This window comes from Lynx rufus, unplaced genomic scaffold (assembly GCF_022079265.1).
Source record: "Lynx rufus isolate CCGP_SWC_20201006 ecotype Redwood Valley unplaced genomic scaffold, mLynRuf1.p SCAF_4, whole genome shotgun sequence".
NCBI classification, from domain to species: domain Eukaryota; kingdom Metazoa; phylum Chordata; class Mammalia; order Carnivora; family Felidae; genus Lynx; species Lynx rufus.
The window spans coordinates 69270298-69342386 of record NW_025814856.1 but is presented as its reverse complement, the minus strand read 5'-3'; the positions used below and the strand labels follow the sequence as shown (position 1 = coordinate 69342386).

The following is a 72089-nucleotide window of genomic DNA, read 5'->3' as shown; positions in this document are numbered from 1 at the left end:
TAATTATTGTACTTTCATTAGCTGGGAGGTTAACTCTTTATTCATTACTCTTAATTCCACCCCCCCCGCCGGCTATCTTCCATCATTTCATTTTCAAGATCAAACTTAAAATAATTTGGCAAAATTCCAAAACAAAACAACATCTAGCTAGGATATGTTTAGAAATGTGTGGCTTCGGGCAGGATTGTCATCTTTATAAAGACTTTTTCTGTAATATGGTATGGTTTTCCATGATTAATTTTGTACCCTCAATATTTTTGTTTTTTTCTTCATTTAGGTCTGACATCTTTCTTCACATTGCTATTCTTATTTAATTTGTGTGTTTGTTGCCAATGTGAATGCATTTATTTTTTCATTATGGTTTTCTGGGTGGCATGTGGAAAATGCTGTTTTGTATTTTAATATCTGTCTTTTGTCATTTTATAGTCAATTACTTGGCTTAAAATATGCCAGTTTGCCCTCTTGTGCTTTTAGGTAGATAATTATTCGTCTCCAAATTATGATGAGTGTATTCTTCTTTTCAGTATTTGTTTCTTATTTTTGCATCTTACACTGGCTAGATGATCAAATCACTATTACCAAATCACAAATAGCAAACAATGGTAACAGGGATCCTGGTTATGTTTCTTAGCTTAATGAACATGTTTATAGTATTTAAATTCTAATAGTATGTTCTGTTGTTAGCTTAAGATAGATTTTGTTCATTTTACTGAGAAAGTATCTCTCAAATCCAAGTTTGCAAAGAGGTTTTGAAAAGAATTTTGAACTTTATGAACTATCAATTTTCATCTATAGGGGTGATCATTTCTTAGCTGTATTACAATCTTATGGTATGCTATGTCATCTTATATTAATACATTTCTCTGGGCTCACTGACTGGGGCTTCCCCACATAAAGGCTGCTTAGTGCTGCCACACTGCTGAGCATCCATCTTGCTTATAGTAAAAACCAGTGCCAAGCCCCTGGCACCATTACCAGGAAGACCTGGTAGGTAGGAGGTTGATTACATTGGATTCTTTCCATCGTGGAGGGAATGATCATCTGTTATATCAGGGACATATAAGAATTCTGTACATGAATTTCTGTCTCCTAGGTAATGCTTTTGCCAGTGCTATCATCCCAACATTACCTCTGATCAAGGAATTATTCTACAGCAGAAATACACCAAAGGATGCATGTGCACAGAATCCACTGGTGTTACCCCATACCCCACCACCCAGTAGCAGCCGGCCTGAGAAAACAGAGACATGGCCCACTGAGACTCTGTTATGCCCCAGTTGGTATCAACATCCGGAAAGATCATATATGATTTGAATCAGCATCTGATATGTGGTGCGGATTTTCCCAAGGCCAGCATGTAAGGGTCCAGAAAACAAGGCTGGAAGTGAGAGTGGCTCCTTATTTTGCTCTTTTGGAGATTTTGGATCTCAAAGGACGTAGGCCTCCACCAGCATACCTAGGGCTTCATTGAATTGGCAGTTGAGATTGCTACTCACCATTCTGAGCTTTTTATCCCACTGAACCTACTATAGATAATCAGACGTGTATTTTATAGTCTTTTGTAATTTTCAGTGTCTTGTCTTTTGTTTGGTCTTCACATTTTATTTTCTTCCACTTTTTTCCCTACCACCCAGAATTTTGCCTATTTTATTGTTTATTCAAACAACTTTTCCTTATAGCTGCTCTTTAAGGTTTTTCTATTATATCATTTGTTATTTTTATATTTATCTTTATTATTTCTTCTTATCCTCTGGTTCATTTAAAGGACAATTTTTACCTTCTTGGGTTGAGAATTTAATTTATCCAGTTTTTTTCTTGTTTCATAATAAAACATTTAAGAACATTCATTTTCCTCAAATTCAGATGTATGCTTATAAAACATTGATCATGTTGTTCCTGCTTTCTTTTATTTTTAATGAGATTGAATATTTTCATATATATTGGCTATTTATATTTCTTTTCTTGAAAAACATTGATTATTTACCCCCTGCTTTTTAAAGCTGAGATGCTTTTCTTTTGCTTTCTAATTTACATAAGTTTTAAAAATAAGGAAGGATATTTTAGGCATATCATAATATTGAAGCACTTTTTCCCTTAGTTCTTCTTTTGAGTTTGAATTTTTGCCTAAATGAAGTTTAAGTTTTATATTGCCATTTAATTGACTCTTTCCTAACTTTATTTTGCTTGATTTTTTTCCCAAATAGTTAATCAATTATCTCACAATTGCTGACAGAATCATTTTTTCCCAGTGATTTAGAATGCTGTCTTTATCATATGCTATCTAATATACACATTAAATGTGTACAAATAGGTGTATATACAATTTTGATTGTCAAGGATGCTGTTGAATATTTCAAATTTTGTATAGCCTCTGGATATCTTTTAAAAAGGGTTGCAAACTCATCCGTAAGTTGAATGTAAACATTTTCCTTTATGGAGAACTAATTCTTCATGACACTATAACGTGGGTTGATTGAAGATTGACGTTTATGGTGGGAATATGGAAACTGACAGTGTGGCATTTTTACACAATGACTCGTACTTTTAGGATGTTCACAGACACTTTCTTCTACATGATGGTGGACTGTTGTGGTGTGCTGGACTTCAGAGATAACACTAAGTTCCAGAAGGTTGCATAATTTCCTGGTATCTCATCTTTAATCTGTCCCGGGGGCAGTGGTAAATGTTTTATTAAAAGCAAAGGAATAAACTACCATAGAAGGCATGGCTTTCCTACAAAAATCAAGTGATGTTCATAGTGATTCTTCTGGCAAGATTTTTAGTAGACCCCATATATATTAACAAGATACTTTGAGCACAATTGGACGTGTAGAGCTGTAAGTATCAATGGGCAGAGCTATTTGCTTCATGGCCTGGACCATATAAGAAGCCTTCTTTTCCTCTGGTTTGCACTCAAACCTGGCAAACTTTCAGGTCACTCAATAAGTCGGAACAGCACAGCAGACACACATAGTGTGTATGTATACAAAATCCAAACAGGCCCATGAAATATGGGACTCTTTTTAGTATTAGGAAGGATAAGGTGTGACATATTTCTTCATTGTAGAAGAAATTTTCTGACATGTTTCAGACACCGGTTCAATTTTACTTATTTCTGCATTTTGTGTAAACAGAAATCTTACCATAAGTATATCTTATGTCTTTAATCAATCAGGTATCCATTACAGATTTAAAATTCATCCGTAATGTTGTAAATAGCCCTAATTATTTTCTTTGTTATCCAGTATATTATTTTGTGAACATAGTATATATACATATATGTTACTATTAATGATTATTGGTGTTCTTTCCAACTATGGATCATTAAAATGTTTCTGAAAACATACTTATATAATAAATATATGTGGGATAGTGGGTTTTATTGTCTTGCTCCTCAATTTTGAGTATAAAGGAAAAATACCCAATGTGCCATAATGCAGTATGGTATTTGCTGCAACAATTTTGAAAATACCCATTACCAGGGTAAGGAAGGACTTTTCAAGTTTTTAATCATGAACGGATGTTGAGTTTCATCAGATGCCTTTCTTTCATCTCCTGAGATATGTGCATACTTTTTTATTTTGTCAATGTTGTCACAGGAACTGTTGTGGTCCCTATGGAATGGAGCTCAGCGCTTCCATATGTTCAAGCAAATTCCTTACCTGCCAATATCTACAGTTCTTTTCTTAAAGACTGTCTTGGAAACTGCAAAAGGCTATTCTGCTCATGCCCAAGGCAGGCTTGTAGCGGCTGGAAATGAACCCTGTTACCTTCCTCCCCACAGGGCCAGCCACCCTCAGCCAATGAGTGGCAGGAGTTGGCATTTAAATACTCCAGCTTCTCCTTTGGATGGTGATAACTCTGAGATGTGTTTTATTCCAGGTGCTTAGTCAGTTGCCTGTAATGGTATCTGGCTTGACAACACAATCTGTCTTCTCTTCTGTCTTCTTTCCTTCTCTTTGACTCATGGTTCTTGAGTCTCCCAATAAATCAATTAGACTCAGATCCTCTCTCAGTTTTTGCTTCTGGGGACTATAATCTAAGACCATTGAGCATCTCATTGTTGGTGTATCCAACTGGGCATTCCTGAAATAAACCATGTTTATTCTATGTGATATATTATATATTGATGATAGGGCATCTTGGTAGCTCAGTCAGTTAAACGACTGACTTTGGCTCAGGTCATGATCTCACTGTTCTTGAGTTTAAGCCCCGCGTCGGGCTCTGTGCTGACAGCTCAGAGCCTGGAGCCTGCTTCAGATTCTGTGCCTCCCTCTCTCTCTCTGTCCCTCCCCTGCACTCTGTCTCTCTCAAAAATAAATAAATATTAAAACAAACAAACTAAATATATATATATATATATATATATATATGGATTTGTTTTGTTATTCTGTGGTTGATTTTTGTGCCTATATTCATGAGTTAGATTACCTGTAATTTTCCTTTTTTCCACCGTTACTGTGAGGTTTTTTAGCAAGGTAATGCTAGTCTCATAAGGGGAACCAGAGAACAAGCTACACTTTTCTACTCACTTGAGGTTTTTGTGAAAAACTGGAATTATACTTCCTTGGATGTTTAAAGGCATACTTGAAGCTACCACAACCCTATGTTTCTTAGAGTTTATCTTTCATCCTGTAGAGTGTACATATATTATTAAGGTCTCCATGGCATTATTTTTTCCTGATCTCCAGATCTTATCAACATGATGCCATCAACATGATAGATCAATAGGATTTCTGAGGGGCTGGTGAGGAGGAAAACTAAATTGTGGCTCAGACCTGGAGAGTCCATGTAATTTTGACGCAAGATGGCAAAGGGGTACTTTCATCTCTGCTAGGTGATGAAAGTATCCTTTTATTTATTTTAGTTGCACTAAAGCAGACAATTACCAAATTATTAACTGCAGAACAGGTGCTAAGAGTTCTGCTGCTTTGCTCCAGTAAGTACCCATGTTTGAACCAGCAGCTACAATGCACTCATCACCTAAATATGCTTGTGATAGCCTCGACTCGAGACTCAGCTGTCTTTTGTGCTACCAAAGAAAGAGGTAAATGGTTTATCCATGACTTTAATAGTGTCACTTTTTTTCTGTTATTGTTTCTTATTGACTATTTTGGTGAAGAGGAGAAATTCCAGGGTCCTTCAAAAACATGTCTATTAGCTAACTGGGCAGGGAAGTGATGTGGAGTTTTTCTTCTATTGCTCTGATTAGACATTTCAACTGTGTTTTTTGGAGCTGGGGAAGTGACTTCAGGTGGGTAGAGTGGTCTTTGTAGCCAATAAGAGATAAGGATAAATATTCTGTGAACTGCCTGCCTCCCTCATTTTCCACTAGACATGTCAGGGATCCCAGGATACAGTATAAGTCCTGAGTCATTGTCCAGTAACACCCCACGTCTGAATATTTCTCTTTCTTCAATGCACACTTACTCTCCAAACGTCTCAGGTCCTTTAGGGGATGCTGAAAATAATGTTCTCAGAATTCACATGAAGTATTATTGTTGAGACCCGTGATCCATTTCACGAATCTGACTCTGGCGATGAGTTTGAATGAGGAGTGAGACTTTGGTATGGTGGCTCAAAACTCTGTTTCCAAGAAAAGGTGATCACACAAATCAAGTGCGTCTTTAAGACGGCCGCTTTTCTATTTCCGTCTTTCAAAACATTCTGATTACCTCTCTGGGTTTGCTGCTTGTTACCTGACTTTCTTCTTGTGGTTAAATGCCATATTCTAATGTCTTCCACCATTTCTCAGGTATCTGAGGACAGCCATGGAAATAGACTTCAAACATGCTGGCATGCTATCTCTCCAACGTAGCTCTCAAAGCTTTGAAGAGGGAATTGTCCTCTGGAGGACCTTAGCAATTATAACTAGGGGTTAGGGATGTCTCAAACACAGGAAGGGGTTCAGATGATAATAAGCCAGAAAAAGAGAAAGACACGAACCCAAAAGAGAACAAAAAGACCAGAGACATGCACAATAACCCTATTAATCCCTTACCCCCTCATATGAGTCATGTCACTTTAGTACAGGAGAGACAATGCATTTTTTCCCTTGGGTCATTGCTGACTTCCTGGTTTTTAAAGACATAGGAGTTTAGAACTCAATTAGATTACTGCTCTTTGTATTATATACTGCCATTTAGATATGCTTGTCCTTTGTATTACATTTTGGATTAAAATGTGATTTCTTTCAGATTTTGGGTTGTAAAATCAATCTAATGTTGTGTGACAAGTGTTAACAAAAAAGAAAGAAACAGAACAAAATAGAAAATGTTACAGTGCGTTTCACTTCAGGCACACAATAAGGGTAAATACTATTTTGTGAAACTTTTGTTTCTTTTCATATGCAGTAAAATACAACAAAATATTCAATGACTCTTTAGATTTTACACAGTTTCAAAGCTCATATGGTAGACAGTTTATCTTATGCCTATTTATTTTTAACATCATATTTGATTGTTTTCTTGGAGCATATAGGAGGTAAGTAAGCCTAGCTTTAAGAAGAGTAGATACATGTGATTTTTCTGAGTCATGCCTACCTCAGAATGATTTTTGTTTATTTCTTTAATAACGGAAATATAACAACTAAGTATAAAATTATTTTGTCACAGTATTTCTCCCACTTTCCTCTGTAATCCATTTTCTTCTGGGATTTGTATTGTGGAGGACTCTATGATCTTATTTTTTTATTTTTTGATCATTTTTTTTTCTGTGCACTTGCAGAATTTTCCCCTCCCTCTACCTTTTTAATTACTATGTTACACCAAGTGTCTAGGAGTCTCTTTTATTTCAACCTGTCTGCACTTTGAGTTCATATAATTCATGTTTTTACTTCAAATCACATTTGTAATTATTATAACCAGTTCAGTACTACACCAGAAGCAGTCCTGATTATCTCCCCATTTTTTTCTTTCCCTCCTCAAAGTTATCAAATTGTAAATTAGCATTAAAATGTAGTTACCTTCCTTTATGCCTACTCTATCCCGGAGCCCCCAGACAAAAGTATAACTTGACTATTTGAGAGATTCAATTTTGTTCCCAAAGGAGTCTTGCTTACAAGCTAAAGTATATACAATAAGTCCAGATGTAGCCTGTGTCTGGATCTCAGAATAATAGCTCACCTTGGAATTTTCACAAACTGTTCTATTCCTCTGTCCTTGCTTAGTTCCTCTGGCTCTCCCTTGCCTGATCTTATCTCCTGCCAACCTCCCCTCACTAACTACACCCTTGTGTGTTTCTAGTGCAAGAGCCAGCCTAGATCGATTTCCCCTGAGGGAAGTTTCCTTTTCCTGAAAGCTTCTCCCAGATCCTTGCCTGAGGGACTTCTTGTCTTTCAAGCTTAAATATTGCCTCCTCTGAGCAGCCTGCCCTGGTCACTTCCATTCACACTCCTTTATATCATCCTACTGGGTTTTCTTCTTAGAATTTATCACTAGCTTATATTCCCTTGTTTCTGGTTGTTTCCTGTCTGTCTCTCCCTAGATACAGGAAAAGCCTTTACCCGTTCCATAGGTGAAACCATAAGGTCTGTAACACTTCCTAAATGATAGGCTGTACCCTAATTAATGGGCAGTCCTAAAATTAAAATGATTTGGGCTTCATATTTGAAATTATGTGCAAGTCTATTTTGTAGCTGTGTAGTCTTAACTGCAAGATGAAATTATCAGTTTATGAATGACCTCAGATTACATTCACCTCTAGAAATTACTTTTTCTTACAGGAACTACTACTAAGTTATATTTAATATTTTGTTTTTTATATAAGATCAAAACCAAGACTGTTTATTTGAATAGTATTTGTGTATATCTTGTAAAATTGTATTTTAAGTTGTTAGCTTTGGCTCTAAAAAAAAACAAAAACAAAACACACATCATCTTATATCTGTTATTCCATGCAGTATATGATAAATTTAAAGGAAATTTTTTTTCTGGATTTAAAAATAAATGTTTTCTTATATGCATATGAATATCTGTATACAAATACACACACACACACACACACACACACACACACACACCCCTACTATTTCCCTAAACATGTCTTGCTTCCAAGGACTTGAAGGCAAATTAGTTTAAAACAATAATCAGGTCCTTTTAGGTGCTCAGAAATGTCTAAGCATTCTTCTGTGGGACCGGCAAACCATAATCAAATCACTTTCAGAAACAGTGAATGCAAGGGACCTTAGCCATAAAACAAATACACATATATCACTTCATGCCTGTCAGAATGGCTAAAATCTACAACACAAGAAACAACACGTGTTGGTGAGGATTCAGAAAAAGGGGAACCCTCTTACACTGTTGGTGGGAATGCAAACTGGTGCAGCCATTGTGGAAAACGGTATGGGGGTTCCTCGATACAGTAAAAATAGAACTATCCACAGACTCAGCAACTGAATTACCAGGTATTTACTCAAAGAATACAAAAACACTAATTCAAAGGGATACATGCACCCTGATTTTATAGCAACATTATCTATAATAGCCAAACTATGGAAAGATCCCAAATGTCCATTGGCTGATGAATGGATAAAGAAGAAATGGTATATATAAATATATATACATACACACACACACACACACACACACACATACACACACATACACACACACACACAATGGAACTTACTCAGCCATCAAAAAGAATGGAATCTTGCCATTTGCAACGACATGGATGGAGTTAGAGTGTATCATGCTACGTAAATAAGTCTGTCAGAGAAGGACAAATACCATATGATTTCACTCATATGTGGAATTTAAGAAACAAAACCAATGAGCAAAGGGAGAAAGAGAGAGAGAGAGGGAGGGAGGGAGAGAGGCAAACTAAGAATCAACTCTTAACTATGGAGAACACGCTGATGGGTACCAGAGGGGAGGTGTGGAGGGATGGGGGAAATAGGTGATGGGGATTAACGAGTGCACTTGTTGTGATGAGCACCAGGTGACTTATGGAAGTGTTGAATCACTAAATTCTATACCTGAAACTAATATTTCACTGTATGTTAACTAACTGGAATTTTAAAGAAAGCTTCAAAGAAAACCAAATACACACATGCAAAAATATGCATAAAATTTTAGTGGATCCATAGATTCTACCCAGTTAGCTTGTTTACTAACTCAGAATAAGATCTCCTGCTTCAGATGATTTTTGTTACCTTATTTTATCCTCAAGTGTTGGCATTTGTATTGTTTCATTTGTAAGCAATGTGTAAGTCTTTAAGAAAGAACGAAAGAATCTGATTTGAATTCAAGTAAGCAATTTCAAATTTTTATGACTTTCTCTTCTGAAGAACGTTGCATAACCTTAGAAGTCAAGATTGAGAAAGTCATATAACTTATTTTTCAATCTTTATTTCTAGAATCATGGTTACCTATGAAGAATAGTCCCAGAGCAATACAAGGTGAAAACCACTAGAGATACTCTTTAATTTTTAAAGGCTTCTGTTCCAATATTTAAGGTTACACATTAACTTTTCGAGTTTGGAGATATAGTGTATCATGTTCTTTCTCACAGACACCGGTGAGCCAGACTCTTGGTAATGCACTGACAGAGAAGACTTGATTATTTTGGACACTGACACAATGAATCTAGTGAGAATTCTTCCCAAGCCAGCATATATCCTTTATTACGAGCGAGCATGGTAAACATCATTGATAACAGATACACATCTGTCTTGCTTTAGAGTTGACCAATCTCATGATCTGAACTTTGGGTAAAAAAATTACGTGGTGGGTTTTCCCAGCCTAACTGAATTAGAATCAGTATGCTAAATTACGCTTGAATGTATGTGATCTTTAGAGGCCAGATAGACTCAATTAATATTTACCTTACCATTAATTTATGCATTTGAAGTATTAAATTTTGAAAGAAAATAAATTTCTAGGTTAATAAAATAGCGCAATCAAATCCTTTATTTATTTTTCTCATTAGACTGAAATAATAAACCAAATGGACAAGAAAAATGTCAATAAAAGTTTTAGCCTGAAACATTATTTCTCAAAGATAATGTTAAGATAATATGAAAATATGCGCATTGCTTGTAATTGAAGTGCAGGAAAATCAATGCATTTACCTTTGAAAAGCAGAGGTATTCATTGCCTTCAAGCTTCAGTTTAGGACCTCAGCCTGCCAGCTACTGGTCCTACAGAGATGATCTTCTGGTTTTGTTATGAAAGGGAATGGAAGAATCTCTCTGGAAGGAAAACTTAGGTCATTTCTATCTCAACCTGTACGTATTCCATAGTGTATATGGAGCACATTAGTAGTTTTGCCTATCATTCTTTGCCAGAGTAGAAAACAGTTTCCAAATGAAATAATCTGAATTATCATAAAACCAAAAAATAAGAAAGAAATATTTAAAATTGTAATTCACTTAACCAGTGAAAACTTGAACACATTATCTTCTTTAGTTGGAGACTCGCAGTCATCTTTTGCATATTATATTTAGCCAACAACCAAATTTTAATTTTTAATTAGGAGGCATTAAAATATAATTAGCAGCAAATAACAGAATGACAAATCTACAAAAATTCATAAAGGTCAAAGGAAGCAGCATTTTTAGCCACAGCAAGAAGTGTTGTTCCATGAATTTAGGGAATCATGGTGACCACTTCACCTTCTCCACATTCACCTCCAAGGCAAATTTTCTAGAAGCAACATTGCTTTTTGAAAACAATAATGATGATAATCATGTGGGGATAGCTGTCAAAACCAGAAAGTGTACATTCTTCAGAGTCAAGAGACCCTCAAACCTCAATAAACACCATATATAAAGGAACATAGCAAATTTCAACACAGCATACACACAACAAAAGTAATTCATTTATCAGAGACCAATACAATTTTGAATATGCATTTTCCAGAAGGAAGCAGAGGGCAACAGAGACCACCTGCAGCTGTCAGACCTGTGGAAGTGAAACAATGCATTACAAAATTCACACCAATATATGAATTATAAGTGAAAAACAAATGTGTTATCTAAAAAAAGTTGGTTGGTGACCCAACATATAGATCTCTATATGTATATATTTATATATATAATGATAAAAATCAGCTTGCATGAGGGTCATAGTCTACCTACTTTGAAGTTATATCACACATACTAGAAGCAATTTACAGAATTTGTCAAGTTTGCATATACAGGAATTGCAAAATGAATTAAAATACATTGAAATATAGAACACTCAAAATGTATTTATATAAACCTCCCAGGATTGACAGGGATTGGCCGTAATCAGCACTTGCCACCATTGAACAAAAACTATAATCAAGAAGAAGGAGAAAAAAAAATCCAAGGGAAAAAAAAAGAAAATTAAAAAAAAATCCTTCTTTTCTCATGTCTTATTTAAAATAACGTTCTCCTTGTTGACACGCAGTGTTGATGATTTTGTTGTTGCCCCAAGATGGGGATTTCGTTTGATGATAGCTTATGTTCTGTAGCTTTTTGATTTCTGTTTCCTTCCTGCAGATAATGTGTCTTTTAGTAGGAAATCAGTGGTATCCGTAGGAAACATTTACTATATCGATGACGTTCGGGCCAACCCCTGAGCAGTCAGCGAGATGATGCTTTAAGCAGCCGAAAGAAGAGAAAAAACGAAAACAAAAAATAGATCTTGCTATTAGAAAATGTCCTATCACTTCACACTAATTTTCTTGAAATAAAAGATCAGTGATTTGCCCAAGAAAATGTTATGAACAAAGCGTGTGATAGCCTCTTCGTTTATGCTTCCGGAAGCAGGCGCTCCTTGGGTAGGTAATTAGAGAACAGTGGGTGCAGAATGGTGCTTGGAGTTTAGGGTCAACTTTGCTGTCCGCTCCGTAGATTTTACAGGCGATTTGCTCTTTGCTTTAAGAAGAGAAAGTGATATTGGAAAAAAGTCAGCACTTTAGATTAAAGCAAAGCACCCTTCACAAAGCCACAAACAAGAAGCAGGACAGAAAGTCCATGGCTTGTAGCTATCATCCTTGCACCTGCGGAAGAAGTTATAAGATATTCGCTCATCTTGAAGATTTCCAATGCTCCTTATTAGGCTGTTTTAAACACATACATATATATATTTAATTAGCTCGCCAGCTTGGCTCTGGTGCTCATGAATGTCTTGGCATGCACTGCAAATAACAACACATACAAAGTATTTCAGTCCCAGGAAGTTGGTCTTGTTTGTTTTGTCTGTTTTCAAACAATGCCATCCCATGGTTGGGAACACTGAGAGGAACAAATCCAAATACTCTTCCCTCAAGAATTCTTTACAGATCATTCCCTATAGTCATTCCGTTATTCCTCTATTGGTACCGAAAACACACGTAACCTGTTTTACTACCGCATAAGCACAAAACCACAGGAGTATACCCAACACTGAGAGCAACAGGCGTCTCGTGGGTGGGGAGAATTGTGTTCTGGGGTGGGTGCGTTAGGGACATTTTGTTCTAGAGAAAGATCTTTCTTAATTGTTTATCTTGGAGATCTGAGGAAAAGTTAGTGCTATCAAGAGTTGGAAATTTTTGAAAGAGCTTGGGGAAAATGTAAGAGGGAGAACTACGTTGCATTTTTGTATTTTATTCTTCATGCATTTTATACAGTAAGCTTCTAGCTAATTATGTATGAAATACCTTTATTTGTAAGAAGACAAAAATGTGATGAGGCTCAAAGTATTTTCTTTCGTTATTTTTTTTGTTATTTTTTTTTGGTTTTGGTTTTTGTCTGTCTTTCTTTTTTTTTCTTTTTTCTTTTTTCTTTCTTTCTTTCTTTCTTTCTTTCTTTTTTTTTTAATTGGAGAAAGGTTGAAACCGTTCGAAAGGATAAGGGTAGGGAAATTCACTCTTTGGAACATTTCTGCTAACGCGTGTTCAGGTCCACATTGGCAATGATAAACATTGAGGCAAAAACACATGCTCACATTTAGTAGGCCAAAATTACCATTTTTTGGTTAGGTCACTGCCATTGATCGTCTTGTTTGGTAAGTGAGCCATATATTTAACACAGTATCTCCACACAGAAACCTAGTGCCTGAAGACCCCGAGGTTAATGGTGAGTCTCCGGAGAGTGCCTTCACTCAGGCTGGGTAAGAAGGTTCAAAAATGCAAAAGTGATAGCGTAGGTCATGTGCAGCTCTAACCACAAAGATCATGCAAGGGAAATATAGTCAATCTATGTAGAACCGTTAGCATCAGAGCTTTCCAAAATTAAATATATATTCTTGTTAGCTTTTGAAGAGAAATTCTTTGACATGGACTCATTTAATCAAAAAAAAAAAAAGGAAAGAAAAAAAGAAAGAAAAGAAATGATTACATGACTCCTTTAGTAATAGCTAACTGCTTTTGATGTGACACAAAGTATGTCGGGTATTGAATAAAGGTTTAAAAAATGCTAAGAGCAGTAAAACAACTCACTCTTCAGAGAAGGTACTGTGTGAAGTAATAGTTTCCTTTTCAGCATGGTCACTGCAAATTGGTTCACACTTGCTCAACCTGTGTGTGTACCATGTTGCCCCTTTCTCAGATAATCAACCCTTCAGAGGAGATGTCTAAGCCCACCATTCCCCAAAAGATATGAAGGGAACAGCTACTGCATTTTGACCCAACACTTCCAACCATACTCTGTCCAGCATGTGCAAGTTAAAACAAGATTGACATAAGTAGTATAATTAGAAAGAAACTCAACTGCAGACCGTAGAGTATTTTAAGGCTACTAAATTTCTGAACTGCCCTCACACAGGCAACGTGCCATTGTAACATGGTACTGTTTTTGCATTTGTTTGTTTTTCAGCTCATAATCATTCATCTGCTCTAGGTACATGCATTTCCTAGCATATTTCTATTAAATGAAATGTATTGCTGTCAGGCCAATTGTAAAACTTCCCTCCTTCCCCTGTACGTTAGAGTCGACAGCAATTTTATCATCAAATCACTGATCGTTTTTCTCTTCTTTCTGTTTTACGTCTTGAATGAAGAGATATGTGCTCCTTTATCTTTGTAATCCCAAAGATTTAGTAAAATACAAGACTCTTAAATGCTGTCATTTGTCCTGTGTAGTTTTAACAAATAATTGTCATAGTCCTTTCTATTCAGATGTACACTATTCTGAGTACTACATTATTACCAAACATGTTATGCTCTTTTCTAGAGTGTTAATTTTATTATTATTATTATTATTATTATTATTATTTTGCAAAAAGCAAACTTCGGCCGCTCATCACACTTTATTCTTATCTTCACCGATAGAAACATCTCACTTTTGTGAAGTAATGAGAGCCTGGACTGGCGTCGGGAGCCCTGAGTTCTAATTTCCTCTGCTCCCTCTCGTTTCTAAGATCCCAAACAAGATATGTATTTGTTCTACGCTTTCAAAATTGAGCCTAGCGACCATTTGTGTATTATTATTATTATTTATATTAGCATGACATTGTGCTGGACTGCCTATTTTGCTTTCTTTGGTTTCTTCTGCCTTATGCCCAGAAGCAGGTTAACTTGCTATTTCCTCATAGGACCATGAATTTAAGCCACTCTTCCCCTCAAAAACCCTGCATCCACTTTGTGTGTCCGCACCAGCTAGCTGTTATCTCCCGCCCTCTGAACTTCACAGTGTATTGGCTTTGCCTCTCCAATGGCCTTAACACGGCTTACATTGACCCCTGAAAGAAGAATTCATTATATTCATATCTTATCTCACGGATTACATTGCAAGCTCATTAAAGGCAAGGGGCAAAACTTTAGCAATTTTTTTACGACTCTCAATGTCTAAAACAATGCCTGGAGAATTTTAAAACTTTTGCGCCCAACACAAAATACGCTGTAAAGAAGAGAGATACCATTATCTCAATTGTGTGAAGAAAATGCACAAGAGAACATGCCCGGATGAAGAGCAGGCTAATAGAACTTAAAGATTTCTCTATGACTCAGAATGCCATTTCGTAATGTCCTTTCACTTCTATTTAATAATGACGACTTCCGTTTGGTTTTATGCTTAAAGATTTCCATGGTGCTCTCTCAGGTGTAATTCCCCATGCCTTTGTAAGACAGGCAAGACATTTTCTCCATTTTTGCAAATGGAAAAGTCTAAGAAATCTTAGACGTCTAAGGAGTGCAGGAACCTAGCTTCCAATTCTCAGCTCTTTTTAGACCTCATGCAATACCCATTGTCGCATCACCTTCACTGAGATGTGGACAAGCAGGCATTTCTCAAGAGGCTGACTGTGACAAACGAGTCTGGCTGAGGAGAAATAGGAAAAAAGAAAAAAAAAAGAAAAGGCTTCAAATATTTTGTCTTAACCGTAATTATTATTTCAGAGAAGAACAAAAAATTCCCTCCATTGCTTTTAAAAAAACAAAACGACCTGAAAAACTACCAATCAGGGCACGGCAGTGAGACCTTGGCATTGTCCGCAGTCCCGTGCAGATGGTGCCCAGTTCTCCCGCATGGTGGAAACCACTGTTGGGTTCAGCTCAGTCCTGCATGTTCCTGCCTCATTTAACTCACTACAACTTTCCAGACAGCAAAGTGTGCCCTGCCCCTCTGAGGTGTCTGCCAGATGGAAGAACTTAGCTCCCTGTTAGCACCTTCCTTTTTAAACTAGTCCATCTGTACTGCCATCTCTTTCCGGCACCCACGGTCAGGAGGCTGGAAGGCACTGGGCATATTTAACAACGCGGCATCACTCTTCTCGTTCACATCAATTCCCAAAATGACTACCGTGCATCGGGCCTCGACGATGTGTCAGGGAATTTGCATACCTTGTCTTAGTTCGCCCTCTAGACAAACAGGTCAAGTTCTGTATAGTTCTGTATAGTAGACAAACAGGTCAAGAACATGCAACTCAGCGACCTGGAATAACTCACCCTAAGTTACATGGACGATAGGTGGTAAAGTACAGAAATGAAGGAACAGGGAGGCAAGTCAGATCAGCTTAGAAGGACACAAGTCAGTGGGTTAAGCGTCCTGCCCAGAAGCAGGTCTGACTCTGGATTTTGGGTCAGGTGGTCTGTGGGATCAAGCCCCAAGTGAGTCTCTGTGGTGACAGCGCGGAGCCTGCATGGGATTCTTTCTCTGTCCCTCCGCTGTGCACACGCATGCACACGTTCTCTCTCTTTCTGTCTCTCTCTCTAAATATATAAATGTTAAAACCAACCAACCAACAAACAAAAGGTTGGGCACCTGGGTGGCTCAATCAACTTCAGCTCAGGTCATGATCTCACGGTTCATGGGTTCGAGCCCTGCATCGGGCTCTGTGCTGACAGCTCGGAGCCTGGAGCCTGCCTCGGATTCTGTGTCTCCCTTGCTCCCTGCCCTTCCCCCACTCATGCTCGCGCGCGCGCGCGCGCGCGCTCTCTCTCTCTCTCAAAGATAAAATAAAACATTAAAAAAAATTTTAAAAAGGACATCCTTTTTTTCTGAAACTCCCTAAGGCAAACAGCCTTGCTCCATGGTCTCCACATCTGTTACATCAAGATGTGAAGCTATTATTTGTATATACACTAATCTTTTCAGAGAAAATGCACTGGCCATAACATACTTAGGAGCAAAAAAAAAAAAAAAAAAAAAAAAAAAAAGTTTGATCTAAAGTTTCTTTCCCAATTCTAAACTGATAAATATTGGATATTAAAACATCATCAGGCTTTTAGTTTTCCCAAATATTAATAACAAGTAAAGTTTGTTTCGCTCTGTATAGTGTACCAACTGTCCAATGACATAATATTTTAACCTTTTCGTTTTATAGACTTTTACAGCTTAAAGGTTCATCCAGATTAACTTAAACATTTGAGTAAAAGGTGACTCCACCATCATTCTTCCATGCCTTCCTCTTTCTAAGAACTTCTTTTTTCCAGGAGTGTCTCTGTGGCTCAGTTAGTTAAGTGTTCCACTTCGCTCAGGTCATGATCTCGCGGTCCGTGAGTTCGAGCCCCGCATCAGGCTCTGTGCTCACAGCTCAGAACCTGGAGCCTGTTTCAGATTCTATGTCTCCCTCTCTCTCTTCCCCTCCCCACCGCTCGCACTCTGTCTCTCTCTCTCAAAAATAAGCATTTAAAAAAATTTAACGAACTTCTTTTTTCCAAGTTGTTTAATTCAGATTGATAGCCTAGGGCCAAAAAAGTTAACTTGTCTACCAGGAAAAAGCATTAGAAGAGGCTATGGGTATTGAATTCAAAGAACCAGGTGGAGCGTTTAGACAACTGTCTAGACACTTTATCCCATCGCAATTTTACCAGCTCTTCAAATATCCACTTTTCCTTGGCCGTGAATATTTTCTGATGGATTAATTTCCTATGTGAGTACAACTTTTCATTGGTTTAGATACGAGGAACAATCGCAATTCAGGGCATCTGTCTACAAATTTGGGCATAATTCTCTCCTTTCTCTTGTTTGAGTATCTACAGGAATTAAAAGGAACAAGAAAAGAGAAAGAAAACAATTTGTCTCCAGTTGTGTGGCTCCACGGTCTTACTCCAGTCTTTATTTTGTGAAAGTGAATATTAGCAAGGTTTATCATCTGAACAAACCTAAAAATGAAAATGCTCCAATAAAAAAAGGAAGCAACTGTCAAAGACTTTTTTTTTTTTTTTTTGTCTGTAAGGAGGCCAAGTTTATAAAGAATGAGTGTCCATTACAGCTCTGGGAACAGACATACCCTTTGACATACTTCTCTTTTATTACAGATTCCAGTTTTAAGAAATGAAAATAGCTGTGTGAGAAAATTTGGGCTAGCTTTTAATGCAATTTTTATTCAGGTTTGCACATACTAAATCACTATTTAAGGGGAAAGGTCAAATAATAGAATGATTTTATCCTATAATTTTTTGAAAAGAATATCTTTTTATTAGAATTCTTACAGATCCAGTGCCAATTTCTTCCAGAAATCCATTTTTTAAAAGAAGTGTGCTTCATTTTGACCTAATACATAAATTGCCTATTTTACTGTGCCCCAGCATGTTGGGAGGTTAGCTGTTTAAATTTCCTTTCCTGCGTTCCTTTCGTCAGCAAATTTACACCTCTATTCTAGTTATGAGGCCTCTTATTGGAGCTGGGGCGGGGGGGGGGTGGGAAGTGAAGTTGCCCAAGTACTCAAGATCTGACTGACGAGATGATACGCCATTCACCACAGAATTTTCGAGAATCTAGCCTTGGCAGGATTTCAGGATTTCTACCTACCTTGTACGCTGACTTGAGAAGGAACATATAAAGCGATGGTGCCTCCCACCTGCTAAGGCCATAGCATCTCACAACACACTTTCATTGTAACTCATTCATCCGGCTAAGACTGCTTTGGGTGCAGACCTGATGATGATTACAATGGCAGCAGCTAATATTTCTCGAACGTTTGTTATTTCTTGACCTCTGCTTGTGATCCCATGAAGTTACGATAATCATTTTGCTACTTAAGGACCTGACTCTGTGCTTGAGTTTACCCAGCCAGTGGGTGGTGCCGCAGACATTCAAAACCAGTTCTGTTTCACTCCAAAAGGTAATTTGCATCATAATTTCCTCCCGTGATTCTTCATGCCTGAAAACTCTAGACTCTCTCAATTCTGCCTATTAGAAATATTTGGAAATATGAGCTGTTTTGAGAAAATGGAATGGAGAACAATATAAATTAGTGGAAAACAAAATGTTCTCAGAGTGAGGTTTTTAATACTACATGCATTTAATAACTCCTTTGATGCATGAATAAGAATGATTTATTATTAGCGTCACATCCACCAGTATATAAATAAATGCTGCGGAGAGGCTGGCAACTCTTTACCCACGGAGTTTAACTATCCTTCCTGCATGTATGTTTTCATTATTAACTAGCATATTCTTTATTCATAACGCAAAGGTAGATATTAATCCACATCTTGTTGGTATGATCACAAACCCCCTGTTAGGGACTGCACACACACGTGGTTTTGTTGCAGTTTGACAGTGCTGTTGAACAACGCCACCTTTCCCAAAGAGCTTAAATAAGCACATTCAACTTGGGGAATGTAAGAGAGGAAATTATGAAGACAACTGGGATCAATGTGGAATGACCTTGCGTCAGGGTAGGCTATGACTGCCCTGAGTGAGGAAGCTGATACAAAGAGCACCACAGGGGCTCCTGGGAGGCTCGGTCAGTTAAACATCCAACTCTTGATTTTGGCTCAGGTCAGGATCTCATGGTTCCTAAGATCCAGCCCCATGCTGGGCTGCATGCTGACACAGCAGAGCCTGCTGGGGATCTTCTCCCTCCCTGTCTCTCTGCCCCTTTCCCCATCTCTCTCCCACTCCCTCCCCCCCCACTCCACCTCTCTCTGCCCTGCCCTACTCTCTCTCCCTCTCTCTCTGTCCCTCCCCAGCTCTCATGCTCTCTTTCTCTCTCTCTCTCTAAATAAATAAATAAACATTAAAAAATAAGAGCGCACCACAGCTAGAATTATTGACTACTAAGTGAAGAGGTAAGAAAGCTGTATTTTCAGATTTGAGCCATCACTCACTAATTGGTGAAATAAAGAATCTGTTGTTATAGATCACCCTTCCCCTAACATCACCAGAGAAGAATTTCTCGTCAAAGAAACACATCTCATATTTTTACAGAAATGGCAACTGTGGCACTCAGAGTGAAGAAACAGAAGTCAAGGAAAGACAAGGAAAGAAAAATAGCTGCGGAAATGTGGTTTCACTTTTCACTTATCCTCTTACATAAATTGAAAAGTAAAGATTTCAACAAAATTGACACAGTAATTTGCCTACATTTAAACATCACCTTTGGGGTGCCTGGGTGGCTCAGTTGGTTAAGCGTCCAATTCTTGGTTTAGGCTCAGGTCATGATCTCATGGTTTGTGAGTTCGAGCCCCACATCTGGCTCTGTGCCAATGGCTTGGCCAATTGCCAATGCCAATGCTTGGGATTCTGTCTCCTTCTCTCTCTGTCCCTCCCCTCCTTGTTCTCTACCTCTCTCTCTTTCTCTCAAAAGTAAATAAATAAACATTTGGAAAAAAAATCTTAAAAAAATCCATTTTAGTTGTACAGCAATGTTTGCTTTTGAGAAAAAAATTATTTGAGTACCTACTGCCAACAGGATGTAGAAAAACCTTGGGGCACCTGAGTGGCTCAGTCGGTTAAGCATCCAGCTTCGGCTCAGGTCATGATCTCAGGGTTTATGAGTTTGAGTCCCAGGCCGGGCTCTGTGCTGACAGTTCGGAGCCTGGAGCCTGCTTCAGATTCTGTGTCCCCCTCTCTCTCTGCCCCTCCCCTGCTCACACTCTGTCTCTCAAAAATGAATAAACGTTAAGATCTTTTTTAGAAAAACATCAATTATATAGCTTCAGAAAACACACCTATTTTAACATAAGAAACATGTTTTGAGACTTTACCCATATATTTTCTAAATTTGAGCCCATGGTTTTATCCTTTTCCTTAATCCAGCCATTTCAAAATTATCTAAATTATAATGTTTTACAAATTATCCTCAGAACAGAAATGACCTTAGCCATCAGAATTATGTAATTAACAGAGATAGTTGAAGCATTTAAAATCCCCTTTATCAAGGCATGTGCATACAAGAAAAATATGTAGTTGCCAGGACTGCTTACCAAATGTCCTAAACATAATTTGTTATTAAATACAATTTTAAATACATGAATATTGTTGTCATGGTATGTAATGAAGGATGGTCCAATTGTACTTTCTAATCCTCTCTCTCCATTAATACATAAGGGGCCTGGGGTTCTTTTCTTATAGATTGACTGAATTACATAAAAAATCATGTAACTTGGGGCGCCTGGGTGGCTCAGTGGGTTAAATGTCAGACTTTGGCTCAGGTCATGATCTCTCAGTCTGTGAGTTCGAGCCCCACGTCGGGCTTTGTGCTGACAGCTCAGAGCCTGGATCCTGCTACGGGTTCTGTGTCTCCCTCTCTCTCTGCCCCTCCCCTGCTCACACCCTGCCTCTCTCTCTCTCTCTGTCTCTCTCTCTCCCTCTCTCTCTCTCTAATTACATGCTAAATACAATATTTAGACACTGCATTAATACCAAAAATATCTAGACATAGTTCATATCTATAAAATACTTATATTTTCAGATTGTTTGAAACTGAGTTTTTACATTCTAAAGGGTTTTTCTTTCTATTTAGTACTTGTGATCCTATTGTTTGCTCCCTACATGTAGGGTTTTTCAAATTAACCATTTACATTGCTAAGAGAAGTGAGAAAAATTAATAAACTTATTTAATCAGAAAAATTAAAGCTCAAATGTGTTCCAGAGCTGAAGAAGATGTTGCTGAGATTGTGTCTGTAACACAAAACATAAATAAAACAAGAAAAAAAGCAGTCCCATAATAGACCCCCTCCTTGCGCAATGCCTAAGACCTGGCTACTTTAAAATATAGAGTGACTGCATTACTTAATCTTTATTAAAGTATTTTTGTCTGTGAAGCTAATAAAATTGCTTCATGTAATTTCTTGCAGTTTACTTTTTCAACAGCTCCACAGTCATCAGCTTCACGGAATAGGGAATCCTAACGCCTAGTTTTACCATTGGCTTTAGTTCAAACACCAAGAGTTTAACCTGTCTTGGGTTTGTTTTATACATATAGGGTTCTAAATTCATGCAAAAATGCTCTCTCAGGCTTTTTAAAAGACATATTAAATAAAACATAATTATCATTTATAAATCCTCCGGGGTACTAATTTTCCTTCATAGCCCCAATGACTGCACCATTATTCATCACTCTGAAATCCCTCTGAATTGGGGGCCAAATGAGTCATGCTCTTGAGAGGAAAATGATTGCATGATATGTAATTTATGGACTTTATATGAGTTTGATTAGTTTCATCAAAATAAATTTATCAAGATCACACTCGTTATGTTCAGAAAAATAAAAAAAAAATAATTTGACAGTCAGATTATCCATCCAGCTCACAGGAAATAAGATGCAGTGTTCTTAACTTCGATGCTACTAGAATTTCTGAGAATTCCTACTTCCATGCTAGGACTTCTAACGTATGTGTGCACACACGTGTGCACGTGTGTATAAATATGTGCACGTACACATACATGCATGTGTGTATATGTTTTTAATTTGTCATGACCTCCACAATCATACACCATTATTTTACCTTGCCTTTTTGTTTTTATTTGTTTAATAGATTTTATTTGTTTGTTAGTTTGTTTTCTCTGTCATGAGTTGCCTGTCACTGGACTATCTTTAAATCTGGGAAATTTTAAATGATGTGTTTTTCCCCCCAATATAACAAAAGTAATAAATTATCACCATATAAATATTAATTATACACACAAAATAATTAAGCAATTAAAAATCATAACATCTTGGGGTGCCTGGGTGGCTCAGTCGGTTAAGTGTCCTACTTTGGCTCAGGTCATGATTTTGCAGTTTGTGGGTTTGAGCCCTGTGTCGGGCTCTGTGCTGGAAGCTCAGAGCCTAGAGCCTGCTTCAGATTCTGTGTCTCCCTCTTCCTCTCTGCCTCTCTCCTGCTCTCTCTCTCTCTCTCTCTCTCTCAAAAATAAATATTAAAAATAATCATTACATCTTGACTTCGGACATACATTTTCATATATTTCTTGTCATTTTTCTATGCAAGTATCTCAGATTGATTTAAAGTTTTATATCCTATATTTTTGACTTTAATGTCTTGTCCTGTATCTTTCACATTATATTATGTGTTGAATCTTACCTAGTTTCATTAAAACTTGATTTTAGAAGCTGTGTAACAGTCACTGTATGGTTTTAACATTTTAACACATTCATTAAGTAACTTCCTAGCTGTTGGTCATTTGAGTATTTCCAATTTAGGGATGACCTCTGTAATAAGCATGGGTCTGGGCCTACTTCCCACTGATCTTTCTGGAATCTCCTCCCAGGAATATTACTTCAAGCACAAGTGGGCCACACAATCTAAAGCCCTGTGACTGATCTTTCCAGATAAATTTTTCTCCAGAAGGAAAGTATCAATTCACCATGTAAGTAATCATATGCCAAAATGCTTGAGTCCCTGTAACCTTGATGATACATGTTGATTCTAAAAATCTTTGCCAAGATTATATGTGTCAAGTTTGAAAAAAAGACTAGGGTTTTGACTGAGACTGCATCAAGTCTATAACTACTTTTGAAAAACTTGACATTTTTAAAATTGAGATCATCCATCCAAAGACACAGCATATTTATTCATTTATTCAAACCTGAACTCTCTGAACCAAGTGTTCCAACGGTCTTCATATTTAGAATGCTTGTTATTGTCTTTAAAAAGAAAACTAGATACTGTATATCTTTCGTTTTTGTTGGTACTGTTGAGAATTATTATTATGCCCCAAATATTTTCTATTTGGGTATTGCTGTCCATACCCAAATAGGCTTAAGTGTATTTTGCTATCTCTAAGTCATTTAGAATGGAGCACATAATCATAGTATATGTAAAATTGATAGTATTTTATTCTTTTCCTAAGTATTAGATGTACATATTTCCTTGTCTGCAGCATCGTGTTTTACTTACATTTGACTTACTCAAAAAATTTTAATTTCTTACAGTAAAATGTTATTTTCACTTGTATATTTTGTAACTTTAAATCTTGAGAGCCTCAGGCATCTGATTTTATGCTAATCTTTCTAAATCTGATTTTTCTTTTCTGCTCTGCTCTTTAATTAATTTGAGTTCATCTGGATATATATCCTAAATTATGACAATGTTTCCTTTTGTCACTTATTAATTAAATCAATCCTTTCTTAATTCTTGTATTTTTTAGTTCATCAGTATGATATTATTTTATGTAATTTTAGGGCTTCCCAGGCTTCTTATTTTCTTTCTTCCCTATTCATATTTGTGTTCCTTTGCTACCTTTTTAATCATAGTTACTTAATAATATGCTTCAATATCTGGTAGGTACAGAAAAAGGAACCAATCACTGCCAGGTTTACCCTGATAGTTAAAATACATCATGTCACTTACTGCTGGAAATGACCCTTAGGGCATATGTGTTAATATTTCAGTGTCAAATAATGACTCCTGAGGTTCAGAGATATTTTGTACACAGCTCACTCAACAAACAAGCTGGGGGTTATTGGTTTATCTAAATCCATTTTATTTTATTTTTTCTATTTTTAAAGCTTTTAACTAGTCTCACTTGTTTATGTTTTCAGATGTATGTTTAATTATTTTACAATTTTAAAAATTCTGAGGGTCATTTTTGGAAAGCTTGAAATTAATTAAGAGAGCAGCCGAGGTGTATAATTGTGGTTTCCAAATACATGTTGCTTATTCCGGCCACACGGTTCAAATTCCTAACAATCCTTTGGAGTTTTATTATGCTTTACAATAAGAATCTAGTTACAACCTTGGGCAAGACAGCTGGTGGCCAATATATTTAGTATGGTTATCTAGGGGGAAATTTATCATCAACTAATGGCATTGTGACAGAGTAAAAAGGAAGTTCTGAAATTATGCACAACAAAACGTGAGCCAGGAATGAAGACTCAGTCTTCCTTCTTTAATTCATCACCTACACACACTCAATACACACACTCCGCCACAGTGGAGCCAGGTGGTGTAGACCATGTACTCTCAGGACTTCACGGTTCCTAATAATCATCATCATAATAACAACACACATGCAACAACAGTCTTATTAATACAACAACTAGTTATCATTTATTGAGGGCTTGATCAATGCCGAGCTCTCTCTGTATCTAATTTCATTGAATCCTCAAAACTCGGTGAGGATTATACCATAGTTTCCATTTAATAAATGAGGATATGGAGACATGACCAGCTATGAGTGATGGACATGAGATGGGGACGGACGTCCTCCTTAAGTGCTGTGCCTACTGCCCCTGCTGGTGAATGCCAAGGCAAGAGGCAGAAGGTCTAAGGAACATCTTCCTGTTTATTTCTACCCCTTGCAGCTGATATGAATGCACCTGTGGTAGCTATAGGTGGCAGCAGCGATCCTTGGGAGAAGGAACCCTGCATTTTCTCTTTTAAGATGTGTGTTACCTTGGCCAACCGAACTCAGTCTTTCCAGCAACTTCTCAAACCTTTGGTCATCTATCCAGATAGCTGCTTCTCTGGCAGCTTTCTGAAATCTCAAGGATCATGCAATCATTACAGACAAGAGCTTAGAACCCTGACAATTCTGCTTTATGGCTCCGTAATTACAGAGCTCCTGGAAATCACAGGTAAACCTTAATGTGTCCAGTCGTGCATTGAAAAGCCCTCCCAACATATAGCTGGCCCTTGGTTTTATAGACCCAGATAGGAACTGAATTTCAATGAGTGAAGTATGGTTTGCGAGAGAATTTAGCCAGTATAGACTTTTAATCTACATAATTCCGGTTCAAACATGGCTCGAGCAGATTCCTTGGCCGGTATTATCTAAAGCACTGCCTCAAATCTATTTTTCATCTTATTCATAGACACTTGATTTACATAGCAGCCATTTAACTGATAGAATTACGATGATCAAATTAATTTAACCTGTGTAAGCAGCCAAGTTGGATCATTTAAACCAAAATCAACATTGAGGTCTAAATCATATCATGGGCTTTCTACCTGGATGCAACGCACCATTTCCTCATATTTTAAGTGAGGAAAACAATCTCCTGCAAGCCCCTCAGCCCCTCAGCTGCCCCCTCCCATCCCCCCACCCCTACCCCCACCCACACCCCCACAGGCAGCTTTGAATCCTGTTTCAGGATCATTCTTACTAGATCTGGCCACTTTTGGAAAGCAGCCATGTTTATCGGCAGCAGGGGAGCTCCAGGAGCTCTTGGCATCTAGCAGCTGTAGCAAGGCAGCTGCCTCTCAGTGTTCAGGTTCACCTCCTGGTGAAAACACAATCATATTTCGGAGTTCAGAGAATCAGCGTCCCTGCTGAGTGACTAGAGACTCCACACGCGGAAACAGAACTACCCCTTAACCAATGGCCAGATTTCCTGTAAGTGCCAGCTGCAGATCACGGGAGTGAAGAGAACAGCTTTGCACAAGTCTATCTCTACACTGGAAAATAAACGATGGCCAAAGGCCAGTTTCAAAAAAAGGATTTTGTAGCATCGAACACATGCATGCCTATCTCCTAGGAAACGATACAAAATTCTTTCCTCGCCTATAAGAACTTTGTACAGCTAATGATTTTCGTAATTTGCTGCACATAAAAATACTTCTTTCTGGTTCTCGATTCAGACTTTCATTCAGTAGGTCCTGGGTGGAGTCTTTGAATATGAATTTTTAACCAGCTCCCTTGGTGAGCCTGGCTTAGGTCGTCTGCACTACACTTCGAGAAACACTGTTTTAGAGTCTCGTTCAGTTTTGGAATAGTGGCAGTATTATGTACTTATGCAAATATAATTATAAGGAAAAAAACAACAAAAACAAAGATTTACTGTCCCTCTCTGTTTCCCTTTCCTCCAGCAAACATGAACTCCACTTGTTCCAGGCACCTGGTGGACTGCAAATGCAAATTGTAATATTTGGAGCCTATGAGTTATAGTTGGGTGACCGACTATCCCCTGAGCCTGAGGCTTCCCAGTAGGGCAGAATCCAGCCAGGAAAGGAGGAAAGCCCCAGGAAAAATTCCTACACTACACTACAAGGCACAACAATGGCTTCAAAGTTAAGTGTAAACAAGTTGCTTTGAGCCCTGAAAGAGGAAACAACCAATTCTAAGACGAAGGAGGAAGCTTTATAAAAGAATTTGCATTTGAGTAGGAACTCAGCAAAGAGGGAAGGGCCCACGCAGGGAAAACACAGTTGCAAAGTCACAGAGGTAAAACAGTATCTGAAAATGTTGCAGAAATACCAATTAAGAAGATTATGGGCGTGAGGATTGGGAAAGCAGGAGCAACAAGGCTGGAAATTACACCACGCAAGTTTGCGATGGTGCTTTGGAAATAGTAATTATATCATACTTGCTCTGTTGTGATCTGTTCGATGCATTAGAATTTAAACAGGCAAAGTATTAGGAGCTGTTGCAAGAGATGCGGAAAGTGAACAGGCTCCATCTTGAGAACAAAGTCTCTATTGGTGGAACAGGAAAAAAAAACGCAGTTGTTCAAGGTTATCTTAAAGAGACCATTTGGAGGACTGAATAACCGATTCATTGTGGCAACCGGAAGAAGAGGAAATAAGAACATTTTCAAGATTTCCACAAGACCTGTGGATGGTGATCATGTTGTTAAAAGGATTGGGGAACCCCGGAGGAAGAACATTTCTTTTTGGTGAGGAAGCTAAGATAATAAACTCAGTTTTGAGTTGTTTGCGTTTGGGGGCCTAACCTAGAGATCACTGTGAAACAAACCATCCTACAACTCTATTATTTCTCAGGAGTTAATGTCAGCTGGGCTCAGCTGCAAGGTGCTGGTTGAAATAGCAGTGAGGGCTGAAGGTAAAGGTTGGCCCGCTTGGGCTTCTGTCAACTCAGTAAGGCGGTCTCAAGGTAGCTGTCCTTTTATGACGCCTGGCTTCTAAGAGGCCAACAGCAGAAGCTAGAAAGCCAACAACAGAAAGGCTAGGTCTCTCGACTGGGCGTTGCAGTGCTTGCATAACATTACCTTACACCTTCCTGTCTGTCTCATGCCAGCCGGGCTGGGGCAGCGGGGAGCAGGGAGGAAAGGCCCCAGGTGTCAATGGGTGCAGTCAACAAAGGTGCAGCCCTCTCTACCCTGCCACAGTGCTTGTAGAAGGCACATGTGGAGATGCATTGGGGGACAGTCTGGCTCTCCAGAAAGAAATCAGAACTGGAAACAGGGGTGGAGGAATTTTCTGAGGGAAAGTTAGCAGTGGAAATCCTAACAGTGGATGAGAAGTTCAGGGAGTTGAGAATGGAAGAGGTCTACATTCAAGAGAGGCGTTTTGGGGAGAAGCCAACAAACGTGAAACTCTACCAGCCAATCAAGAGGACACGGGAAGACTGATGTTCCTAGCAACTGCGAGGGACAAGACAGGGGAGGTGAGGGGACCGGGCTGGGGACTGACTGCAGGGCTGGCAGGGAAGGAGGTGCTAGGAAGGCGGGGTGGGCGCCGGCGCCCCCTGCCGGATGGTGGTTGGCGGCTAGTGCCTTCAGTCCAATTTGCCAGTTTTCCAGGCATGGGGAGGGGTCCAGCAGCCAGGAAAGAAGAGAGGGACAAAGGGAGGACTGGATGGTGGCCTGTGGGGGGCACCTTTGGCTCCTGGAAGGGGGATGAGACGGGAAGAAGCAAGTAGACAAGGGTGTGTAGAGGGAGGTGTTTGGGGAGGCGCGAGCGCTCCAGTACGTCTGGGTGTTCCCTGTGAAGATGGAAGTAGAATCAGGAATTTCTTCCTCCTCAGAACATCTACAGGACATTTTTTCAATGTCAGTTATGGGTGCACAAAACTGAAGTTCAAAAGAACTGGCAATGAGAAAACAAGGGGTTGCAAAAGCCAGGTTTTGTCTATCTGTTTGCTTTACCATTTTCCCTCATTATTTTGGTTTTAATTGTGCATTAATCAAGTGAATTGAAAAGGCGATGTCATAAAGATAAACAGTTTAAAGCCGGATGGTCCAGTCACATGCTCACTAACTTTTGGAAAAATGGGACTAGCTATATTAAATGATAGTTAAATATATCTTTATCTTGTGATACGTAGATGGTAATAGGCTCTTTTTCCATCTTTTTTTTTCCATGTAAATTTCTGTTTTTAGGATAACTGGTTATAATTGTATGACAATTTGAACATTATATCTAGGTATATATACAGAGTTACTTTCAGGTAGTGCTTGTCCTACAGAGAGACAAAAATCCTTTGACAGAAAAATACTATGAATTAAGAGTTGAGTAATTCAGCCTAAATAATTTACTCAACCAAGTCAAAGACTATCGTGAAGAGAAAAGGCCAGATAAACCAGCCTTTTGTAACCCAGGTTAATATTACAGTGTCTTATGTACCATGGATGAAGCATGCCTCCTGGTAGCGAAAACAGACAAAAGGTTACTATCTTGGCCTGTAAAAGCAAGATTTTAATTTTTGTGTCTTCATTATGTCTCGCCTTTAATAGAACAAGGGGAAAAAAAAAGATGCATGATGAATGGAATTTACAAATATTGTGTTTGCTCACAAAGAGAGGAAGTATGTCTCCCATTTTTGTGTCATTGTGCCTGGCGTAGAAGCTCTTGGAAGGATGGAGAGTGAATAAATGAAGCATGGGTATTGAAATCAGCTTTATTTGGACATAACCTGGAAAATTATAAAGCAAAATTATAAATCAGGATGTAGGTGTTACAGTGAATCTACTATATAAATATCCATCCCAGATACTGTATTGTATACAATAATTGTGCAAGCTCAAAAACTTACACACATATAGAATGGGTGGCTGGGCAACCCCAGCTTCTGAAGTAGTTCAAAAATGTTACTAAATGTATCAAAAATATTTTCTAGTATTTCTACTGGTAGGAAAACATAGACATGAAAGATTTGGATATATTTCATATTAATCTTTGCTAGAAGCAGATGGCTTTGGATGCATATCTGGATGCTTATGCATGAAGTCTACGTCCTTTCTTCCATATGCATATATCCATGCATATCTGGATGCATATCCATGGATGCATATCCATGAAGTCAGCATCCCTTCTCCCACTTTGCTTTAGAGAAAACAAGTCAAGCTGGTGGTGTGGTGGAAAATAAGCGGTGATTCCTACTTGAAAACTGTTAGAAGATATCTAGAGTTCTACCACTTAGCTCCAATCACAATACTGAGAAAAATATATTAAGATAAGTTAGCTATTTTGAGAGTACGTTACTTAATCCAAAAGTAAATAATTTAGAAATAGAACATTTCATTCCATGCTTAAAATCCTCCATTGGAATAGGTAACCCATTTGATTTTATTCAGTGGAACAGATTTATGATCTCTAGTTTGGAGTAGTCTATGTAGGCTAATAATTTCACTCCCATGATTTGGAGTTCTCCCTAATAAGGTTGTAAACTGTCTGCTGAGGCTACTCTAATTTTGCATATAGTGTCTAGCTTCTGTTTTTATCTTTGCATGAAGGGAAGGGGGACAATGTCTCCAAAGACATTGAATCTCTATTAAATAATGGATACAAAAATTCTAACCACTAGGGGTGTGTGTGTGTGTGTTTCCGTGTGTTACATATGCATATGTGTATATACATATGTATACATATACATATATATGTACATATATATTCTAGCTGTGGTCTTGTTTTTTAACTTGGGAAACAAAAGAGATGATAAGGAGGAAAATGAGACAAAGCCACACAAACTGAGCCTTAGAGAGGCTAAGGGGCTAAGCTATTTATTCATCAGACTGGCAGAAACTGCCAGGACCAAGGCAAACTCACCCACATTTAAAGGCGATGCAAACCCCCAGGGACCCTGAGTCAAGCTCTCCACACATCATATCCACTAGCACGTGATGAATAAGAAGGAAGCCTAGGTTGGCACACATTATCCTAAAAGTGCTGTTCACCAGCAAATATTTAATATATATGTACACATGTATCTGAAATTATCCTAATGAAATGCCCAGGTTTTTGTATTTGACGGCTAAAGTGACCTTGAATGTTAGCAGTGTCATTTGCTACTACCAATAGTAGTATCAATACTTCTTCAATGATAAACGGTGAAGGGAAAAACTTAAAGAACGATGAATTAAGTATTTTTATGCTGCCTGCATCCTGTAATATTACGTCAAGTGTTTGAACAAAATACAGAACAGTCACGGGGTCGTGCAGGGGACTGCTCATTCCAAGAACCCTTTATCCCCCATCAAGGTTAAAACTTCAATGAGTTTCCATTGGCTGAGTGATTGCATAAATTAATGCTATTCAGAACAGCTTTAACTTGCACAGCTGACTTGGGAAATGTGTGACTAAGCTCCTAAATTGGCATCGAAGGCACATTTGCGGGAGTTGCCGAAACTCTGCACTACTTACTGCCTTTCATCCCCCCTCACTTCCTCCCATTATCATTATCACTTTCATCACAGGCAGCTGAAGTTTCTCCTTCAAAATCAAAAGCCCTTGGAGAACAATCCTGCCTTCAAGCTAGGGGCCGCTGAAAATGTGTTGTCTCTTTCATTTACATTTTGATTAAGTGAAAGTCTCTTAATTTGGGCCATTATCGATACATAAATCTGTAGAGAAAATGAACATGCATTTATAATGCGACCAACATGACATGATTTACTGTTCTTCTAAGGTGTAAATACAGAAGGAAAAAAAAAAAAAGTCCAGCTCTTAGGTCCCCTGGACGTGTACACGGCCAGAGACTAACGGGGTGACTCACGTCCTCTGGGAAGGCCCCGTGTGCTTCATCTCGTCATCATTCCAACTGCACTAGGTCTCCAATTTTAAAACCATCATACATAAACCTGTCTACTCTACTTGACCGATCTTCCTGTGGGAAGGTTTGTGAGTGGTAAAATGAAAGGCTCAAAATGGGTTTCCATACCTGATTGTGGACTTTGTTTGGGGATTTTGGCTACCGCTTGAGGGCTGGAGGTGGAGTGCATTCGCTGGTTGCCAGAGCTGTGGATGCTGCTGGGAATGGCCACTGAGACATTCTTGCGAGGCTTCACATCCTGCAGCCACATGGGCGAGGCTTCAAAGGCCTGCATCCTCCTAGCATGGCTGTTGGCATTGACTTTCAAGTAGGCCTGGGCTTTGTGTTCCTGCAGCTCTCCGTAATTAGCGTCTGTCACCCTGCATTCATACAAGCCTTCATCCTTTTTCCTCACTTTGGAAATCTGAAGCTTGTGAGAGATGTCATTGCCTTGGACTTTCACTGTCTGAAAAATTGCAGGTGGAAAAAAAAAAAGTGCTACATCAAATGATTTTGTTCCTATACGTGCTCCTAAGCTTGCTAATGTTGGAAAATGAAAGGGTCTTAATAGCCTCGTAGCCACAGTCAGAGAGCTATTTATTTTCTCAACAGTCAAATACGAAGGTCGTATTTATCCCATTGCACTAACAACTGGCTTCACAAAATCATGGGGTAATTAGTTCAATCCGGCCAGCGCCAGAGTCTCTCAGCCGCGTGGTCCCCAGATCCTAGGTTCCAGGTCTGCCATTTTCCAACCATGGGATTGACCTCCGCCTGGTTGGCTCCGTTGAACGAAACACGGACATAATAAGGTAAAGGATATAGTTTGTACCGCCTCTTGTCATCACTTCAGGCTACAACTCTGAGAGATAACAAAACTATGTTGTTGGGGACACCAGGGTTTAAGTGAGAATGTGTTTTTATCCCCACATTGGGGATGCCTTCCTAAAGGTAGTGACACAAGGCTTGAATATTAAGTATTCTTCTCAAATGTTTGGTGCAGGCTTACCAACAGTCATGGGGTGGCATGACTTGGGGTGCAGATTAATATCACCTGGTCTTATGGGCAGAGTACATACTTCCGGCAATGATAGGGTTTTTATGCTACTGGAACTGGAGAGGCCATCAATCAGACGCTGGTTTGATTTTCAAGAGTGAAACCGGCTTTCTTATTTCTTCTAATAATTTTGATGCCAGATTAACAGCAAAATTATATATAATTGTAATATGTAAGATTATATATAATTTTATATTATGTCGAATCTACATATACACATATATATCCATAAGCGTCTTTATCAGAACAGCTAGATTTTATATACATCATCTATTATCCATGATTGACCGGATGATGGATTTCATAAGACACCCAGGATTTAAGGCCTTGGATGATTTTGAAAGGCAGGGAAAAGAAGTGAAGAAGGCATACACTTTCAAATGCCCCAAGTAATTAAGAAAACTTGGGGAGCGCTCATCTGTTTTTACCTACAGAGTTGTATACAGTTTCCAACAGTTGAACCATAACCATAGTATGTATTTATTTGTATGCAAAATTACTTATAAATATACTAATACTATAAAAATAATGGGGACTAATCGTTTCAAATATAGTCAGTTGAGTCTCCTAATAAAGTTTGAAATAGTTGGAGTACTTATATGATTATTTTTTTACAGTAAACTGAGATTTGGGGGTTTAGATCCGTGATTCTCAGCACTGATTGCACATTAGAATCCTCTAGGGAGCTGTTAGAAAATGGTCTCATTTGGATTAATGTGGAAACATTAAGTCTGCATCTCCAAGAGGTGAAGCTATCACAATGTTTCATAAAAGAATACCTGAGAATTCTAAGTTAACAACCGCTGGTTTAAGACACATGACATGACCAAGGTCACCTTGTAGGTAAACTGGGAACAAACTACTTTCTACCTCAGTTTATAACGAGAATTTTTTGCTGATTCACTAGATTTTATTAACCTTTGGCATAGATAATACTGTTAGTCGCAGTATGTAGTAGCTGTGTGCATGACCGTGTTTCTTAACCGCATGCTTCCTTAGTTCAGGATGTGGGAAGCTATTTTCCTTACCGCTTTTTGGAAGATATAGGCGTGGGTGAAGGGTGAAACCTGACTAGTCAGTAAACAATCCAGCCACATATATATGTATATAAAATGAAATACTTAAGAAAAGTATTGTCAATAATTAATTTTACCCGTGAGCCTTTCTAGCATCGTGTGAAAACAATAATTGTGTGACAGCATAATAATTGAATTAAAATATTCTAAAGTCGATAAGTTTATGAAGGTAAATTGTAGTTTTTGGTTTATGTCTTATTTTTGTTTGATATTTGCTTCCATGTTTAGATTATACACTTACATTTATTTTATAAAATATTAGTTTCATATTATAAACTTATAGAATATATAAAATATTATGTATTTTTATAAAATACATGTATTTTATAATTTACATATATCAGTGTTTTATAAAAGAATTCCTAAACACATATATACGCTAAGGAGACCTTGTAGTTCCTGATTATACAACTATTTCATTTCTAGTAATGGAATCTTCTTTATTATTTATGAATGAGCTAGGCAGTTCTATCAATATAAAGTGATTGTAGGAGGTTTCAATTGTGGTGTAGTAAAAAGATACAATTTTCTTTTTATTTCTAATTTCACATAGAGTTATTAAAAGTAATAATCAGGACAGTCGAAATACATCTCGATATTTTCAATAGGTCAACCTCCTCCACTATGTTTTATATTTATATTGGCTTTGGCTTTATATGATTTTGAGCACTGCATTAGAAATACATGGCATGCATTATGAGTCACATTGAAAATTGAGTGTTTTCAAGACAATTTCAACATCCCGTTGGATGCTTTAATTTTTTCCTGCCTAGGAAGATTTTCATAAGTTAGTGTTTTACTTCCTATTAAAGGATAATTCTATGATTTTGAATGAAGATTAGCATTGCAGCGCTACAGGCTTACAACTATTTATTTAACTGTTAAAAAAGAGTGAGAAAAAAAGCGTCACACTCTTTGGCCGGCAAAATGAGTCTTTAGTAGTTGTTTAAATACTTACGATAGTAAAGTAAATAATTTTATTGTGTCATCTTTAAATCGGCTTCAATTTTTTTGGGACCCAGTGAAATAAGAAAGGGAAGACTGGTTCTCGCCCTGCGTTCGTGACATTGCCGTTCTCGGGGACAACTAGTTAAAAGGCTTTTTAAAAAACCTAAAATTCACTCATTTTCACCTGGGGCCTGCCTGGCAGCTGACAAAGGCACGCGCCCCCTGTCGCCTGTCGCTGTGATACTCACGCTGATCTTGGTCCCGTCGTTGTCCGGGTCTCGGTCGGGCACCAGCTCCACCTGCGGGAGAAGGAGACGACGCTCAGACTCGGGACCCCCACGGTCCCCATCCGGTCCCGGGGGCGGCCGCGTCGAGCCTGCCCGACGAGTCCCGAGCGGGGGCGGTAGGACTGTCTCCGGTGGGGTGATTCAGAAAAGAGACCGACGAGGGCGAGCGCGGCCCAGGCCACCGCGGCGCGGGGAGGGGACCGCGCGGGGGCGCTGCCGAGTCGCGCGCGCGGGGAGGTGGGTCCCGGACGCGCCGGGCCCGCGAGGGGGCGCGGGCGCGGGCGCGGGTGGAAGTTTGCAGGGATGGGATTCTGTGTCTTAGCCCAGCCTGCGACCCCTCCCTGGGGTCTCTGCCAGATTTTCTTTTTTCTTTTCGCTCCGATAAGGCCGCCTCTTTTGCTGAACTGTTCAATCTCTGCTCGGACCCTCTTTTCCTCTCTCACCGCTTCTTCCCTTTTCCTCTTCTCCTCCTTTTCCCAGCCCTGCTCCGTTTCTCCACACCTCCCTTTCCCTCCTCACCCCGCCCCTCCGCCCTCCTCTCCGGGGTGTTGAGGAGTCACCTCCGGGGCCCTCCATCGTTCACTCCCCATCCCCTCTCCCTTCCGTCTTTCCTTCTCTCCCCGCCTCTTTCCACCTCCCCCGCCTTTCTTCCCCCTCTCCGTCGCTCCCTTGCCCGCCTCCACTTACCCCTCCTCTTTTCCCTTCTCTCTCCCCCTCCCCCAACCTCTTTTCTGACAACCTCAGTCGTGAGAACTGACGCTGTGTGTGTGTGTGCGTGTGTGTGTGTGTGTGTGTGTGTGTGTGATGGAGACACAGAACAATCCCTCCCCACCCCACCGTCCCGGAAAGGGGAGGAGAGTGTCCTGGGATGTGTCAACACAGCAGTCCCGGAAGGACAGCTCCACCATCGCCGGTACTAAAAGGAGGAAGTCATTCCCAGTTTTAACCGGGGGAGACTCCACAACAGGACGTCCTCCTTGGTTTTAACGTGATATCAGCAGGACACATTCCTGCTCACTGCCTGGTATTGCTGGCATCAGTGGCGCTGACAGAACCACGCGGGCCCCCGGGGGCGCCCCCTAAACTGGACACCTAGAGGACTAAGGGGGTGAGTGGGACACACTCGGGGGCGTTGCGGAAGACGCGACTCCGCTACCTGCGCACCAGCCACCTCGGCCCCGGGCTCCAGGTCCTCGGGCCCCCGCAGAAACCACCACTGGATCTCCAGGTACACCGAGGCAGAGCCACTCTGGAAAGCGCAGGACATCTCCACATTCTGCCCCTCGGTCGCTGTCACGTTCCGCGGAAACTCGGTGAATTTTGCTGCAAAACAGAAATGCATCTTGTTGGAATGTACACACCACTCTCGTCAGCTTCTCTTTCCTTGAGAGCTCGCTACATTTTTCTTGGACTTAAAAATCAGGGCAACAAAACCCCTCCGTGACATCTCGGACTTTGCGTGGCTCCCCAACCCCCCTTCCTTTGCCTCGTTCCTGTCTCATTTTTGGGATCATGCCTAAATAACTTTGTTGTTGATGAAGTCCAGATAATGGAAAGGCTAACAAGCTTGCCAAGTTAACTCCCCTCTGTTAGCCAAGATGCCCACATACCTTTTGTCAGACTGCAGCATTACCCAAAACTTACAGAGGGATTCAGTGAGCTACATTTTTGACAAATCTGTCAAGCTGATCTATGAGGAGAGCCTCTTGCGCTAAGTTTCTAAACAATCTATGACTAACTGGATGTTCATATAACAGAGAATGGATCGTGATTACCTGTCAAAATGCACCTTCCTGATATATCAAAACAATGGTTAGCAATTGCGATGTTAAGACCACAGCAGTGAAACAAGTTGCACACGTTCTAAGCTGCAAATATTTCTTTCTTTCCAGATTCACCTTTGTATTTGTTCTCATCAAGCCATCACGCGGCCAATTGCTGTACATCATGGCATGTAAGAATCACACCCCTCATTTGAGTTCAGATTAAAGACTATTTTGAAGCCACCAGAGATATATTTTTTTCAGTCTTTTCACTATCGATCTTGACACTGCTACTCTGCAAAATTCAGAGTTAAGATGAAACTCACGAAAATGAAATGTTCCCTTTTCCCCAAAGGCATTTCTTCAACATGGAATGCTTTGGGTGTTTGTTCTTATCTTGTCTAAGGGACACTTTGCAAAGAACCGATGTTTCCCTGAAAGTAGTCTTAGGGAGATTTGTGGGTGATGGAGGTGCACAACTACAACGCACACTCATGGACAGGACTGGGGGGCTGTAGCACTGATTTTGGGTGGGTGCACCTTCCCCCCACTTTTTAAAGAGAGGCACCATCAGTGTCTCTTTTCAAAATTTTGTGAAATACCAAGACGATCTCTACCGAAGTGGAACCGTATTTATACTTAAAGGAAGTAGCGGATGTTAAAGAAGACATTCGGCTCTGAAAAGGACTTTTCTGTTTCAGCTCCCAGGAGGAAGATAGCATTTCTGCTTGCAGAAGTGATGCAGTCTTCTGGCAGCAGAGATGTGATCTGTTCGTGGTGCTGAAATGATCACTGCAGCCTGCGAAGTCCTGAACAACTGGATTCAGCAGGCTGCTGCTGTTTGTGATGCAAGTCGTGCCTTTTTATGGGTCCTAAGAGTCTGTCCTTTGATAAACACACATGCAAACGAAGTCGCAAGGACCCAGAAAAAGGAAACTCTAAACCAATTCTGCCTACACTGAGGACTGGCAATGGAGAGCCCCCCATCCCCAGCTCTGTTTGTTTGCGATGATTATGTATGCATGAGTGGTTACCCAGTGCATGCACACAGATACAAGGCGCGCACACACACACACGCACACACACACACACACACACACACCCCTGTGTTTGCGCTTGCACAGGAACCCACTTCATTGTCAGGCACCAACTAGGCTTGCTCTCAAATCTAGCTTGCCTACTATGTAATAAACTTTAAAGAAAAATGCCAAACAGAACACTATTCCACCGTTACTTGCTAAGAATCTCACTACATCTGCTTGGCCGTTCTTTGAATGTAGAGAACACACACACACACACACACACACACACATTCCACAAGCAAATGTATATTTGCCAATGAGCACACACTTACCTTGAGAAGAGAGCCCTTGTTGTACATATAAAACGGAAAAGAAAACAAATCCAACATACGCCAAAAAGATCCCCATCATTCCAAAAAAGGGGAGGGGGGTCACATCAGTGTAGCCGACAGCCAAAAAGCCCTAAAAGAAAGGAATGCAAATGTATCAGAGGCTCGGTCTCAGAGCCCTGGGCGCGACACTGCAAACATCCTGCTGCTGGTTCAGCGAGCACTGGCTTTGGGGAGAGGGGAGCGCAATTCACGAAGGTTAAAACCAGCTGGCTCGGGCTCGGATTCGGAGAGGCTTCGAGTCCACACTCGGGCTTGCAACGCGGGGAAGTGCCTCAGCTGCTGCGCTGCCTGCTCTCAGCTACCTGGCAGCTCGTCCAACGTCAGCCCGCTGCTCCGGCTTGCGTGATCACTGCCCTCCCTAAACGCCGAGCCAGCTCGGGAAGTGGGGAGTGGGCAAGGGGGGCGGGCTGGAGGACTTCACCGGGCTCGCCGCGCCGCAACTTTTCCCTCTAATGGCTGCGATGATGCCTTTAACTCTCTGCGCGCCGGACAGCTCCCCACCTGCCGGGAACTCGGGCCGGGCAGCCCGCGGCAGGCTCGGGGCTTGGCGGCTCCGTCTACGTTTTCCTTCTGGGGAGCAGGAGCATTTATTTTTTTCCAGTTTGCTTTTTTCCTCCATGGATTGACTCCTTCTTGCCTCGGCAGACCGGATCGCTCGGTGCTTAGGAGGACAATACAGTTGTAGGATTGCGGTGTAGGATTGCAGGGGGCTGGGAGCTGGAGATTTGGGGAGGAAGTTGGGGCATTGTTGAAGAGGAAGGGAGGACTGGGATGGGGTGAAGGAGACTGCTTTAGGGCGAGGAAAACAGTCGTTTGAGGGAAATGTCGCTTAACCAGTTATTAACTGCTTTAACTAGAATGATCACATGCTATTATTCCTCACGAATTTAGTGCCGAACAGCCTCCAGCGGAGGAGAAAGCTCATGCAGGCACCATACCACTCTAGCTGGCACACGGAGAAGACAAAAAGTACGAAAAGTCACGTATTGAGAGAATTTTCCAGAAAGAAAAGCCCACCACACGACGATTACTTTTATTGTTTTATTTTTTAAAAAATTCATATGCCCCTCTGCCTTCCCTGCGTCTGTCTCACACGTATTTTGGAATGGGGGAGGGGTTTTAAATACCACTAAGGTCTCCATTGCACGGGTTTTCTTTTTGTTTCTTTGCTTTTCTTTTGCACAACAATAATTATCTAATGCTCCCTAGGATTATGTGAATAAGGAATATTCTCCTAGGGAAAAAAAGCACAATAAGTTTTGGAATTTGAAACAAATCTACTTATTTGCCCTGGAGAAGGTTTGAGATAGAGATGTTCTATTTCTTATTAAGAACCTAAAAACAGTGTATTAAAGACTCCATTTGTCCTTATGAAGTCCAACCATTAGCCAGTGAATTTAAATCTTTTTAACAAAATTAAAATCATTTCCTATTTAAGCAGAATACCAGATATTTTATTCCCATTAGTATTTCTATGCAACTATACCACAAATTTTCAATATTATTTGGAAATATGACTCAGCCTTAACAATGCTGTCAGGAAACCAATGCAGTATATGTATTTTCATTTTACTGGTAAAAAATCTGTAGTTGGCTAATTCCTTCACTAACCAGACCAAAAAAAAAAGAACCATAACATATCTGTTGAGTTTTTAAACCACTTATGCTTCTACTGCTGAATGCAGCAACAACTTAAATGATCAGAAAACCAATACACAATAACTTCATAAGAATATTATTTATTTTCTGAAGATATATTTATTTTTCACTCTGAATATAAGATTTATAAGATTCGAAGAAAGTCATGGGGAATGTTTTACATTGGTTTGTGTTTAGGCCAACAAGACTCCATATCCTTGTATTGAGCAAAGGATTCTGAAGTATGCCATTTCAAGAAAATAAGTCTCTTTATGCCCAAATACTTCCTCATGGAGAATGTATTTAGAGTACGGAAACAATCCAAGTTAATATACTTGCCCCATACTTAACGTTATTTGGAAAATAAACAGAACTTTGCAGGTATTAGATCCTCAGAGGTTAACTTTCAAGTTATCCTTAACAAGATATGTCCAATGTTTATCTCCTGGTTTTAGCTTTAGTTGAACATATAACATAACCATGAGATTAATATGTCATGAAAATGACCTGACTTCAAGGTTATCTGCTGTTCGAACAGTTTCCAGTATAAAGAAAAGGGCATCCATTTTAAGCAAGGGAAGTTCTGAATTAATTTAGCAAAGCACTTCAATTTCTTTTAAGGGGAACTTGATCATTGTAACTATAGAAGTACAATAAAAATAAGTTGAAAAGTGTTAAAGTATGAGAAAAGCTTTTATAGGACAGATAAGCTATCAAACTACTTTATAAGCATTTAAGCAACAAAAGAAAGAAAAAAAAAAGAAAAGAAAAAGAAATAAAGAAACAAGAAAGACAAAATTGGAAAAAGATTTATGTTCTTTTTCTTATGAAAAATGCCCGATAGGTATATTATTCTCACTTTTGCCAAGATAGACCAATAATTTCATCTTAAATATCTGCTGTATCATTTCAAGGACAGTATGTAGTGCTGGCAAACAAATTTGCATTATTTCCTTTAGAACATTTGCTTTATTAAAGACAAAATATCTCTATATTAGCAGTTTGAAATGATAAGAAAGTTTAATTAAAAAAGTAAATATACCCAATATATCAAATGTCACAGTTCTGAGGCAAAGTCCCACTATTTTTTATTAAGTTCCTGTAAAATACCACATTCTCCTATAAAATTGGTGGTAACTTACCAGCACAGATAACTTGTTTGCATCCAGAAATGGGAGAGACATTTTCTTCCCATTTCTCCTTTCCCAGAATGATTGCTGGTCCCTCACCCTATAAAAATGACTGCAAATCTCTTCTTAAAACAAACAAGCAAACAAAAACCTATCTATGAACTAACGCTCCAAAAATAAAATCTTACAATCTCATTTTTAAAATTGTTTTCTTGCCTTCTAAGCTAACTTTTGTTAATTTTTTTTGCTGTTTTAAAATTTAAATATTTGTATCACCAGAGCTATTTTTCTTCTGAACTGTGTAATAGGAATGCTTATTTGAATATGTTCCTTCCTTGGGTATAATTCAATCTGGTTGAGTTCATTCCATTGCCTTCCTTTGATACCTTATTTAGATTGCATCATACTCTTTTCTTGTGTATAAAAACTTGTTTAACTTTATCTTTCAAAAACTGCTGCCTTATGATGTCCACAGTCTCACATACACTTTCAGAGCCTTTGATCCACTAAGAATTAACTAAGCAGGAGAAGGGCTCTTCAAGATCTGTGATTATAAACTAGATTGGCCCTTTCTCCTAAGAGGGCTCTGGGGCATCTGTGCACCTTGAACTTGACGGGGATCACCATTTTTCACTTCCAAAGGCTCAAGATGAAATTACTTTCCCTATTCCATTTGCATAATCTGTCCTAAATTGAGACTTAGTGCCCAATGTAAACTTTTAAAATTTTCTCAACAATTGGAAGATCCAAGATTATGTATTTTATTTATAAATAACCTTTAAAATAAAACTAAGAAATTGGAAGATCATCCTCATGGGTCTAGAAACATAAGCTTCATTTCTTTACCTCTCTGGCAAGAAGGCTAGTTGAGCAGCTCAGATTTTTCATCCATGCACCTAGAGGTACATTCTACTGTGTTCTCAAACATGGTCTTTGGAGAAGCTCAAAACTGTATAGGAGAGAACATTTCAAGATATTGAGGCATATTTTCACCTGTAACCTCATGCCTGGCTTATTTTTTCTCACTTGGGGAAATAAAAGGAAATATTACAGAGTCTTTAGATATGGAAGCAATATATAAAAAACCCACAGAGAAACTCTTTCAATGGAATAAATTAGGAGTCTAGGAGAAAGTCACTAACTCATATTAAGCAAAGATGACCTTTTAAAATTTGTTTTGGTAGTGCTGGTCTCCTCCGCATGTCACATTCTCAAAGATATGAGAAAGTCAAGGACAAGATAATCACAACAGAAACAATATAAATAACATCCTTTGCTGTATATGTATATAGCATGTCTCCTTAAAACCAATGAATTTCAGAAATGGAATGGAGCCTAGTTAGCTATCAACCAACCTGCTCACTCCACAGATGACAGGCCAGGGGCTGAAAGTGATGGTCACTCCTTTGGGTCATAAAACTAAATCAAGACTTTCTTTCATCAAGATCCTAAGATCTAAAATGCCTAAAACAAAGGATTAAGGATTGCATATTTTAAGGCAAGCAAACAAAACATGTTCATGCTCTTGGTTCTACAGGTTTTACTGGAAAGGTGACTGCTGGAAAGAAATCGGTTGCACCCAAACTCTCTCCTAGATGCTGGTAAATGAGTCACTTGAAATTCCAGTCTTTGAACCTCCTCCACATACATTCTGATTGTCTCATATCTCGCATCTGATAAAGTAAACAATTCAGGGAGGGAGAATAACGGGTGGTCATTGGAAGTGATCAGTATTTTAAATAGCCAGGTGGTCTATATTGCCTAATTACCCCTTGTATGGCTACTGTTCATTTTAATCTTCCACACATAATTTTCCCCTTTATTTTTTTCCTTTAATGCATGACCAAAATAGAAATTACTTAGATCTAGCTTGTATTCTGTGAATCTCAATGTAACTTTGTAGCTGAAGTTCACAAAGTCAGACCTCTAATTATTCATGAGGTCATGTTATGTCATTTTTAAACTGTAATATCTGGTCTAGATGTGACCGCTGGAAACAGCAGAAGGAAGCTTCACATTTTCTGTAAAAGTTAATATCATGATCTGCTTAGACGTCCTCCACAAAACTCACGGATCCTTCCATTCACCTTTTGTCTCGTGAGAGATTAAAATGGGCTCATGATCAAACATAAATTGTATCTGGTAATTTCTTCATTAGTAAAAAAGCTAACATGAATATTGGGTGCCCACCCTTACTGAAAAATATAAAGAGTCTATAGCTGGAAGCTGTGAAGTTAAAAAACAAAAAACAAAACAAAAAACAGACAAACAAAAAAACCCCTAAGGATCGCGCAGCTGCTTCTACTATCTCTGGAATATTTCTTCTGGCTTCAAAATTATGCTGCAGTTGAAACTCAGGTCTTGTGATATTTATTAATTTCAATACATGCTTTTTTTCCATTAAAAATCCTGTGGGTTTGATTAGACATGAATAACTATATTCTACATCTATTTTTGTGCAACAGATAATTATTTGGGGCGAAATAAACCCAAATACAAGAAAAGCAACAATTTTGGTAGAGTCTATAGTTTCTATGCTTGTCCATGTTTCTTTGCCTATATTTATAATATGAATGAAAGTAAATAATAACTTATATATAATAAGTTATATTATAATAATGCTTTTGAACATCTTTCAAGAAACAAAGCAATTTACAAACATTTAACTAGCTTTACATGCTTAAGTATACATATTTCCTAATTCAAAACATTTTTAAGTGTACATGTTTTCTAATTATTGAATATTAAAGATTGAGTTCAACCTTCCCTTTAGCATTTATTATCTGTATGCTTTTAAGCAAGTGACTTATCTTTCCTAAATGTCACCCAGTTGCCCTGTAAATGACAGCTCCTGTTTTATACTTTGTGAGGAAATGCCAGGTATACAGTAAGTGTTCAATAAAAGCTAACTATTTTTTTTATTTTCATTTATTCCTATTTTTCACTCATAAGCCCAAGATTTTAAGATATTAAGGATGAATAAAAAGGGAAGTCTTATTACCCTTATAGTGATCTTTTAGAAGAAATGTATGGGGGTATTCTGGGCTGCCCCCCAGGCAAATGGTGGCAAATTATAATCATTTGTATTGGAGGAATAAAGAACTCATATTTGAGAGGAAAAGTGGAGTTAATTCAAAACAATAAGACTAAATTTGAAAAATACAATAGGACCATGAAACTTCATTCATAAGATGTTGTAAGAAGGGGGCCAAGGCAACAGTCATAGTTCTAGGACTGATTTAGCAGTGTTCTAGCACTTAGTTATTTTGAGAAAAGGGCTTTGATGTGACTCCAGGATGTATGGATGTCCCGCTCACCTCCATTAAGCTAAGCCAGGTATATTAACAAATGGGTATAAGTAATTCTATATGGTAACAAACTTAACTGGAGTTAGTCTGACTGTAGTCCGAAGGGCTGAATGACTTAAATAATCAACTCCTGTCATCATAAGAACTTGGTGCATTCCCCAATTCAGAATCTTGAGCCTTTTAAGGGAGCATCATACAAGTCCTAGGTTGATTAAAAATATAGTGATCACATCAGAATGGTCTTGGTTCATGTCACTGTCTCACTATAATTGTTAATATCACATACTTCTGCTTTCAAAAGCATCCTTTTCTGGATGATAAATTATATGACCACCGTAGTTTAAGAGGAATATAGAGCCCTTATTCCGGTGTCAAGTTGACGATCATGACTGTGTAACTTGCGAGGTGTAAGAGAATATTTAAGACTCCTGTAAATGGCCAGGATTTAGTTGTGAAGGTATTTGAGGTTGGATGAAAGAAAATTTTGATCCCAAGTCAAAATGTTCTAAATACAGAGAGTGGGAGTCAGCTCACATTCTCTTTGGAAGACCCAGAGGCCCTGTGGGAGTAGCCCCTGATAGCTGGGCTGAATCATCAATTAGTCTTGGTAATTGTTAAGAGGAAGCAAAAAAGCTTTACATTTAAAGAAACATAAGTACAGGAAACTATACTTTGAGAAAATGCTTTGCAATTTAAGAAAGAGGGAACAAAAAAGTAAAGGAGGTCTTTAGAATTTCCTGGGATTTGTTTTACATTTGGAAGGCTTGATTCACAATTATGGAAGGTGTGTTCAACAGTCCATTTTCAGAGGAGAGAGGTGTATGTGTGTGTGTGCTGCAGCAGTGACATTCAGGGGTGGGATGGGACAGGAGAAAGGGGAGTAAATACATAAAAGGCTAAAGGGAAAACTGTAGCTGGCCCTCATTCTCTTGTAATGTTTTGGCCACTTTTGTTGACTTTACTAGACCACACGTGTATCCAGCATGCTGTACCCATCTGTTCCCCACAGAGGATGTGTCCCAGGCTTCTCTACTCCGTGGAGCCCTTATGCCCATGCTCTAGCCAACATTCTTCTCTGGTTCTCTCTACTGTGTCTTCTGAGATTAGGAAACTTTCTTACATCTTCACTCTCTTCCCCATTTTTGTCTTTTGTACACATTCAGCATGCAACCAACCAAAAGCCTGGTTCTCTTCAACTGATACAACACCCCAGGAAACCTTTACCTTCACCTAGGCCATTTGTACTCGAACATTTCAAGTAACTGAAGAGCAGAACTTCCTAACCTGATATTTCCTCCTTGAATTTAACTGTGTCCCTTTGGAGCTCATGTTATTCAACTTAGAACATGTTTCCCTTTTTGTTTATAGACTTTCTTAATTTATCAGCTCTTCCCTGCTCTTAGTTACTTCAAAAACTACTAAAGGATACTTCCCTTTTCCTTAGTTATTTCAATATTTAGTTAGAGGATGCTTTTAAAATACTGATTTCTCGGTTTTTAATTTTATATCAAATAAAAATATTGCTCACCCTACTTTCAGTCGCATACCTCCTTTGTCTCATTGTGGACTTTGCCATTTCCTAGATCTGTTGTAACTTAGAAATAGTAAATTTACATCGCCCATCACTTACCAAAACCTTGCATCCTTGATCCGCAACTCCCACACCATTAGTTGGTCAACCATTTAAAAAATTCATACCAGTTTCTCTTTGGACATTTCCCCATATATCATTTCATTCCTTCTTGACTTCCTCCTCTCAAAGGCTGGTTTAGTGTGCTATCACTTTAACCACTATTAGCCTCCCTTGTTTTGGCCAACAAGTCATATAAGGATTCTGCAAACTGCTCAGCATATCTTCCCTAACACCATTCAAAACAAGGGAGAAAACCACAAGTTTGGCCCACACACTCATCAGATTCAAGATTCTGTGTATGACCTGATTTCCATTAGCCTTTAATATGGTGAACTATGGTAGCGTATTAGGTCCCCAGGCATTGATTGATGTATCAGGAGACTTCTTCAGGGGACCCAGAGACTCTTGCATTCAAGAGGTTTTTTTGTTTTTTTGTTTTTTTTTTTTTGTGGTGATTTATGATCCAGAAGAAAAAACAACTAATATTTAAGAGAAAAACTAGTATTAGTTCAAAACAAAAAGACTATGTAAAAAATATACTGAGCCTGTGTTAATGAAATGTACATGTGAAGGGGGCCAATATAACAGTCTAGAGTTCTATAGTTGATTTAGCCATGTTCTATCTAGCATGGAGTTTTCAGAGAAAAAGCTTTGGTATGACTCCCCATTTGTGATCTAACTTGTGTCTGAGCACTTGGTGAGAAGATCTTTTTGTTTTGTGTTGTTTTGTTTTTTGATATTAACTTGTTTCCGTTCAGACATAAAGTTCTACCCCCCTGCCTCCAATTATATAGATTGAATACTACTTTGAAAGATAGTCATCTATTTAAGTTTTAACTACATCATGATCAATTGGCCAATCCCTGAAGGTCAAGGCCCTCTGATTGCCATGGCCTTCCTTTGGCTTATTATTATAACTTTGTAGTTAATTGCAGCCACAAAATGATCATTCCCATAAAGACCTCATTATAGTGGTGCCCTACAGAAGACTGACCCCACCAAACTAATTATATGGAAGCTGGTGATGCTTGAATGAGGTATTTGTCAATTTCTTAGTGAATGAGGTGTCTTCTGAGTTCCCTCAGGGGATAGATAGTGAGTAGGTTGATGTGTTTCACATAATAAATACATACAACATTCCTATATTTCTAAAGCTTTGGATATCTTCCTCCACATTATGGAAGTTCATTATTTTGACCTCATTTAATGTAGGCCATCTTTAAATTCAAGTTTTAATCACCTAGCCAAATAAATTCTTAAAGTCACTTTCAATTTTGGATGCTAGCTTCTTAAAGTATGAATCTCTTTTAGTGAACCATTTTGATAATTCAATAAAAATGTGATAAAATTTAATATCCATTAATGATTAGTGTCCCTTATTATGCAGGAAACAGAACTTCCTAAACCTTATAAAAGACATCTACTAAATGCTAATATTAAATATCATATTGAATAGCAAAATGTGTGCCTCTGAGTTTGGGACGTAGACAAAGATGCCCACAGTCTTCAGTACCATACAACATTGTATTGGAGGTACTAGCTAATGTATGAAGACAAGAAAAAGAAATAAAACATGTAAGGATAAGAAAATATTGAAATTAAACTGTCAATACTTGTGGTTGATAAGATTATATATGTAGAAAACACAAAATATAAATATAAATTATTAGAATTTATAAGTAAATTTTGAAAAAAATTGTTGGATGTGAGGTCAATATATCAGGTCAATTGTATTTCCATACTGTAGTAACACAGATTAGAATATTAAAATTATTTAAAGGGACGCCTGGGTGGCTCAGTCAGTTAAGCATCTGACTTTAGCTCAGGTCATGATGAACCCCAGGTCGGGCTCTCTGCTGTCAGAACAGAGCCCACTTTGGATTTTCTGTATCCTCTGTCTCTGTCCCTCCCCTGCTTGTGCTTTCTCTCTCTCTCTCAAAAATAAATAAACACTAGGGTGCGTGGTTGGCATAGTTGGAAGAGCATGAGACTCTTGATCTTGGGATCATGAGTTTGAGCCTCACACTGGGTGTAGAGATTACCTAAATAAATAAAAAAATAAATAAACACTTAAAAATACAGATATGGAATTTACAGGAGAATAAAATTATCAAATATCCATGAATAAATCTAATGGAAAATTTGCAGAATCTCTGTAAAGAGGTTGGGAGAAATAAAAGAAGATCTAAATAAAAAGAGAATATTCCTATCTTTATTGATTAGAAGACAAATGAACATATGTATCTATTCAGTTTTACTCAAAATGTCAAGAGGTTATCTGTGGTAATTGACAAGTTAATTCGACATTTCTTTTGGTAATTTTTGAATCGAAAGTAGCAAAGATTAAGAAAAGAAAAAGAGAAATGAAGATGATTTGGTAGATATATCAAGACAGTATAAATAATTTATAATACATTATCATATTGGCATGATTACAAATGGAAAAAGTGAAATTAAAATAATCTAGGAGTGCCTAGGTGGCTCAGTTCGTTAAGCGTCTGACTTTGGCTTAGGTCATGATCTCATGGTTCGTGAGTTCAAGCCCCACACTGGGCGCTGTGCTGACAGCTCAGAGCCTGGAGCCCGCTTAGGATTCTGTGTCTCCCTCTCTCTGCCCTTCCCCTGCTCACACTCTGTGTGTGTGTGTGTTTGTGTGTGTGTCTATCAAAAATAAATAAACATTAAAAAAATATAGAAATCGTCCTGTGTATATTTGGACTTTTATATGCAACAAGGGTGAGATTTCAGCTACATGGTCAAAGGAAAATCTTTTCTATTAATGATTCTTGGCAAATTGGCTATCTACATAAAGGAAAATATAGTCCCTGATTTATGGCACATAGAAAAAAAAAATCCAGGTTGATTATGACCTAATTGTGAACACTGAAATATTTAAGTTTCTGGAAGATGATATAGGAGGAAATCCTCTTGATTTTGGCCTACAGAAAGATTCCTTAATAGGTTACAAAACCAACAGCTACTAAGATTGATACATAGGAGTTCATTAAAATTTAGAAGTTCTGTTCATCAAATGACATTGTTAGCTGAGTAAGAATTAAAAACATAGAAATGAATAGTTGGAATATACATAAGCAACAAAACACACATATCCAGAATATATAAAGATTTCCACGGATCAATAAGAAAAGCATACTATTTTTCTTATTTATTTGTTTATTTATTTATTTATTTATTTATTTATATTTTTAAGTTTCTTTAAAAATTTTTTTAACGTTTATTTATTATTGAGAGACAGAGAGATACAGAACGTGAGCAGGGGAGGGGTAGAGAGAGGGGGAGACACAGAATCCGAAATAGGCTCCAGGCTCTGAGCTGTCAGCACAGAGCCCAACGCGGGACTCAGACTCACAAACTGTGAGATCATGACCTGAGCCAAAGTCAGTCCCCCAACCAACTGAGCCACCCAGGCGCCCCATATTTTTTTAAGTTTTTATTTAAATTTCATTTGATTAACATACAGTGTAATATTAATTTCAGGTGTACAATTTAGTGATTCAGTACTTACATGTAACACAAGCACCTTCCTTAATCTCCATCACCAGTTAGTTAATCCATCCCCCCATCCACCTCCCCTATGGTACCTACCAGATTGTTCTCTATAGTTAAGAATCTGTTTCTTGGTTTGCCTCTCTTTCTCTTTTTTTCCCCATGCTCATTTGTTTGTTTCTTAAATTCCACATAGGATTGAAATCATATGCTATTTGCCTTTCTCTGACTTATTTCACTTACCATTATAGTCTCTAGCTCCATCCATGTCATTGCAAATGGCAAGATTTCATTTTTTTATATGACTGAGTAATCTTCATATATATATATATATGTATATGTGTGTGTGTGTGTATATATATATATATATATATATATATATAGCTTCATCAGTTGATGAACATTTGGGTTGTTTCCATAATTTGGCTATTGTAGATAAAAGCACACTATTTTTAAAAATGGGCAATAGACTTTATACTGACTTCACAAAAGAGAATAAAGACCAATAAAAATATGAAAAGATGTTTAATCTCTTTAATAGTAATGTGAATTCCAATGAAAGATGCAATGAGATATCCCATTAGGATAGCTAAAATTAAAAAAATGGTATTCTCAATTACTGGTCTGCATGTGAAGCAAAATACGGAAGCTCCTTCAATTAGGTGGGGGTAGTACCCAATCGTGCTGTTGGTTTGAAACATAGTTTGACATATCTGTTAATTCTAAGGTGTACTTACACTGTGAAATATAACTCTACTCTTCTGTACAAATGTAACAAGAATATATGTATATGTACTCCAAGAAATTTGTGTAGGAATATTCACCGTAGCATTACCTTTAATAGCCCAAAAGTAAAATCAGATGTTTACCTACACTAGAATAGGTAAATTATGGTATGTTCATCTAACAAACATCAAAGAAGATGAACAAAATAGCCATAAACAACAAAATTGATACATCTTATAAACATATTGAGCACAAAAAGTCAGACATGAAGAATATGTACTATAGCATACAATTCAATACAATTAAAAAAAACCCCACAGGTATAACTAACTATATTACAGTGCTAAAGTCAATATTGGGAAAGGAAAATGGGTGTTGTATTAAAAGACTCAACTGGGGGCTAGTCATATTGTATTTCTTGACCTGGAGACTGGTTACATGGGTATTCTCTGGGTGATAATTTATTGATTTGTAAATTTATGTTTTCTGCAGTTTTCTTTAATAAAACGTTAAGTAACAAGAAATTCAAAACCATTTCCACTAAACTGACATCTGACCATTAAACATTTATTATCCCCAGTCTCAAATGGGCCCTTGATGATGTCTGCAACTATATTATTTTCATTGTAATAATAACAAATCTATTATTTTCCTAGTTGGCTCACTCCACATTATCCTCAGTTACTATTTTAAAATTTGCCAGCTTCCTAAAACCTTCAGCCACGAGTTTCCTTTTTATATGCGCAAATTCTCTCTATTCTCACTCTAAATATTAAATAGAAGCAATCAGGGTGCCTGGGTGGCTCAGTCGGTTGAGCGACCGACTGACTTCGGCTCAGGTCATGATCTCACGGTTTGTGAGTTTGAGCCCCGCGTCAGGCTCTGTGCTGACAGCTCAGAGCCTGGAGCCTGCTTCTGACTCTGTGTCTCCCTCTCTCTCTGCCCCTCCCCCACTCATGCTCTGTCTCTGTCTCAGAAATAAATAAACATTAAAAAAAAAAAGAAGCAATCAGAAAAAAAGCTCATCTAACTTCCTGTCACCAAACACACAGACTTACCTGAAGAATTCAAACTAATAATTTAGAGAGGATATATATATTTTTAATTTAAATCTGAATTCGTTAACATATAGTGTTAATGTGTAATAATGATTTCAGGAATAGAATTTAGTGATTCATCACTTACACATAACACCCAGTGCTCATCACAAGTGCCCTTCTTAATGCCTATCATTGGTCCTCCCACCCAACACCCCTCCAGCAACCCTCAGTTTTTTTTCTGTATGTAAGAGTCTCTTATGGTTTGTCTCTCTCTCTGCTTTTATGTTAGTTTTGCTTCCATTCCCCTATGTTCATCTGTTTTGTTTCTTAAATTCTACATATGAGTGAAATCATATGATATTTATCTTTGTCTGACTGACTTATTTCACTGAGCAAAATACACTCTAGTTCCAGACACAGTGTTACAAATGGCAAGATTTAATTCTTTTTGATCACTAAATAATATTCCATTGTGGTTGTGTGTATATATATATATACACACATATACATATATATGTATGTATATGTATGTATGCATATATATGTATATGTATACATGTATGTATATGTATGTATATGTATGTGTATATATATATATATATATATATATATATACACACACATACCACATCTTCTTTATCCATTCATCAGTCAATGGACATTTGACTTCTTAACGTACTTTGGCTATTGTCGATAGTGCTGCTATAAACATTGGGATGCATATGCCCCTTCGAAACAGCACACCTATATCCTTTGGATACCAGTAGTGCAATTGCTAGGTTGTAGGGTAGTTCTATTTATGATTTTTTGAGGAACCTCCATACTGTTTTCCAGAGTGGCTGCACTAGTTTGCATTCCCACCAACAATGCAAAAGAGATCCTCTTTCTCCGCATCCTCACCAACATCTGTTGTTGCCTGAGTTGTTAGTGTTGGTCATTCTGACAGGTGTCAGGTGGTATCTCATTGTGGTTTTGATTTCTGTTTCCCTGATGATGAGTGATGTTGAGTTCTTTTCATGTGTCTGTTCATCAGCTGGAAGTCTTCTTTGGAAAAGTGTCTCTTCATGTCTTCTGCCCCATTTCTTAACCGGGTTATTTGTTTTTTGTGTGTTGAGTTTGATAAGTTCTTTATAGATTTTGGATACCAATCCTTAATCTGATATGTCATTTGCAAATATCTTCTCCCATTTGGTTGTCTTTAGTTAGCTTATTGTTTGCTTTGCTGTGCAGAAGATTTTTGTCTTGATGAAGTCCCAATGGTTCATTTTTGCTTTTGTTTCCCTTGCCTCTGGAGACGTGTCAAGTAAGAAGTTGCTGTGGCCATGGTCGAAGCGGTTGTTGCCTGTTTTCTCCTCTAGGATTTTAATGGCTTCCTGTTTCGCGTTTAGGTCTTTCATCCATTTTGAATTTATTTTTGTGTATGGTGTAAGAAAGTAACCCAGATTCATTCTTCTGCATGTCACTGTCTAGTTTTCCCAGCAACATTTGCTGAAGAGACTGTTTTTTTTCCATTGGATATTCTTTCCTGCTTTGTCAAAGATTAGTTGGCCGTACATTTGTGGGTCCATTTCTAGGTTCTCTATTCTGTTCCATTGATTTGAGTGTCTGTTCTTGGTGCCAGTACCATACTGTCTTGATGACAACTTCGTAGTACAGCTTGGAAGTCTGGGATTGTGATGCCTCCTGCTTTGGTTTTCCTTTTCAAGATTGCTTTGGCTCTTCAGGGTCTTTTCTGGTTCCATACAAATATTAGGATTGTTTGTTCAAGCTCTGTGAAGAATGCTGGTGTTATTTTGACAGGGATTGCATTGAATATGTAGACTGCTTTGGGTAATATCAACATTTTAACAATATTTGTTCCTCTAATCTGTGAGAATGGAATATTTTTCCATTTTTTTGGTGTCCTCTTCAATTTGTTTCATAAGTTTTCTATAGTTTTCAGTGTATATGTTTTTCACCTCTTTGGTTAGGTTTATTCCTAGGTATCTTATGGTTTTTGGTGCAATTATAAATGGGATCAATTCCTTTATTTCTCTTTCTGTTGCTTCGTTATTGGTGTATAGAAATGCAACCAATTTCTGTACATTGATTTTATATCAAATATAAAACTTTGCTAAATTCACGTATCAGATCTGGTGGAGTCTTTTTGCGTTTTCCATATGGAGTATCATGTCATTCATGAAGAGTGAAAGTTTGATTTCCTCCTTGCTGATTTGGATGTCTTTTATTTCTTTGTGTTGCCTGATTGCTGAGGCTAGGATTTCCAACACTATGTTGAATAACAGTGGAGAGAACGGACATCCTTGTTGTATTCCTGACCTTAGGGGGAAAGCTCTCAGTTTTTCTCCACTGAGGATATTAGCTGTGGGTCTTTTGTAAGTGGACTTTATAATCTTGAGGTATGATCCTCTATCCCTATTTTCTTGAGGGATTTTATCAAGAAAGCGTTCTGTATTTTGTCAAATGTTACCTGCATTTTTGAGAGGGTCATGTGGTTCTTGTACTTTCTTTTATTAGTGTGTTGTATCACATTGATTGGCTTGTGGATATTGAACTAACCCTGCAGCCCAGGAATAAATCTCACTTAATCATGGTGAATAATTCTTTAATGCACTGTTAGATCTGGTCTGCTAGTATCTTTTTGAGAAGTTTTGCATTCATGTTAGGGAAAGTGGTCTATAGGTATCCTTTTTAGTGGGGTGTTTGTCTGGTTTTGGAATCAAGGTTATGCTGGTCTCGTAGAATGAGTTTGAAAGTTTTCCTTCCATTTCTATTTTTTGGAACAGTGTCAAAAGAATAAGTGTTACCTTCTTTAAGTGTTTGGTAGAATTCCCCTGGAAAGCCATCCAGCCCTGGACTTGTTTCTTGGGAGATTTTTGATTACTGATTCAATTTCTTTACTGGTTATAGGTCTGTTCAAATGTTCTATTTCTTCCTGTTTCAGGTTTGGTAGTTTATATGTTTTTAGGAATTTGTCCATTTCTTCCAGATTTCCCAATTTGTTGGCATAATTTCTCATAATATTCTCTTACTATTGCTTGTATTTCTGTGGTGTTGGTTGTGATCTCTCTTTCATTCATGATTTTATTTATTTGGGTCCTTTCTTTTTTCTTTTTGATAAGTTTGGCCAAGCATTTATCAATTTTGTTAATTCTTTCAATGAACCAGCTCTTGGTTTTATTGATCTGTTCTACTGTGCGTTTTTTGTTTTTGTTTTTGATATCATTGATTTCTGTTCTAGTCTTTATTATTTCCCTTCTTCTGCTGGTTTTGGGTTTTATTTGCTGTTTTTTGTTTTTTCCTGCTCTTTTAGGTGTAAGGATAGGTATGAAAATATTTGAGACCTTTCTTCCTTCTTGGGAAGGCCTGGATTGCTATATACTTTCCTCTTATGACTATCTTTCCTGCATTCCAGAGGTTTTGGACTGTTGTGTTTCATTTTCATTGGCTTCCATGTACTTCTTAATTTCCTCTTTAATTTCTTGGCTAACCCATTCATTCTTTAGTAGGATGTTCTTTAATCTCCAATATTCATGGTCTTTCCAAATTTTTTCTTGTGGCAAATTTCATAGCATTATGGTCTGAAAATATGCAAGGTATGTCTCAATCTTTTTGTACTTGTTGAGAGATGATTTGTGGTCCAGTATGTGATCTATTCTGGAGAATGTTCCATGTGCACTTGAGAAGAATGTATTCTGCTGCTTTAGGATAAAATGTTCTGAATACATCTGTTAAGTCCATCCGGTCCAGTGTATCATTGAAAACCATTGTTTCCTTGTTGGTTTTCTGCTTAGATGATCTGCCCATTGCTGTAACTGGGACGTTGAAGTCCCCTACTATCATGGTACTATTATTATCAATGAGTTTCTTTATATTTGTGATTAATTGATTTATATATTTGGATGTTCTACATTGGGGGAATAAATATTTGCAATTATTAGATCTTGATGGATAGACCCCTTAATTATGATATAATGCCCTTCTTCATCTCTTGTTACAGGCTTTATTTTAAAATCTAGCTTGTGTGGTATAAAAATGGCTATAAAAATGGCTTTCTTTCGATGACCATTAACATGATAGATGGCTCTCCATTCTCTTACTTTCGATCTGCAGGTGGCTTTAGGTCCAAAATAAGTCTCCTGTAAGCAGCATAGAGATGGGTCTTATTTTCTTATCCATTCTGATTTCCTGTGTCTTTTGATTGGAACATTTAATCCATTTACCTTTAGAGTGAGTACTGAAAGATATGAATTTAGTGCCATTGTATTGCCTGTAGAATTGGTGTTTCTGGTGATGTTCTCTGGTCCTTTCTAGTCTTTGTTGCTTTTGGTCTTTTTTTATTTTTTTCTGTCTTTTCTCCATTCAAAGAGTCCCCCTTAAAATTTCTTGCAGGGCTAGTTTAGTGGTCATGAACTCCTTTAGTTTTTGTTTGTCTGGGAAACTCTTTATCTTTTCTATTTTGAATGACAGCCTTTTTGGATAAAGAATTCTTGGCTGCATATTTTTCCAATTCAGCATGTTGAATGTTTCCTGCCACTCTTTTCTGGCCTGCCAAGTTTCTGTGGATAGGTATGCTACAAACCTGATCTGTCTTCTCTCATAGATTAAGGCCTTTTTTTTTTCCTTGCTGTTTTCATTTCTTTCCCTATCTCTATATTTTGTGAATTTGACTATGATATGCTTGGTGATAGTTGGTTTTTGTTGAATCTAATCAAAGTTCTCTGTGCTTCTTGGATTTTGATGCTTGTATCTTTCCCCAGATTAGGAAAGTTTTCCATTATAATTTGCTTATATAAACCTTCTACCTCTTTTTCTCTCTCTTCATCTTCTGGGACTTCTATGATTCAGATATTATTTCTTTTTAAAAAGTCACTGAGTTATCTAAGTCTTGTGTCATGATTTTTTTGCCTTAGTTTCCCTCTTTTTTTCTGTTACATTATTCTCAATAATTTTATCTTCTCTATCGCTGATTTGCCGCTCTGCTTTGTCCATCCTTGCCATCATGGTCTTCATTCAAGATTTCATCTCTGGTATAGCATTTTAAATTTTAGCATGCCTAGATTTTATTTCTTTTATCTCCACAGAATGGAATTTTCTGGTGTCTTCTATACTTTTTTCAACCCTAACAAGTATTCTTATTATTGTGTTTTTAAATTCTAGTTCTGACATCTTACTTCTGTGTTGATTATGTCTCTCGGTGTCATTTCTTCCTGTTCTTTCTTTTGGAATGAATTCTTTTATTTTATCATTTTGGAGGAAGAAAAAAATGAATAAAATAGAGAGTTAAAATAAAAAAATAAAAACAAAACAAAAACTGAAAAAAAGGAAGCTGGATATAGTTCTGTTTCAGTCTGCTTGTTGAAAGAAGTTTGATAGAATGGAGAAAAAAAGAAAAGGAAAGAGAAAAAAAATGGTAAGAAAAAATAGAAAAATTAAAAAATATATATATAATACAATAAAATAAAGAAAATGAAATAAAATTAAAAATTTAAAACAATATAAAATAAAGTAAAAAATAATAAATTTTTCTCTTTCTTTGTCCAAGAAAGAGAAAGAAAGGAAGAAAAAAGAAAGAAAGGAAGAAAACAATTTATGCAAAAACAGAAGCAAAGAAAACAAACAAATAAGCAAACCAGAAAACAGAATGAAACCCAAAGAAGTATATCCAGTTTCCCCTAGAAATGAAACTATGAAAGCTTCTATAGGCAATACACTAAGCAGGTAGAGTGACTTGTATTGTCTTCTGGGGGATGTGATTGGAGGACGTAGTTGGGCAGGCCTTGGTGTAATGGCTTTGTTCTCCACTTCTCCACTGGGTGGTGCTGCTTAGCTTACTGGGGTGGATCAGTGTGCATGGGTGCATGCATGTACATGGGAGAGGTGAAAAAGGCTTTACCCAGCTCCCTAATCTCTGGCACAGGAACTCTGTGCTCTCACCAACCTGAGATCAAGTATCTCCTTTGTCTCAGACCTCCATCCACTCCCCGCCTCTACCCTGTCCCTGTCCAAGCTCTCCACCTGCCAGGTGCACCTCCCTCCAGAATTTTCTCTCAGATGGGGTTGTATCTCAAAATCTCACACTTCAGAGATTCCCCCACGACTTGGACTTAGAGAGGATAGGTTTATCTCTGAGAATTAAATTTTGCTTAGAATGATAAAATCCCCCAAATAAAAATACCTTAAACTACATCTGTCTGTCATATAAACAATAGAAACAGAAAGAGAATATTAGGTAAAAACTAAGTAAATCTGAATAAAATATCAACTTTAATAATGATTTATCAACATTTGTTTATTAATTATAAGAATTATACCATAAAAATGTAATATATTAATAACCGGGAAAACTGAATGTGGCATGTATAGGAATTCTCTGTACTATCTTTCAATTTTTCTGTAACTCTAAATCTGTTCTGAAATAAAAAGTTTAAATATACATAAAAATATGTTACTTTAAACAATTACATATTTATTGTAGTAATTGAGGGAATCATTGACAAATGCAAAAAGTGAATATGACCACTAGTGAATCTTGAATTTGATGAGACATTCTATCCTACATTGTCATTTCTCTTCAACTCAAAAGTTTTTTTAAATTTACTTTTGATTATTAATTCAGATCCATGTGATTTCTTCCATTAATATAGTTTATTACTGTTCTCTGTCTTCCATAACTCTTATCTCTTCTTTCATTATCTTCTATTCTGATTTTTTTTTTTTTGCTGAATTTCCTAATAGCTTCTTAAGAGTTCCACTTACAATTACTAATTCAGTTCTTCAAAATGCCTACTAAGGTGTTTTTAATTTCTAGTGAAAATTCAATTCTGCTTTGATATTACTATGTTATTATTTATCACAGCTTGCTCTCCCTTTCCTCTCAGGCTAGTAGTGTCTTATGTAGGCATACTTCATTTTATTGTCCTTTATTTTATTCCACTTTGCAGATACTGCTTCTCCTTCTTCTTCTTTTTTATTTACAAATTGAAGTTTCAAGATTCAATGGGGGAAGTTACTGTAGATGTAGTAGAAATAGCAAGAGAACTAGATTTAGAAGTGGAGCCTGAAGAGGGGACTAAATTGCTTCAATCTTATGATGAAACTTTAGTGGATGAGGAGTTGCTTGTTATAGGTAAGAAAAGATAGTGGTTTCTTGAGATGCAATCCGCTCCTGGTGAAGATGATGTGGCATGACAGTGGAGGACTTTGTTGAAATGAAACAAAGCATTCAGATATTACATAAACTTAGTTGATAAATCAGCAGTAAGGTTTGAGAGGATTGATTTTAATTTTGAAAGAAGTTCTACTGTGGGTGAAATTCTATCAAATGCATCACATGCTACAGAGAAATTGTTTGTGAAAGAAAGTCAATTAAGGCAGCAAACTTTTGTATTTTTGTAAAATTTTTAAATGTTTTTGTTTATTTTTGAGACAGAGAGAGACAGAGCATGAGCTGGGGAGGGGCAGAGAGAGAGGGAGACACAGAATCTGAAGCAGGCTCCAGGCTCTGAGCTGTCAGCACAGAGCCTGACACGGGGCTCGAACTCACAGACTGTAAGATCATGACCTGAGCCGAAGTCGGACGCTTAACTGACTGAGCCACCCAGGTGCCCCACTTTTTTGTATTATTTTAAGGAATTTCATAGTCACCCCAATCTTCAATATGAAGGGAAAACCCTCTACCAACAAAAAGATTTTGACTCACTGGAAGCTCAGATGATGGTTAGCATTTTTGGCAATAAAACATTTTTAATTTAAGGTATGTACTTTTCTTAGACATAATTCCATTGCACTCTTTAAAAAAGTAATCTCATGGCAATGAGAGAGAATGAAATATGGCCTTTTGTAGCAACGTGGATGGAACTGGGGAGTGTTATGCTAAGTGAAATAAGTCATACAGAGAAAGACAGATACCATATGCTTTCACTCTTATGTGGATCCTGAGAAACTTAACAGAAGACTATGGCGGGGGGGTGGGGGGAAGGAAGAAATAAAAAAAAAAAGGTTAGAGAGGCAGTGAGCCAAAACATAAGAGACTGTTAAAAACTGAGAACAAACTGAGGGTTGATGGGGTGTGGGAGGGATGGGAGGGTGGGTGATGGGTATTGAGGAGGGCATCTTTTGGGATGAGCACTGGGTGTTGTATGGAAACCAATTTGACAATAAATTTCATATTAAAAAAAACGTAATCTCTGATTCCAATGTGGGGCTTGAACTCATGACCCTGAGATCAAGAGTGGCATGCTACATCACCTGGGCCAGCCAGGTACCACAATTCACAATTCTATTGTAGTTTTAAAAGACTACTGTATTATATAAACAGAACTTTTATGTGCGCTGGGAAACCAAAAAGTCATTGACTTGCTTTATTGTGATATTCACTTTATTTCAGTGGTCTGGAACCAAACCTACAATATCTCTGAGGCATTCCTATAACCTAGTTTTTTGTATGTTTCACATTTTTTAAATTTGTAATTTAATATGAGTGTACAGACTATAACTATCTAAACTTTTGTTGTTTTTTTTTTTTTCCCTATTGGGTATCTGTTAAACTATATATTCTTCTAGGAGCTGGAATTTTTGTATTATCACCATAGTTTTTTCCAAGTTTCTCTACAGATGTCCCTCTTTTCTTTCTTTTTTTTTTTTTTGGCTACTTTTCTGTTTATTTAATTTTTCATCAGAGAAATCTATCCAGACATATTTATCCCACAATTATGTGATGTTTTTCTTGCAGAGACCCACCTCTGGCCAATTTATGTAAGTGACTTATCAATCTGAGACCACAGCTCAGACCTCTTGGTATAATCACTCCATGCCTCATGCATTATTAGAGTATATCACAATTCTACATACATAATTATTTAGTTGGTCCAATGGTTTTCTTTCATACTGGACTCTTAAGACCCAGGAGGATATTGACTATATCTACCTTATTCACCTCTGTATTAACAACACTTAACTCAATGGCTACAGCAAACTTTTGGTATTATTTGTTGAATAAATGGATATGAGGAATGGATGGGCAGGTAACGCCAAGAGAAATCCCAGAATAGACTCACGATTTTGGTAAAACCAGTGCACACATAAAAAAATACACTATCTTAGGTATCTCTTGGTAGGAAATACTTAAAATGTTTATTCTTTTAGTTTATACAAATGAAATATTGACAATGTTGTATCACTGATGAATTTATAAAATAAATTGGCATATAATTCACTTTGACTTTTTCTCAACTTTTAGATTTATTTTCCTTTCATTGGATTCAAAGTAAATCACATAAAATTTGGCTATTTTTGTGTGAAACAAAGTTGGTGATGTTTGCCTCTTATTTTTATGGTAGGGAGACAGTGCCACAAAATTCAATATTGTGACAACATTAACAGTTGTAGGATGATTTAGATACGTAAATAATTTAGACACCTTAAAAGAAGTATTTCAATAGTCTTTATAGAGAATTGGCAACAAACTGGAAGACACTACATAATTTTTGTCATGTCCTTTCTTAGTTTTAATTGGAAAAACTTCTGTGATCTTGCCAATGGCAATCCAAAAATCATTGGGGAGGAGAAATTTTTCTTTCTACCTTTCTAGATTCTTTGTCTGATTTAATCATCAAATCAACAGAAGACAGATTGACAGGAGAAAAACAAATTTAATTACATAAGTATTGGGCCCCATAAGACTATGAGACCCAAGGACAAACGAGACAATTGAGGCTTATGTGCCATCTTGAGCTAAAGAATGAGATTGAGGCCTGGGGCTTCAAAGGGGATGAAGGTGATTTATAAGATGATATGAACAGCAGATGTTTGACAATTAAATGCTTGTCCTGCGGTACAGAAAAGGTCATTCAGATAAAAAGTTATCTCTTAGTAATAGTTCTCTTTTTGGGCCATAATTCTTATCTAAATTCTTTTAGGTAGTTTAAAGGAAAGGTAGAAACTGTTCTTGAGTCAACTGGGTCTTGATTGCTTTCTGTTCAAAATAACCCGCGTTCACATTTTGGGAAGGTTCACTCCAAACCCTTCGGCTTGGTATCTTGCCCCATTTCATTGAACCTCAGTTCTGAAAACAGGTCACTTCTGTTAAACAGCTGTGTCTCATTTCAGATGGTGATGCAGGTGGGCTCCCACACTTAGGCCTGTGGTGCAAATTTCTATGGAAATAAAAGGAAAACTAAGGTTAATTATTGGAGCAGATTATAATCTCAGTTTCTAAGTGTTGAAGGCAGCCACTTGAGAAGATTTTTAGATGTCTGGCTTGGAGGGTGTTTAGACAAGTGAGTGCAGGCAGTGACAATCCGATAGGTTTTTCTGGTTTGCAGTTTCAATATCTCTGGCAATCTTTCTAAGTGCCTCCCACAACAACATACGTGAAGATTGTTTATATGTGAGCCGTTGCGGTAGTTCATCTGAAGTTTATATTAGGTTGTCTAGCTTTGGTTTACATGGCTTTGGGAGAAGAGTTGTTTTAGTTTTGTAAGGGTTCCAAGTCAGAAGGGAGGGAGAAGTTTGTAAATGTTAGTTCAGAGAGCTGTAGCCAAATATTGGAAGAAACCAGAAGAATGCAGAATCTAGTATACTTTGCAAGTAGAAAACAAAATCTCAAAGACAATTAACAGCACTAAAATTTGATATCCACAAAAGTATATTACTGAAGCGTATTTTTTCTCTCTATAATCACCCATCTTTAGCAAAGATAACCACAGGACAAGACTAATTCACCTGCAAACCAAGCCTGTTTTCAATACACTTGGTCTAATTATTTATAAAGGTACTGCAAGCGTAGTGATTGACTCTGTAAATTCTTTTTTTAAAATGTTATTTATTTATTTTGAGAGAGAGAGAGAGTACAAGCAGGGAAGGGGCAGAGAGAGGGAGAGACAGAATCCCAAGCAGGCTCCTTGCTGTCAGTGCAGAGCCAGATGTGGGGTTTGAACTCAGGAACCTTGAGATCATAACCTGAGGTGAGATCAAGCCTTGGAGGCTCAACTGACTGAGCCACCCAGGGACCCATATATAAGCCCTTTTAAATCTGCTTTGCTGGAACTTTTCATAAGGCATCTCAGATTGAACTTTTAAAAGATTTTCAAGGCAAAGAAGCCACACCCAAGGCTTGCCCTCAGACTTTGCCTGCAATACCTCTGGATTTGAGTGAATTCCTCTCTTCTCAAGGTCTCCAAATTTTCCTGAGGTTCCTGTGCCTGCCAGGAAGTGACTTTCCTTACTCATCTAATAAGGCTGACAAAAACTCCGTAAGCAAGACTGAATTTTTCAAGATGCTTTATTAGCTCCCTCAAGTCAACTTTAGTTCCTTAAAGATGTCTGTTTGTATCTGAGTCTATTTATATCTCTCTCAAATATGACATTCAGTCACAACCTTTGTATTATAACCAGTGTTTTTAATTATGCCCTATTATAAGAAAGACATTCTTGTTGAACTTATATAAATAGCAATATTGTCATGCAAATAAGAATAATCACTAAGAATTTCCAAATTCTGGAACAATCAGGTAGGGGGAAAATAAATTTTCAATTTTCCTTACAAAAGTAAAATTTACTAAATTGCTATACGTCATGGTTAGTTTAAGAGGAAAGATTTTCTTATATCTGGAAAATGAAAGATTAAAGGACCAGTGATATTTTAAACAAAAAACCATAAAGAATTATAATCATCTTTTTCAGTTTGTAGCCCCATGTAATTAATACTTGTTTTGCTCAAATCCAGTTTTTTCTTTTATGAGTTCTGAAAATTCTTACCCAGTTTAGTTTTATAATATTAAAGTTATCAGAAACTTGTTTTGTCAAAAGTCTTTCCCATGAATCTCTTTGAAGATGAGACACATTTGAAAACATCAGACTAACACAACTATTTATAGATGACAAAAGACTTAAAAATGCTTGTGTTTAAAGATCTGATGACAGTTTATTCTAATGTAATTGACAAGGAAATGTGTTTTTTTTAATGATACAACAACATATTAAGATAACAAGAATTATGACTGATAACATTATTCTAGGACATATCAGAATTTTAGGAATTTTATACAATTTCTAGAACATTTATATTAATAATTTTCACCAATATAGTATACCTAGGAAATTCATCATCACTTATTTGACAATGTTTCCCATGTAATTGAACATACCAATAAGCCCAATTAGTTCATTATCTTTTTTATAATAAAAGAGAATAAGTCTTTTTTTTTTTTTTTAAGTTTATTTATTTACTTTGAGAGAGAGACAGAAAGCACATGAGCAGGGGAGAGGCAGAAAGAGAGAGTGAGAATTCCAAGCAGGCTCCACACTGTTAGCATGACCCCAACACAGGGCTTGATCTCACAAATGATGAGATCATGACCTGAGCTGAAATCAAGAGTCAGACACTTAACCCATGAAGCCACCCAGGCCCCCCAAGAGAACAAATCTTTTGAGATGTTCTAGGGACCCTCTGGAATATCTCATTTCTTAAGGTTAGTTCTAAATCAAAACATCTCATTTAAAATTTTAATTTTGGAAAGGTTGTCAAAAAATGTGAACATTTTATTAAGTTGGATCAAAGATCATTATGAAACAATACTCATTTTTTTTTATTTAAAAAAATTTTTTTTAACGTTTATTTATTTTTGAGACAGAGAGAGACAGAGCATGAATGGGGGAGGGTCAGAGAGAGGGAGACACAGAATTGGAAACAGGCTCCAGGCTCTGAGCTGTCAGCACAGAGCCCGACGCGGGGCTCGAACTCATGGACGGCGAGATCGTGACCTGAGCCGAAGTTGGCCGCTTAACCGACTGAGCCACCCAGGCGCCCCAATACTCATTTTTTTTTTTACTCAGAGTGACAATAAAAGATTTTAAAGGAAAATGCAGAAGGTTACATAGTTGTTAGCAAAGCTTAACTCTTTTAATATTGAGAAGATTTAGTTTTCTAAAGTAATCAAAGGCCTCATTAAAACAACATTAAGCACAGGGTATTATTTTGTTAAAACACAGAATTAAAAAAAAATCTTCTAGGCAGATGACTTTAAGAGGAAAGAAAATACCTTTAAAATGTCTTATTAAAAGCCGACCAATAGTCCAAGAAACCTTCGTCTTTTAATGTAGATAAAACCAAATTTTAATTTTGTACCAGCTTATTTTTGATGCTAAAGCCCATTCACTTAATTAAGTTCATGTTGATCTTATCTAAAAAGTAAGAACACACACACAAGTTTCTTTTCAAAGATTCTTTTTCCACAAACCTTTTATAACTTTTGTCTTTTTCACCATAGTATATTTTACTTTCCTTGAATACAGAGATATTTCCTTTATTATTTCTAGTAGCTTTAATTATACATATTAATAAGAATTCTTAATCCTGGGGTACCTAGGTGGTTCAATTGGTTAAGTGTCTGACTCTTGACTTTGGCTCATATCATTATCTCATGGTTCTTGGGTTTGATCCCTACATTGGACTCTGTGCTGACAGCATGGAGCCTGCAAGGATTCTCTCTCTCTCCCTCTCTGTCTCTCTCACAAACACGAGCTCTCTCTCTCTCTCTCTCTCTCTCTCTCAAAATAAATAAGTAGACATTAAAAGAAAAGATTTCTTAATCTTTAGAAACTTTAATTTCTACAGAAAATGAAAAAGTAAGCAATTGTAAACTCTGTTACACCAGCCTTGTTTAGATTTAAATTTACAGACACATTTGATAACTTCTAGTAGTACATGCTAATATGGAGAACAAAGGCAAAAGAAAAAAAAATTAAATGTTCCCACAATTTACAACCCACTGACAAGTCCTTGAGACTGGTAGAGTGACCATCTTCTAGGAACTCAACTGCCTCAATATTAGTACTTGCTAAGGGAAGAAGGCAACGTTAGTTTAACATTAGCCTGACCTCCAGGATCCTGTAACTCTCCTTTAACACATAAAAATTCCTTTGGAAACTTCCTTTATCTGTGCCCCTGCCCTCTCGCTCGCAAGGTATATGTTAACAATATCCTCCAAGCACATGACCCCCTGATATACATCCAAAGGGTCTCATGAGTAAGGTTTTCCTAGACAATAATAAATGCCATTTTCCTAACAATAGCTAGCCCCCTCAAGGTCCTGAAAATCTTGTTTCCAAATTCCTTAGAGCCTTATGTTATCCCTAACCCGCTCCCAACTTGAAGGTATATAAGCAGTCACTCCTCACAACTACAGTGCAGTTCTTTCTGCCCATGAGTCCCATCCTGTGCTTTAATAAAACCATCGTTTTTGCACCAAAGATGCCTCAAGAACGCTGTCTTGACCGTTTGCTCCTGAACCCCATTTCCACATCAATGCCTCCTTTTAGAGTACTATCTTCCAATGTGGCACAAGCTATATTTGTCAATAGATACAAACAGCTTCTGTCTCTGTAATAAGAAGACAAATGTAGATAAAGTTAGACATGTTTAGCAAGTAATGTTTCAGTATTTGATCTTATTGGCAATACCGTATACATTAAATGTATTCCCAGCATTTAATTTAACTTAGCAAAATTCTAAGAGTGGAAATTACCAAAGAGATTTGGAAAACTAAGTACACATACCATAAAATAAACGTTGCTGAAAAGTTCATTTATAAACTTTTATCTTGCATTTATTTAATACATTTGATTTTAACAATTATGTTTAGATTAGTCATGAAAATTTCATGAGGTATTAAACAGCTAACCATTATCTTAAGTTATTTTTCTTGCTGACAAATTCTGTGACAGAGATGCATAAGCTTATTAGGTTTCAGTAAACCTAAGTAAAATAAAAAAATATTATATTTAATGCTCTTAAATCTATGTCTGTATTAGTTAAACCAAAAAACGTAAACTAGCTTTTATTTACCAAAAATTATCTTACATCACATGAACTTGGAAAACACTTGGATTAGTTTCTACTATATGTCTGAGATTTGCAATGTTTAATTTATAAATGTTTAATTTTAAGCCAATTAATTAGAGATCTTTTACACACCATTTTAGCGCCACCATTCAGAGGCAGAAACGTATCACATAACTATGACACACATGCATAGACGTACATAAACATAGAGACAAATGCAGAGACCTCATAGTTAACTAATATTTGTTGAGAAGACTTTTCATTTGCCTGATTTCCAAATGCTCTCTCTCTCTCTCTTTCTCTCTGTCTCTCCCTCTCTTTCTCTCTTTTCCTTCTGATAAGAAACCTCTCCCTAAGATTTCCATTCAAAAAATGACTCTTAGGTCCTAGAATAGATGAGGGTAGAAAAATCTACATCACAAAGGCACAGAGAAAACAACCAAGTTTTTCCAAAAAAGACTCTGGTTTCCTAAGGACAATTTGTTTCATTCCCTCTGAGCACATAGCTTTATTTTAGCTTAGAGTGAAACACCTCGGAAAAATTCTTATCAAGCTCCCAATATCAGCTTCCAAACTATTTGCCAGTCTGGTGAGAACAGTAAGGCTGTGAGGCTGGGTAGAACAGCAGGTTTATAGGGTCTGCGTTTTCCCCTATGGTTTTTCCTCCTTATGACAGAAAGACAGAGACAAAGAAAAACAGTGACCATCCCTGAGGAAAAGGATCAATAAATACCTAGAGTACTCATAACAAAATTTTACTGGAGTCATTATACCCAAGGAAATTGTTCCACAAGTAGTCTCTCCAGCTAATCTAAATCTAGAATAAGAAAAAAGACTCACCACTCTCACTTCCACTGCAGATAGAGATCCAGGAGACTGACATGCTAAGAATTCTTACCTCCTGCTGGCATTTGTCAGAGGTCCCAGAATCTCTTTGCTTCAGCAGCCTCAAAGTGAGCAATGTCTAGTCAGTGAAATATTCTGCTGACTATACCAACTGTTGGGGAGGAAAAAAAAATCATTCTACCTTTCTGAATTTTTTTAGCTGGTCTAAAAATCAAATTAGCATAAAACAGATTAACAAGAGAAAAATAATTGAATTACATATGCTCAGGGACCCCATAAAATATGAGGCTCAAGGGCAAGACAGGCTATTGAGGCTAATAAGTCTAATAATAATAATAATAAGGCTAATAAGTCATAATAGAAGTCTGGACTCTATTTAAAGGAGAGGAGGGTGATTCACAGGAGAAGAACAAATGTTTGTAAATTAGATGTTTGTCCTGCTGTACAGTTAGGTCATTAGATAAAAAGTCATCTCCTTGTGGTTTATATATACAATGGAATACTACTTGGCAATGAGAAAGAATGAAATCTGGCCATTTGCAGCAACATGGGTGGAACTGGAGGGTATTATGTTCAGTGAAATGAGTCAGGCAGAGAAAGGCAGATACCATATGTTTTCACTCATATGTGAATCCCAAGAAACTTAACAGAAGACCATGGGGAGGAGAAGGGGAAAAAAAGGTTACAGAGAGGGAGGGAGACAAATGATAAGAGATTCTTAAATATTGAGAACAAACTGAAGGTTGATCGGGGGTGGGGGAGAAGGGAAAGTGGGTGATGGGCATTGAGGAGGGCACCTGCTGGGATGAGCATTGGTGTTGTATGGAAACCAATTTGACAATAAATCATATTTAAAAAAACAAGTTATCTCTTGGTAATAGCTCTTTTTCTGGGCCAAGCCCCCTATCTAACTTATTTTAAGCAGTTTAAGGTTGAGGTAAAAGTTTTTCATGAGTCTATTGGGTCTTGATTGCCTTCAGCTCAAAATAACCCATATGCCAAAATGGCACAATTTGGAGGATTTGTTCTGAACCCTGTCAAAGCACTTGTATTTGTGTTGAAGAATGTGTAGGTGTAATGAGAATTTGATAGTGCAGTTGGGAAAATTTTTTTAAATAGCAAAAATTCCCACCTGTATTTTTAAATTTTTTGAATAAATGAGTTTTTAGTGTGTTTGTGGGCTTTTGGTGAATTTTGTGCTCTGATTTTTTAAAAGATTTTATTTTATAAGTAATCTCTATACCCGACATGGGGCTCAAACTCACAACTCCAAGATCAAGAGGTATATGCTCTACTGACTGAACCAGCCTGGTGCCCCTGCTGTAACTTTTTTAAATGCAGTAAACACTGTAAAAAAAATACCGAGGTCACAAAAATTGTACAATTTGAACACTTACATTAGCTTTCCATTAAATTGTCACATTATTTGGCATACATTTGGGATTCTGTTAATTTTTTTTGATTTAAAAAATATTGTTGAGGACTTTGAAGAGTACGAAGTAAAATAAAATATGAATGTATATGAATGTATAATAGAGAATCTGATAAATTGAGTGACATTAGGAAATAACCATCATTTACTAAATGATCCAAAAATGTGTATGGCATTTATTTAAATATAAATTCAGGGGTGCCTGGGTGGCTCAGTCAGTTAAGCATCTGACTCTTGATTTCGGCTCATGTCATAATCTTACAGTTCATGGGTTTGAGCCCCAGGCTGGGCTCTGGCTGACAGTGTAGAGCCTGCTTGGGGTTTTTCTCTCTGTTCCTCCCCTGCTCACTGTCTCTCTCAAAAATAGTAAAATAAAACATTACAAATAAATAAAAATTTATATAAAAGGGTTAATATCCAAAATAATAAGAAACTCATACAACTCAATACCAAAAAAAAAATCTGATTAAATATTGGGCAGAGAATCTAAATAAATGTTTTTTTTTTTTCCCAAAGAAGGCATACATATAGCCAACAGATACATGAAAGGATGCTCAACATCACTCATCATCAGGGAAATGCAAGCCAAAACCACAATGAGATATCACCTCATTATACCTATTATAGAATGTCTATTACAAAAAAGATGAAAAAATTGTTGGTGAGGATGTGGAGAAAAGAGAACATTTGCACACCATTAATTGGATTGTAAATCCAACATTATGGGCGTTCCTCAAAAAATTAAAAATACAGCTATTTTTAATTAATTAATTTAATTTAATTAATTTTTAATTAATCCAGCAATTCTACTTCTGGGTTCTTATCTGCAGGAAATGAAAACACTAACTCAAAAAACTATATGCATACACCACCCTCCATGTTTCTTGCAGCATAATTTATAATAACAAAGACATGGAAACAGCCTGTGTCCACTGAGGGATGGATGAATAGAGAAAATGTGATACATGTACACATGTGTGCATGTGCACACACACACACACACACGCACACGCACGCACACACACTGGAATACCATTCAGCCATAAAAAGGGTTGTTATTTGCAACAGCATAGATGGATCTTGAGGGCATTTCATTAAGCAAAATAAGTCAGAGAGAAAGACAAATGTCCTATGATCTCACTTATATGTAGAATCTAAAACAAACAGACAACAACAACAACAACAACAAAACCCGAAGCTCTTAAATACAGAGAGCTAACTGGTGATTGCCAGAGGTGGGATTGGAGGGTAGATACAGTGGGTAAAATTGGTCAAATATATATGTGTAGCTATAAAATAAATAAGTCCTGGGTGTGTAATGTACAGCATAATTAATAATTGTTAGTAATAGTTAATAATACTGTATTGTATGTTTAAATGTTGCTAAGATAATAGATCTTAAAATAGATCAGAAAGGAAAAAATTGTAATTATGTGTGCTAATGAATGCAAACTAGATACATTTTGGTAACCATTTTCAATACAGTTTTCAATATATCAAATCAAAATTTAAAAGTGAATAAATAAATTAAAAAATTATTTATACCTATATAAATATAAATATATACCACAATCCCATCCCATTTTCTGCCTTTTATCAATTAACTGTTATTTGAAGGTTATAATTTTCATTTTTTTAAAAATTTTTAATGGTTATTTATTTTTAAGAGAGAGAGAGAGAGAGAGAGAGAGAGACCATAAGCAGGGGAGGTGCAGAGAGAGAGGGGCAGCACAGAGCCTGACGAGGGGCTCAAACCCTCGAACCGTGAAATCATGATCTGAGCTGAAGTCGGGTGCTTAACTGACTGAGCCACCCAGGCGCCCCTAATTTTCATTTATTTTTCATGCATTTCTGAACATATACATATATCAAGAATTTAATTTATTTAAAAAATTCTTAAACATTATTATATTGAATGCATCTTATTAAAACTTGCCTTTTCAACCCAAACCCATAACAATATAAAGCTGAAGCAAAACACAATACATATATTAATTCTTTCAGATGGCTAGATTAAATTGATATTACTGGATAGATACAGTTTAACTATCATTCCCTTTGGGTATTTGAGGTGAATGGTGACATTTTTATTTTGGTAATGTATTTTAAAATTTACTGTGATAGGATTTATTGCTTTCACAATTCAGGTACATATGCATATACATTTGGTGAGAATAACATGCACAAATCTATACAAAAAAGAAGAAAATTCTAATAACACAGCTTTTTAAACAAAATTATGAATTACAAAATGGACTTAAAGAAGAAAATGTGAACAACCATGAAAGCGATGCTTACAAATCAGTAATGATTAACAAGTTATACCCTCTGTTTCTCTCCCACACAACTCTTTAGCACCATCTCACCATGGTAGTGTGAGATCTGTTATTAAAGTATCAAAAGCCAGACGATTTGTTTCAGAAATAGAAAAAGCTGAAACGCATCCAAATCATTTTTCAAAGTGAAACTAATCTCGTATCAATCTAATCTGACAGCATAATTACATTACAATTATTACAATTTAATTACAGCAACCACTCACTATTATGCAAACATTTTATAATTTATTTGTGCAAATAAGGTGTGGTTTAAGGGAGACTTTTTTTAATATATGAAATTTATTGTCAAATTGGTTTCCATACAACACCCAGTGCTCATCCCAAAAGATGCCCTCTTCAATGCCCATCACCTACCCTACCCTCCCTCCCACTCCCCATCAACCCTCAGTTTGTTCTCAGTTTTTTTTTTTTTTTTAATTTTTTTTTTCAACGTTTATTTATTTTTGGGACTGAGAGAGACAGAGCATGAACGGGGGAGGGGCAGAGAGAGAGGGAGACACAGAATTGGAAACAGGCTCCAGGCTCTGAGCCATCAGCCCAGAGCCTGACGCGGGGCTCAAACTCACGGACCGCGAGATCGTGACCTGGCTGAAGTCGGAAGCTTAACTGACTGCGCCACCCAGGCGCCCCTGTTCTCAGTTTTTAAGAGTCTCTTATGCTTTGGCTCTCTCCCACTCTAAACTCTTTTTTTTTTTCTTCCCCTCCCCCATGGGTTTCTGTTAAGTTTCTCAGGATCCACATAAGAGTGAAACCATATGGTATCTGTCTTTCTCTGCATGGCTTATTTCACTTAGCATAACACTCTCCAGTTCCATCCATGTTGCTACAAAGGGGCATATTTCATTCTTTCTCATTGCCATGTAGTACTCCATTGTGTATATAAACCACAGTTTCTTTATCCATTCGTCAGTTGATGGACATATGGGCTTTTTTTTTTAAAGCTCCGCACAAGCTTGTTTTAAGGGTTTTGTGTGATATTAAGGTTTATCTCATCTTCGATGTGTTGATGATGTTGGACAATAAGAAAAGCATGTGTATGTGGTGTTTCTTGAAGCAGAGCTTCATAATATAATATAGCATAAATACAGTAACATCCTCTGTTGATCCCGCTAAAACACAGCTTTTCTGTAAATAGCCAATCATTGGTGGACATGGTGATGGCGGTAAATGACCAAGAGCGCCTTGTACGATTGAAATGTGCCAGGGAACCCTCTTGTAAAGAGAGGTTGAAACGTTTTTGTATTGGAATTTCTTTAAGTACTCATTCAAGGTAGACCGTGATAAGGAACGAAGTCATTGTACTCCATAGAATACCACCAAATAAAAAGTTCTTTTTTTTTTTTAAGTATTCCTTTTCTTCTTTCTTTTTTATTTGAGAGGGAGCGAGAGCTGGGGGGAGGGGCAGACGGAAAGAGAGAGAGAATCCCAAGCAGGTTCCCTGCTCAATGCAGAGCCCGACCCGAGGCTCGATCCCACAACCCTGGGATTATGACCTGAGCTGAAATCAAGTCTGGCACTCAACCACCTAAGCCACAGGTGCCCAAAAGTTTTAAAAAATAACTAAGAGTCGGTAATATAAATAATAATGAATCCAAAAGAAGACAAGAAAGGTAAAATAAGGAAACACAGGCCACATGAAACATTTAGAAAGTGAATGGAAGGATGGTGGATTCAAAACAAATTATATAAGTAATTACATTAATTTTAAGTGGGCTACAAATTCCAATTAGAAGATAAAAATTGTTGGGGTGCCTGGCTGGCTCAATCAGGAGAGCATGAGACTTCTGATATGGAGGTTGTGACTTAGAGCCCCAGGTTAGAGAGTAC

At 37.5% G+C, this 72089-nt stretch overlaps 1 protein-coding gene across 2 annotated transcripts; it reads right to left on the bottom strand.

Annotated features, from left to right (window-relative positions):
• Positions 1-11759: 11759 nt before the first annotated feature.
• On the bottom strand, positions 11760-37837 carry VSTM2A (V-set and transmembrane domain containing 2A). Of its 2 annotated transcripts, none has more exons than XM_047094627.1 (5): positions 37759-37837; positions 35798-35964; positions 34603-34653; positions 31403-31739; positions 11760-11848 (listed from the first exon to the last, which is right to left on the bottom strand). In XM_047094627.1, exons 1-5 carry the CDS (start codon positions 37835-37837, stop codon positions 11760-11762), a joined length of 723 nt encoding a protein of 240 aa, XP_046950583.1. The 2 variants fall into 2 exon arrangements, with proteins under 2 accessions (XP_046950583.1, XP_046950584.1); XM_047094628.1 differs by lacking the exon at positions 11760-11848 and adding an exon at positions 11894-11973.
• Positions 37838-72089: the final 34252 nt, after the last annotated feature.

Coding starts and splice junctions, on each gene's coding strand:
- VSTM2A (XM_047094627.1), bottom strand. CDS start 37,837: ATGATGGGGATCTTTTTGGCGTATGTTGGATTTGTTTTCTTTTCCGTT. Junction 34,654..35,797: donor CCGAGGTGGCTGGTGCGCAG/GTAGCGGAGTCG, acceptor CTTCTCCCGCAG/GTGGAGCTGGTGCCCGACCG. Junction 31,740..34,602: donor ACGACGGGACCAAGATCAGC/GTGAGTATCACA, acceptor GCAATTTTTCAG/ACAGTGAAAGTCCAAGGCAA.